A 72,089-nucleotide genomic window follows, 5' to 3' on the forward strand; every position below is an offset into this window, starting at 1 on the left:
GGTTCGAACCCACCCAGCAGCTCCAAGGGAGAAAGGCCTGGCCATCTCTTCCCATAAAGACCAAAAAAAATTATAGCCTAGAAAACCCTAGGAGGCAGTTCTACTCTATCACATGGGGTCACTATGAATTGGATCAACTCGAGGCTGCCTAACAACAACAGCAGCTCTTTGAGGGATGCCTTTGGACTAAGAAAGGTCAAGTGGGGGAGGAACAGGATGTGAAAGGGATCAAGGCACCCCAAGGGTGTGAGGAGACAGGAAATGGCCTTCAACGTTCCATCCACAGTTAACGTTTGCAGACTTTCAGTTGCCTTTCAGTGTACAGGGGAGATTATAGAAAAGGTCTTAGAACATAGAAGCAGGGAGGCAATCCATGTGGTACAGGAGACCCCAGATCAAAAGTGTTGAGAAATTTCACAGCCCACATTGTGTAAAAGAAAAAAAAAAAAACTTTGTGTTGACCTACTGAGTTTCTGGTATCATTCATTACAGCAGCTAGCCTATCTTGACCCATACACTCTTCTTTGCCTTGTCCTCTGAAACTTGGGTGCTCAAGGGTTTTCCTCTTCCTACACTCATCCTCTTGGGAGATCCTATCGGGTGACCCTCAAACTTAGATCTCCAGCTTGCACCTCTTTCCTGGCTAGCATAACCAGTTGTCTGATTAAGAGCTCTGCTGAATGTTCACAACCAGAGGCTGTTGACTCCGACTCAAGGTGACTGCATATGTGTTAGAGGAGAATAGTTCTCCATAGGGTTTTCAGTGACTGGCTTTTTGGAAGTAGATTGCCAAGCCTTTATTTCAGGGCACCTCTTTTCTTTTTTTTTTCCGGGTGGAGTCGAACCTCCAACCTTTCAGTTAGCAGCCAAGCACATTAACTATTTTTACCCCCAGGGCATCTAGTCAATTCCAACTCATAGTGACCCCATAGGGTTTCCACGGTTGTAAATTTCTATGGAAGCAGGCTGCCACATCTTTCTGTCATGGAGACGCTGGTGGTTTCAAACCACTGACCTTTTGGTTAGCAGTTGAGACCTTTTAACCACTGGGCCACCAGGACTCTGTTGGCTGTTCATCGACATCTGAAACTCCTCTTCCCCAAAACTTAGCTTCTGATTTTCCTCCCCAAATCTACTCCACCTACCATTCTTCCTGTTTCCATTGAAGGCTACTCCATCCTTTGCTAGTTGCTCAGACACAAAATCTTGGAGTCATGTTGAACTTCTCTTTTTCTCTCACATCCCACATTTAATCCATCAAGAGTTCTTGTTGGTTCTCTAGAATAGACCACATATTAGGTCATAAAGCAAGCCTTAACAGAATCCAAAACATCAAAATATTACAAAACGTCTTCTCTGACCATAAAGCCATAAAAGTAGAAATCAATAACAGAAAAAGCAGGGAAAAGAAATCAAACACTTGGAAAGTGAACAACACTCTGCTCAAAAATGACTGGGTTATAGAAAAAATTAAGGATGGAGCAAAGAAATTCATAGAACCCAATGAAAATGAAAACACTTTGTATCAGAACCTTTGGGACACAGCTAAAGCAGGGCTCAGAGGTCAATTTACACCAATAAATGCATTCATACAAAAAGAAGAAAGAGCCAAAATCAAAGAATTATCCCTAAAAATTGAACAAATAGAAAGAGAGCAACAAAAGAAAACCTCAGGCACCAGAAGAAAGTAAATAATAAAAATTAGGGCAGAATTAAATGAAATAGAGAACAGAAAAACAATTGAAAGAGTTAACAAGACCAAAAGCTGGTTCTTTGAAAAATTAACAAAATTGACAAACCATTGGCCAAACTGACAAAAGAAAAACAGGAGAGGAAGCAACTAACCTGAATAAGAAATGAATGGGCGATATGACAACAGACCCAACTGAAATTAAAAGAATCATATCAGATTACTAGAAAAAAAGTACTTTAACAAATTTGAAAACCTAGAAGAAATGGATGAATTTCTAGAAACACACTACCTATCTAAACTAACACAAACAGAGGTAGAACAACTAAATAAACCAATAACAAATGAAGAGATTGAAAAGATAATGAATAAACTCCCAACAAAAAAAAGCCCTGGCCCAGACAGCTTCACTGGAGAGTTCTACCAAACTTTCAGAGAAGAGTTAACACCACTACCGCTAAAGGTATTTCAGAGCATAGAAAAGGATGGAGAACTCCCAAACTCATTCTATGAAGCCAGCATATCCCTGATACAAAAACCAGGTTCGTTCGTTAAGTGCCGTTGAGTCGATTCCAACTCATAGCGACCCTATGCACAACAGAACAAAACACTGCCCGGTCCTGAGCCACCCTTACAATCGTTGTTATGCTTGAGCTCATTGTTGCATCCACTGTGTCAAACCACACACACACACACAAAAAAGAAAATTACAGACCTATATCCCTCATGAACTTAGATGTAAAAATCCTCAACAAAATTCTAGCCAATAGAATTCAACATATCAAAAAAATAATCCACCATGACCAAGTGGAATTCATCCCAGGTATGCAGGGATGGTTCAACATTAGAAAAACAATGTAATCTGTCATATAAATAAAACGAAAGACAAGAACCACATGATCTTAACAATTGATGCAGAAAAGGCGTTTGACAAAGTCCAACACCCATTCATGATTAAAACTCTCAGCAAAATAGGGATAAAAGGAAAATTCCTCAACAGCCAACATCATCCTAAATGGAGAGAGTCTGAAAGCATTCCCCTTGAGAACGGGAACCAGAAAAGGATGCCCTTTATCACCACTCTTATTCAACATTGTGCTGGAGGTCCTGGCCAGAGCAATTAGGCTAGACAAAGAAATAAAGGGCATCCAGATTGGTAAGGAAGAAGTAAAAGTATCTCTATGACATGAAATTACACACAGAAAACCCTAAAGAATCCTCAAGAAAACTACTGAAACTAATAGAAGAGTTCAGCAGAGTATCAGGGTACAAGATAAACATACAAAAATCAGATGGATTCCTCTACACCAACAAAAAGAACATCGAAGAGGAAATCACCAAATTAATACCATTTACAGTAGCCCCCAAGAAGGTAAAACACTTAGGAATAAATCTAACCAGAGACGTAAAAGACCTGTATAAAGAAAACTACAAAACACTACTGCAAAAAACCAAAAGAGACCTACATAAGTGGAAAAACATAGTTTGCTCATGAATAGGAAGACTCAACATTGTAAAAATGTCTATTCTACCAAAAGCGATCTATAGATACAATGCAATTCAGATCCAAATTCCAATGACATTTTTTAATGAGGTGGAGAAACAAATCACCAACTTCATATGGAAGGGAAAGAGGCCCCAGATATGTAAAGCATTACTGAAAGAGAAGAACAAAGTGGGAGGCCTCACACTACCTGATTTTGGAACATATTATATCGCCACAGTAGTCAAAACAGCCTGGTACTGGTACAACAGATACATAGTCCAATGGAACAAAATTGAGAATCCAGGCATAAATCCATCCACATATGAGCAGGTGATATTTGACAAAGGCCCAAAGTCAGTTAAATGGGGAAAAGACAGTCTTTTTACAAATGGTGCTTGCATAACTGGATATCCATCTGCAAAAAAAATGAAACAAGACCCATACTTCACACCATGCATAAAAACTGATTCAAAATGGATCAAAGACCTAAGTATAAAATCTAAAACGATAAAGATCACGGACGGAAAAATAGGGACAACGCTAAGAGCCCTAATATGTGGCATAAACAGTATACAAAACATTACTAACAATGCACAAACATCAGAAGAGAAACTAGATAACTGGGAGCTCCTAAAAATCAAACACTTATGCTCATCCAGACTTCACCAAAAGAGTAAGAAGATTACCTGCAGATTGGGAAAAAGTTTTTAGCTATGACATTTCTGATCAGTGTCTGATCTCTAAAATCTACATGCTACTGCAAAAACTCAACTACGAAAAGACAACCCAATTAAAAAATGGGCGAAGGACATGGTACAGACACTTCACTGAAGAAGACATTCAGGTAGCTAACAGATACATGAGGAAATGCTCACAATCATTAGCCATTAGAGAAATAAAAATCAAAACTACAATGAGATTCCATGTCACTCCAGCAAGGCTGGCATTAATCCAAAAAACACAAAATAGTAAATGTTGGAGAGGCTGTGGAGAGACTGGAACACTTATTCAGTGCAGATGGGAATGTAAAATGGTACAACCACTTTGGAAATCCATTTGGTGCTTCCTTAAAAAGCTAGAAATAGAACTACCATACAATCCAGCAATCCCACTCCTTAGAATAACTTGGAATATATCCTAGAGAAATAAGAGCCTTTACACAAACAAATATATGCACACCTATGTTCATTGCAGCACTGTTTACAATAGCAAAAAGATGGAAGTAACCAAGATGCCCATCAACGGATGAATGGATAAATAAATTATGGTATATTTACACAATGGAATACTACCCGTCGATAAAGAATGATGAATCCTTGAAACATTTCATAACATGGAGGAAACTGGAAGGCATTATGTTGAGTGAAATTAGTCAGTTGCAAAAGGACAAATATTGTATGAGACCACTATTATAAGAACTCAAGAAATAGTTTAAACAGAGAAGAAGATATTCTTTGATGGTCACGAGAGGAGGGAGGGAGGGAGGGAGAGGGGTATTGGCACTAATTAGGTAGTACACAAGAGCTATTTTAGGTGAAGGAAAAAACAACACACAATATAGGAGAGGTCAGCATGACTGGACTAAACCAAAAGCAAAGAAGTTTCCTGAATAAACTGAGTGCTTCAAAGGCCAGTGTAGCAGGGGAGGGAGTTTAGGGGCCATGGTTTTAGGGGACATCTAGGTCAATTGGCAAAATAAATATATTAAGAAAACATTCTGCATCCCACTTTGGTGAGTGGCATCTGGGGTCTTAAACACTAGCAAGTGGCAATCTAAGATGCATCAATTAGTCTCAACCTACCTGGAGCAAAGGAGAATGAAGAACACCAAAGACAGAAGGTAATTATGAGCCCAAGAGACAGAAAGGGCCACATAAACCAGAGACTACATCAGCCCGAGACCAGAAGAACTAGATGGTGCCTGGCTACAACCAATAACTGCCCTGACAGGGAACACAACAGAGAACCCCTGAGGGAGCAGGAGAGCAGTGGGGTGCAGACCTCAAATTCTCATAAAAAGACCAGACTTAATGATCTGACTGAGACTAGAAGAACACCTAAGGTCATGGTCCCCAGACCTTCTGTTAGCCCAAGACTGGAACCATTCCCAAAGCCAAATCCTCAGGCAGGGATTGAACTGGACTACAAGATAGTAAATGATACTGGTGAGGAGTGAGCTTCTTGGCTCAAGTAGACACATGAGACTATGTGGGAAGCTCCTCTGTGGAGTGGAGGCGAGAAGGCAGAGGGGGACAGAAGCTGGCTGAATGGCAGCTGGCAGGGTGGAGAGGAGGAGTGTGTGGTCTCATTAGGGGGAGAGCAACTAGAAGTATATTGCAAGGCGTATGTAAGTTTTTGTATGACAGAGTGACTTAATTTGTAAACTTTCACTTAAAGCACACACACACAAAAAAAAAGTAAAAAAAGAGTTCTTGTTGGTCTACCTTGGGAATATATTCAGCATCTGACCACTTTGTACCTCCATCGAGACCACCTTGCTCTCTTGCCTGAATGGCTGCAATAGGCTCCTAACTGTGTTTTCTTACTTGTTTCTTCATCCCATACCAAACCTAAACCTATCGCCTTCGAGTCAGTTTCCACTCATAGCGACCCTATAGGACTGAGTAGAACTGCCCCATAGAGTTTCCAAGGAGTAGCTGGTAGATTCGAACTGCCGACCTTTTGGTTAGCAACTGAGCTCTTAACCACTATGCCACCATCCTGTAGTCTGATTGAGGCTGAAGCCAGAGGGATACATTTAAAATGAAACTCGGGTCATAGCTCTTCTCTGCTCAGAATTCACCAGTGCCTGCCTTCCTGCTTCCATTTCCTTTAGCCCAAAAAACCAAAGCCAGTACAACAGCCAACAAGACTGTACGTGATTTGACCCTGCTCCATTACCTCTTTGACCTCACCTATTTTCTCCTAGCTCTCTCCAGACTCAGTGTTCTCTTTGCTGATCCTCAGCCTTCCAGGAATGCTCCTGCCCCAGGATCTTTGCACTAGCTGATCCCTTTGCCCAGAACACTCTTCTCCAGATAAACACACAGCTTTCTCCCTCACCTCTTTCAAGTGTTTGTTTACATATTGCTTTCTCAAGGAGACATACCTTGACCACTCTATTTAAAATTAATAGTTACGCTCTCAACCTTATATTCCTTACCTTGCTATATTTTTTCCTGTAGCATTTATCACCTCCTAATTTTTTAATACACTATCTGGAGCCATGGTGGCACAGTAGTTAAGAGCTACAGCTACTAACCAAAAGGTTGGCATTTCGAATCTACTAGCCACTTGGAAACCCTATGGGGCAGTTCTACTTTGTCCTATAGGGTCGCTGTGAGTCAGAATTGACTTGACAGCAATAGGTTTTTTTTGTTTCAATATACTATGTAAACCCGTTGCCATCAAGTTGATTCTAACTCATAGTGACCCTATATACAGAGTAGAAGAGCCCCAAGAGGGTGTCCAAGGAGTGGGTGGTGGATTTGAAGTGCTGACTTTTTGGTAAGCAGCCATAAATCTTAACCACTGTGCCACCAGGGCTCCAATCTACTTAACAGTTATGGTTACTGTATGTCTGCCTCCTGTACTAGAAAGTACATTTTATGAAGACAGATTTTTTTCTGTCTTTTTTAAAATTGTCCTTTAGATGAAAGTTTTCAGGGTAAACTAGCTTTTCATTAAACAATTAATATATGTACTTTTTGTGACATTGGTTGCCAACCCCATGACATGTTAACACTCTCCCCTTCTTGACCTTGAGTTTCCCGTTACCAGCTTTTTTGTCCCATCCTGCCTAATTGTCCTTGTCCCTGAGCTGGTGTGCCCATTTAGTCTCATTTTGTTTTAATGCCCTGTCTAATCTTTGGCTGAAGGGTGAACCTCAGGAGTGACTTCAGTACAGAGTTAAAAGCATGTCCAGGGGCCATATACTCCGGGATTTTTTTTTGTGTGTGTGTGTAACTTCTCTTCACTGGTGTATTTATCCTGAGCAACTAGAATAAAACCTGATACAACCTGATACATGGTAGGAGCACAGTAAGTATTTGTTGGAAAAAATGACTAAATGAATGAATATAGAGAATTGTCTAGTATGTGGGTTGTACATTTCAGTGTTCTACCAGATTCTCAGTCCAAGCGAGGGGATCTCGCCTATTAGATCTCATCTTGAATCAGGTTCAGGAAAGTCTGCCTGATACTCTAAGTCAGGTCACTGTGCAAGGAGGGAGGAAGACATTGTGAACGCACAGATGAAGGAAAGTGGTGTCAGAGTTCAGGTCATTGGTCTGATTATCAGCTCGGTGTCCCTCTCTGACAGGCCAGGAGGGGGAAAAGGGAAACCCAGCCAGGAATAAAGCCCTTGAGTGCCACTCATTTTGATCTTTCAGAAGCTTGGTGGTGGGTGACTATACTGTTGCAGACCTATCTTAAGTAGGAGAAGACCCTCTCCTCCCCTCCCCTCCCTCAAACGCACTGCTGGCTTCGTTTTATTTACAAGCTTTTCATAAACAGTGTAGCCAAATGCCCCAACGAGACAAAGCAAACCGTCCCGCCCCCCCCCCCACACAAACCCTTTGAACCAAAAAACAAACACCATGATTCTGATTCATGGTGATGCCATGTGCTACAGGGTAGGGTTTTCTTGGCTGTAATCTTTATGGAAGCAGATTGACGTAGTTCAAACCACCAAACTTTTGGTTAGTGTTGTTGTGTGCCACTGAGTCAGTTCTGACTCACAGGGACCCTGTAGGACAGAGCAGAACTACTGTGGGGTTTTCTAGGCTGTAATCTTTATGGGAGCAGATGACCCGGTCTTTTCTCCTTCGGAGTCACTGGTAGGTTCAAACTGCTGACTTTCGGTTAGCAACCAGGCACTTAACCATTGCACCACCAGGTTAGTCATCGAACACAAACCATTTGTGCCACCAGGGTTCTGCCAAATGCCCAGGAGTTAAGAAAGGCAGTCCTGCATCTCAGCTTGAGCATACCCACTTCTCACTTTCTGAAATGATGCGTCCTGGCAAGACCTCTGAACATGGCTCCCTTGGTCTAGAATGTCCTGTCACACTGTGCCCAGTGTTGCCTCAACCACTTCTTCAGGGTCCCTGCAAGATTCTCTTCTCCTGACCTACCTCCTACTCCACCACAATCCCTACCTCTGCTGAGTCTGAATCGGGAGCTCTCTCTCTGTGTTCCCAATTGTTCACATACTCTCATCTTAGCACTTTAGTGTAGTTGTCTGTTCAGTTGCCTGTTTCCTTCACTTACCCATGAGCTACTTGATTGAGGCAGTGTCTGTGTCTTATCCCTTCCCAGTGCCTGGCATGCAGTAGGCATTCAGAAAATGTTTGCTGAAGGAATGAATGAAGAATTTATCCAGAAGTGTTAAAAGTATATTCCCACTGTCTCCTCAATGCCAAACATGTTTTTCTTCTCAGGGATAGGCAAGGAGAGCCCAGTTTAACATAATAGCTATGCAGGAGGTTTAGGACAATCGTGGGCAGAGGTGTGCTCCCAGGCCTTCTCTGGTACAGGTCTGCATCCTGAACTGTATCTGGAACCAGCTGAGATTTGAGGATTGGCATGTGCGTGGGATGAGGATAGATTTGCTGGGTGCCATGAGTCTGTGGCATTTGTCCTGTGCCAGGCATTGTGGTAAACATACCCCAGATTCTGTGTGATATGTGTGATAAAAATGAGATGCAGAGAGGTGAATTAACTTGCCCGTGGTCACACGCAGCTCAGTAAGTGGGGGAGCCAGAATATGAAAACTTCAGTGCTCTTAATTACCATGCTTTCGAACGTTTTATACCATGATTCACAGTAAAAATGGAATTTGAAATTATGACCCAGTGTCATGGATTGAATTGTGTCCCTCTAAAATATCTGTTAGCTTGGCTAGGTCATGATTCACTGTATTGTGTGGTTGTCCTCCATTCTGAGATTGATGTGTGTTGTAAATTCTAATCTCTGCCTGTGGTAAATGAGGCAAGATTAGATTATGTCAAAGAGGATTAGGGTGGGATGTAACACCCTTACTCATGTCACATCCCTGATCCAATGTAAAGAAAGTTCACTGCAGTGTGGCCTGTACCACCTTTTAATCTTACAAGAGATAAAGGGAAGCAAACAGAGAGTGGGAACCTCATACCACCAAGAAAGAAGCACCGGGAGCTGAGATTGTTCTTTGGACCCAGGGTTTCTGTGCAGAGAAGCTCCTAGTCTAGGGGAAGATTGACAAGAAGGACGTTTCTCTAGAGCCCAGACAGAGAGAGAGAGAGAGAGCCTTCCCCTGGAGCTGGTGCCCTTAATTTGGACTTCTAGCCTACTAGACTGTGAGAGAATAAATTTCACTTTGTTAAAGCCATCCATTTGTGATGTTTCTGTCACAGCAGTACTAGGTGACTAAGACACCCAGTATATACATACATACAGACATATATATATATATACACATATTTGTTGTTAGGTGCCGTCGAGTTTGTTCTGACTCATAGCGACCCTATGCACAACAGAACGAAACACTGCCCAGTCCTGCGCCATCCTCAAAATCGTTGTTATGCTTGAGCCCATTGTTGCAGCCACTGTGTCAATCCACCTCGTTGAGGGTCTTCCTCTTTTCTGCTGACCCTGTACTTTGCTAAACATTATGTCCTTCTCCAGGGACTGATCCCTCCTAACAATATGTTCCAAGTACGTAAGACACAGTCTCGCCATCCTTGCTTCTAAGGAGCGTTCTGGTTGTACTTCTTCCAAGACAGATTTGTTCGTTCTTCTGGCAGTCCATGGTATGTTCAATATCCTTTGCCAACACCACAGTTCAAAGGTATCAATTCTTCTTTGATCTTCCTTATTCATTGTCCAGCTTTCACATGCATATGATGTGATTGAAAATACCATTGCTTGTGTCAGGCGCCCCTTAGTCTTCAAGGTGACATCTTTGTTCTTCAACACTTTAAAGAGGTCCTTTGCAGCAGATTTACCCAATGCAATGCGTGTTTTGATTTCTTGACTGCTGCTTCCATGGCTGTTGATTGTGGATCCAAGTAAAATGAAATCCTTGACAACTTCAATCTTTTCTCCATTTATCATGATGTTGCTCATTGGTCCAGTTGTGAAGTTTTTTGTCTTCTTTATTTTGAGGTGCAATCCATACTGAAGGGTGTGGTCTTTGATCTTCATTAGTAAGTGCTTCAAGTCCTTTTCACTTTCAGCAAGCAAGGTTGTGTCGTCTGCATAAAGCAGGTTGTTAATGAGTCTCCCTTCAGTCCTGATGCCTCATTCTTCTTCATATAGTCTAGCTTCTTGTACTATTTGCTCAGCATACAGATGGAATAGGTTTGGTGAAAGAATACAATCCTGGTGCACACCTTTCCTGACTTTAAACCAGTCAGTATCCCCTTGTTCTGTCCGAACAACTGCCTCTTGATCTATGTAAAGGTTCCTCATGAGCACAATTCAGTGATCTGGAACTCCCACTCTTTGCAGTGTTATCCATAATTTGTTATGATCCACACAGTCGAATGCCTTTGCATAGTCAATAAAACACAGGTATACATCCTTCTGGTATTCTCTGCTTTCAGCCAGGATCCATCTGACATCAGCAATGATCTCCCTGGTTCCACATCCTCTTCTGAAACGGGCCTGAATTTCTGGCAGTTCCATGTTGATATACTGCCGCAGCTGTTTTTGAATGATCTTCAGCAGAATTTTGTTTGCATATGATATTAATGTTATTGTTCTATAATTTCCACATTCGGTTGGATCACCTTTCTTGGGAATAGGCATAAATATGGATCTCTTCCAGTCAGTTGGCCAGGAAGCTGTCTTCTATATTTTTTGGCATAGACGAGTGAGCACCTCTAGTGCTGCATCCGTTTGCTGAAACATCTCAGTTGGTATCCCATCAATTCCTGGAGGCTTGCTTTTCGCCAATGCCTTCAGAGCAGCTTGGACTTCTTCCTTCAGTACCATCAGTTCCTGATCATATGCTACCTCCTGAAATGGCTGAACATAGAGTAATTCTTTTTGGTATAATGACTGTGTATTCATTCCTTCCATCTTCTTTTGATGCTTCCCGCATCGTTTAGTATTTTCCCCATGGAATCCTTCACTATTGCAACTCAAGGCTTGAATTTTTTCTTCAGTTCTTTCAGCTTGAGAAACACCAAACGTGTTCTTCCCTTTTGGTGTTCCATTTCCAGCTCTTTCCACATGTCATTATGGTACTTTACTCTGTCTTCTCGAGCTGCCCTTTGAAATCTTCTGTTGAGTTCTTTTACTTCAGCAATTCTTCCTTGTGCTTTAGCTGCTCGACATTTGAGAGCAAGTTTCAGAGTCTCCTCTGATATCCATCTTGAACTTTTCTTTCTTTTCTGTCTTTTCAGTGACCTCTTGCTTTCTTCATGGGTGATGTCCTTGATGTCATTCCACAACTCGTCTGGTCTTTGGTCACTAGTGTTCAGTGTGTCAAATCTATTCTTCAGATGGTCTCTAAATTCAGGTGAGAAATATTCAAGGTCATATTTTGGCTCTCCTGGACTTGCTCTGATTTTCTTCAGTTTCAGCTTGAACTTGCATATGAGCAATTGATGGTCTGTTCCACAGTCGGCCCCTGGCCTTGTTCTGACTGAGGATATTGAGCTTTTCCATCGTGTCTTTCCACAGACGTAGTCAATTTGATTTCTGTGTGTTCCATCTGGTGAGGTCAATGTGTATAGTCACCGTTTATGTTGGTGAAAGAAGGTATTTGCAATGAAGAAGTCTTTGGTCTTGTAAAATTTTGTCATTCAATCTCTGGCATTGTTTTTATCACCAAAGCCGTATTTTCCAACTAATGATCCTTCTTCCTTGTTTCCAACTTTCACATTAAAATCACCAGTAATTATCAATGCATCTTGATTGCATGTTTGATCAATTTCAGACTGCAGCAGCTGATAAAAAATCTTCTGTTTCTTCATCTTTGGCCCTAGTGGTTGGTGCATAAATCTGAATAACAGTCGTATTAACTGGTCTTCCTTGTAGCCGTATGGGTATTATCTTATCACTGACAGCACTGTACTTCAGCATAGATCTTGAAATGTTCTTTTTGACGATGAATGCAACACCATTCCTCTTCAAGTTGTCATTCCCAGCATAGTAGACTATGGGATTGTCCAATTCAAAATGGCCAATACCAGTCCATTTCAGTTCACTAATGCCTAGGATATCGATGTTTATGGGTTCCATTTCATTTTTGATGATTTCTAGTGTTCTTAGATTCATACTTCGTACATTCCAGGTTCCGATTATTAATGGATGTTTGCAGCTGTTTCTTCTCATTTTGAGTCATGCCACATCAGCGAGTGAAGGTCCCAAAAGTTTTACTCCATCCATGTTATTAAGGTCAACTCTACTTTGAGGAGGCAGCTCTTCCCCAGTCACCTTTTGAGTACCTTCCAACCTGGGGGGCTCGTCTTCCAGCGTTATATCAGACAGTGTTACACTGCTATTCATAAGGTTTTCGCTGGCTAATGCTTTTCAGAAGTAGACTGCTGGGTCCTTCTTCCTAGTCTGTCTTAGTCTGGAAGCGCAGCTGAAACTTGTCCTCCACGGGTGACCCTGCTGGTATCTGGATACCGGTGGCATAGCTTCTAGAATCACAGCAACATGCAAGCCTCCGCAGTACGACAAACGGACAGACACGTGGGAGATAGATATATATGTATATGTACACATACATAAAATACATATATGTAACAAAGGAAACCCTGGTGGTGTAGTGGTTAAAAGCTATGGCTGCTCTCCAAAAGGTCAGCAGTTCAAATTCACCACCTGCTCCTTGGAAACCCTATGGCGTAGTTCTACTCTGTCACATAGGGTTGCTATGGGTTGGAATCAACTTGATGGCAACAGGTTTGGTTTTTGGTTTTATGAATCAAGTACTGGTCTGAGCGCTCTGCCCTTTTAGTCCCTAAATACTTTAGCATGTATTTCCTAAGAACAAGGTCATTCTCTCACATGCAGTGTTATAGTTGACAAAATCAGAACCTTTAACTTTGTTTGAATACTAAATCAGAAAACCAAACCTGTTGCTGTTGAGTCGTTGCTGACTCATAGTGACCCTATAGGGCAGAGTAGAACTGCCCTATAAGGTTTCCAAGGCTGTAATCTTCATGGAAGTGAACTGCCATTTCTTTTTCCCGTGGAGGTGCTCATGAGTTCAAACTGCCAACCTTTCATTTAGCAGCTGAGTGCTGAACCATGACACCACCAGGGCTTCTTTGATTCAATACTATTCAGTACTAATTCAATACTGTTATCTATTACACCATCCATATTCAAATTTCGTCAGTTGTTCCAATAATGTCCTCTACAGTCATTATTTTTTTAATCTAATCCAGAACCATGTCCTTTGATCTGGAACAGTGCTTTACCCTTTCTTTGTCTTTCTTAATAGTTTTGAGGAGCATAGATCAAATATTTTTATAGCATGCCCTTCAATTTATTTCTTCATGACTAGACTCTGGTCTTACATTTTGGGCAGAAATACTGTTGAAGTGAAGCTCTGCTCTTCTTACTGCATCATACTAAAAAATACAAAACCGAACCTGTTGCCATCCAGTCGATTCTCACTCATAGTGACACTATAGAACAGAGTAGAACTGCCCCGTAAGATTTCCAAGGAGCAGCTGGTGGATTTGAACTGCCGACCTTTTGGTTAGCAGCCTGAGCTCTTAACCACTGTGCAACCAGGGCTCCATATTTAGAGGCACATAATATCAGTTTTTCCTAATATTGGTGATGGTAGTTTTGATAAATTGGTTAAGGTGATGTCTTCCAGGTTACTCCACCATAAAGTAACATTTTTTCCCCAGGTAGCATTGATTTGAAGATTACTTGGAACTGCATATTACATCGATGGGGAAATGGAGATGTTGGCAGTTAGGGTGTCAACCAGCCTCTCTCCGGATATTTTCAAATTTCTTTATTTTTAATTACCAAATTCTTTGGCCCACAGTACAGAGCAACAGGCAGATTTTGAGGTGGGCAAAAGCTCTGTTGGAGCTCCACTGAGTTCTGTGTATGCAGAACACCATGTCAGAATTAAATCACCAGTACAGGTCAGCCTGAGCTTAGATTACATCTGTGACACATACAATGATAAGGAAGATGTTGTGTAGTACCTGAGGTCTGAAAAGCTTACAAGCCGCCATCCAACGTACAACCATTGGTCTCTATTCACCTGGAGTAACAGAGGAAGAAGGAGAGTTAGGAATAGGAGGAAGAAATGGAATATGTGGCTGATTGCCTCCTTCGCCATGAGACCAGAAGAACTGGATGGTGCCCAGCTACCATTACAGAACATTTTGATCAAAGAGTCTATAGAAGAATACTGGTTCAAAGCCGGGGAAATGCAAAAAAATTTCAAATTCTCATGGACTCCAGATTTTCTGGAGCCATGGAGGCAGGATGAACCTCTGAAACTACTATCCTGAGATAATTTTTAAACCTGAAACTTTAAACCAAAATTATCCCCTGAAGTCTTATAAAACTAAACAATAGTTTGGCTTAAGTAATAAAGAATGTCCGCCTTGAGCATTGTATTGTTATAAGGTCTATCTATACGGAAGCAAACTTACCACAGCAACTCGAAAGTTTAGATAGGAACCTTAGGGGGCAGTGAGTTATGTCAGTGGGTACTGTGGGGTAACAGTAGTGTTGAACCTCGTATAACTTCAGGGAGAATGGCTGATTCCTATGAGGTGGAGGTCTCCACACTTTTTACCAATTCTGACGCCAGCCATCCTCCCACAGCACTCTGCTTCTCTGATGGGTTTGATAAGCCATTGCAATCACCGTGTAGAAGTCACAGACCACACTCACGGCTATATGGTTTATAGGGAAGTAACATGGGATCAGGATTAACTTAGAAGTAGCAGGAACAGGACACACGTCAGGAAGCACACAGGCAAGTTCTGGAAGGCTTCTCTAAAGCAAAGAGCACATGCCACCCTTCTTTAGTGTAGGACAGTGCTCTCTCTCTCTCAGCCAGCTGTGCAGGCCTCCTTTTGGCTCCCTGAGGACAGGCCGCCTCTGCCCCTGCTTGGTCAAGTGTTACAGCTTTTTAGCTCCACCAACAAGTGCCTGGAAACACCCTACTCTGCCAGCAAGCCTCTAGCCCAAAGGCCCTCAGCTCTCTCACTCCATGGGTTGGCAAGCCCCTTTGCTCTGCTGACAAGTGGCCCCAAAGCACCCGACTCTGTCAGCCAAGGCTGCAGCCCAAAGGCACTCAGCTCTCTCACTCCCTGGATCAGCAAGTCCACTGTAGCCATTTTGGTCCGTGGGCCAGGAAGCCCACCATACCATCTCATGCCAATCTTCTGGTTCTGCTGCTGCTTCTCTGGTGTCATAACCCTTTCTACCTCCTGGGTCTAGGAGGTTCTCTGTGCAGGGACCCTGGGTCCAAAGGGCATGCTCCACTCCAGGCTTTTCTTCTTAGCAATAGTGAGGTCTCTAAACCTCTGTGGGATGGGTGCTTATATAGTCAAGGAGCTCAGTCCTATTGGATGGCTTTTACACACTCCATTGGCGTAATAACTGACCAATTGCCTCTCAAGTCTCTCCATCTATTTCCATGATAGCTGGCATTTACTGTTGGAAGGAACTGGCTTCCTCCCTGGGCAAAAGTGACAAGCTTCTCCAAAGGAGTAGGACAACTACAACTCTGCAGAGCCCAGGGAAAAAATCTCCCAAGCTGTTTTCTCTTTCTGTTCTTTTTCCCAGAACCAAGGCAAAAGGTCACATAAAGAAACTCATTTCACCGCAATAGGGAAGGAACAACTCAGAAAAGGAGCGTGAGATTGGCTGTACAACTCAATGCAATCAATGCCACTGAATTGTACGTGTAGAAATTGTTGCATTGGTGTATGTTCTGCTGTGTATATCCTCAACAACAACCAAGGTAAACATATGTATATAAAAAGGATTTTGCTGGTCACACAGACTTGTCGGGCTGTGCGTGTGTGTATGCGTGCGTGTGCACACTTGTGTTTCCCTCCAAATTTCTTGCTTAATAGTCATATAGTCATATAGTCAGAGTTAGCACTACTGGAGGCAGCAGTAGTTGTGTTGAGGATGCTCAGTGGTCGCTTCTTTTCAGCTCTGTTGTACATTCCATCCTCATGTGTTCTTGCCTTCAGTATCTTTACCCCACATTTCTGTCATCTTACACATTGCAGAGGGACATCCCTGGTTATGCAGATTAAATTCTCCCTTTTCAAGTCTCTTCTCTTGCTTTCCCGTGACTCTGATCCCTGATAATTCCATTTGCATTCAGTTTGTGTTGGAGGCCACTGTCCTAAATGTAACACCCCTTCTAAAGAGGACAAATTTACCTTTTTTGGAGAAAGGGGGGCAGATATAACTTTCTTATTATATGTAATCACTTTTTAAAAGTCATTGAAGATGCAAAGCTGTCTATCGGGGAGGGGGGGTGACCTGCTGGAGATTTTTTTCTCTCCATTTTTCTCTGCTCATTCCTTTTTTTTTTTTAATTAAATTTTGGCAAAAAGGGAAGACTGTGGTCACGAAGTACTTCCATCAGACTTTCTGCCCCGTTCCACTTTGCTTAAGCTCATGCCACAAGCCTGTGACAACTGCCCTGAAAACGACTGGCCTTTGTGGACATTCCCATTGTTGACAGTGGTGGTAGACACTAAACCTAGACTCAAACCAAACCCAGTGTGAGGACAGGGAGCCAATTCTAAAAAGAGCAAAGGGTAGGATGTTTCTAGCCTATGAAAAATGAGTGTAAAACATTAGACTCAAAATAAGAAGCCAGGGCAAACCAGACAGAATGTGAAAGAAACTAAATAAAAATGAGTGAAAAATAGAATATCAGCTGGGTAGGGACAAAAATAAAATGACTGGCAAAATATTCTGAGTAAATACTGCTGATCATTGTAGGAAAGACACTGAGTTGGAGATCACTGAAGCAGCATTATGTATTTTCATCTTCTGAAAATGTAGAACAGATGCTGGAGAAGTTTATTTTGGGAGAGTTTAAGGCATAATCATTGCTTGTAGCTGAGCTTCATGGATCTGAGTTTAAATTCAAAGGGTTAGGTAAGTTGCTAGCATTTAGTCTTTTTTTCGTGAAGGTGGCGTCTTTTTTTTTTTTTAAGGTGTACCTTTCCTGTTTTTACTCAAGTAAGTGTTGAATTTTAAGATGACTTGGTACTGGATATTAACATACCTTCTGCATTTCAGACCAAAACACTGCCTGGTCACGTGCCATCCTCACAATCGTTGCTATGTCCGAGCCCATTGTTGCAGCCACTGTGTAAATCCATCTCATCGAGGGCCTTCCTCATTTTTGCTGACCTTCTATGTTACCGAGCATGATGCCCTTCTTCAGGGACTGGTCCCTCCTGATAACATATCCAAAGTATGTGAGACGAAGTCTCATCACCCTTGCTTCTAAGGAGCGTTCTGGCTGTACTTCTTCCAAGATATGTTTGTTTGTTCTTTTGGCAGTCCATGGTATGTTCAATATTCTTCATAATTGTCCAGCTTTTCCATGCATATGAGGTGATTGAAAACACAATGGCTTGGTCGGGTGTGCCTTAGACTTCAACATGACACCTTTGCTTTTTAATACTTTAAAGAGGGCTTTTGCAGCAGATTTGCCCATGCAATAGGTCCTCTGATTTCTCGATTGCTGCTTCCGAACGTAGACATTCGTTGATTGTGGATCCAAGCAAAACGAAATCCTTGACAGCTTCAATATTTCCTCCATTTATCATGTTGTTTATTGGTCCAGTTTTGAGGATTTTTGTTTTCTTTATGTTGAGGTGTAATCCATACTGAAGGCTGTAGTCTTTAATCTTCATCAGTAAGTGCTCCAAGTCTTCACTTTCAGCAAGCAAGGTTGTGTCATCTGCGTAACGCAGGTTGTTAATGAGTCTTCCTCCAATCCTGATGCCCCAGTCTTCTTCATATAGTCCAGCTTCTCTGATTATTTGCTCAGCATACAGGTTGAATAAGTATGGTGAAAGAATACAACCCTGACACACACTTTTCCTGACTTTAAGCCACGCGATATTTCCTCGTTCTTATCGAACTACTGCCTCTTGGTCTATGTTCGTGTTCTGTATGAGCACAATTAACTATTCTGGAATTCCCATTCTTCGCGATGTTATCCATAATTTGTAGTGATCCACATGGTCGAATGCCTTTGCGTAGTCAATTAAACACACAGTGTGACAAACTGTCAGACCTGCAAGAACCCTCATTGATGCTAACATTAAATGTATTTACCCGTGGGAGGGGCAGTATGGTATGGTAGTACAGGGTGTAGACCTTGTATTCAGAGAGATGTGGATTGACAATCCAGGTTCCATTCTTTGTAAATGTGGCTTTGCGTGAAACATTTAACCTTGTTAAACTTCAGTATTCTGTCTACAAACTGAAGGTAGTGGGAAAGTTATTAAAATCATATGCAATAAACAACATAAGCCTTACAGCTCAGGTCCTGGAACATAGTAAGAAACTTATAAATGATAATTACTGTTATTATCACAATCATAATACCATACAGCCGATTTGGAGATTGAAAAGAGGCTAAGATTAGAGACCACAAGAATACAGAACAATAAAAATATGAGGCAAAGTGGCCTGAGAAAATCTCATAACCGATGTATTTATTTTGTGCCTGGGTACTTTATTAATGTCTCACTAATGTTGTTTTGGTTGCTGTTATTGTCAATTCACTTGAGTTTTTAGCCATATTAATATTTGGAAATACTAATATAATTTTCACTTTTATAACACACCTCTTATTTCAGTTTCAAGTATCTTTGCACTGGCTAGAAAAGTGGCTTTCAAGAGCCTAATAATCAACTGGGGAGTTTGCTAAGGAAGTGTTCTATTTCAAGGCACATTCAATTCTGGTGCTATATAAACGATTCCACAGACTAAAACAAGATGGGAAGCTTTCCAATTCCTGTGTGGTTTTATGAATTCTTTTCTTTTTATGCTTTCTTACTATTACTTAAATTGTTTTTAATCCTCTGCTTACTTTTATCTTCTAGCATGTATATATCATTATTAGCATGTATATATCTGCAGTTATTTTTATCTTTAAGTTATTCTAAATGTCCTTTTGTAAAGCTACAGTTTTCTAATTAAAAATGATATGTGATTAAAAATAATATCCCTTGACTCCACCTATATTGGATAACCCTCTTCCCTGATTTACCATACCCTGTTTCCTAGCCTTTGATAATATAAACTGTGGTGTGAGGCTGAGATTATTGTTCTCAATTTATAACCGTATTAAAACAAGACCCAAGTGGTCCAGTCTCATAGGAATATTGCGGTCAAAGGAAGACATCCCATCAATGAAAAATTAATTTTAAAACAACCCTAATTCTTTACTTCTGTTTCTCAAATACCATAGAGAAGTGACATAGACAACATCAATAATTCTTTAAAAATGCCCCCTTTTCTCTCTTACCTGCTTCTCTCTCTGCCAGCTTCTTCAATATCTCCCTTTGAAATTCATTGAGAATGTATTTCTACTCCTACCTTTCAAATCTTTTGTCATTCTATGTCTCCTCTTGATTTGATATTACAAATACCACCACCCCATTAAAAAAAAAAAAAAACAACAACAGTTTAGCAATGGAAGAATATTCTTGAGAGGGAAAAGAAAGGAAGGAAAAATTAACGTGCAACATTAGAATTCATGTCTTGCTTTACTCCTTTGTTTTTCCGGAATATATTCCTAGCAGCTTTTTAAAGAACACATATACCCTAGGTAAAGTTTCATTGTAGGTTAGAAAAAGTGCTTTTAGACCTTTAGATTTGATTACAATTTAGCTAAATATAGAAATTTAGTTTGAAAAAAAGTTATAATTGAAGTCTTTGGTTCCACTGTTTTCTAGTATGTAGCGGTTGTGATAAGAATACTAGTATCAGTAGGAAAAAAATTGGGAAGCCTTTAGGATCTTTTCTTTATCTTTCACATTCTGAAAATTCTTTCTCATCCTGTTGGTACTTGGTTTTGGTATTCTTTTGTTCTGAGATGTTTTCTTGTATTATTTTTTGGATGCTTTTCCTTCCTACATTTTCTCTATTGTTTTGGGGACTAATGTGGAATCTCCTGGTTTAATCTTCACATCTCTTACCTTTCCGCTTATTATTTTGTTCTATTTGTCTTGTTCTATTCGCTGGAAGAATTCTTAAACTTTACTTTCTATTGCTTTTCCAATTCCAACCATGTATTTTTACTTTTAAGGGTTCTTTCTAATTTTCTCTTTGATCCTTTCATTATAACATCTGAATCTTTTTTTCACGAGTGTACCCACTGCCGTTGAGTTGATTCTGACTCATAGCGACCCTATAGGACAGAGTAGAACTACCCCATAGAGTTTCCAAGGATGGCCTGGTGGATTTGAACTGCTGACCTCTTGGTTAGCAGCCGTGGCACTATATGTATATAAAAAAAAATTAAACTTCTATTGTCTTTCTCAAACCACTATGAGCCTGAACTGGAAATGTTTGCTCTTTGGCCCGTACTAGGTGCCCCTTGGATTCTACCAGCAGTCTGTTCAATTTTTTTTTAAAGAAAAATCTAGTAGGTAAATGCCTGGCAGTGGTTTATTTTCTGTGGGGATTAGGAGGGGAATATATGTGGGCCAGTTCTTTCACAGATTTTCTATTAATCGTCATGTTTCCAGCCCCACGTCTCACTCATGTCCTCCTTCAACTGCACATTTCTGGGTTCCAAATGTCTCTGCAGTTCTCTGAGGTAGGGCAACTACTGCCTCATTTTCCATTGTCCTAAAACTTGTTGAAATCTCACATTTGTCAATGACTTTTTTTCCTTTCTCTTTGTTACTGGGAATTTATACTTCTTTATAATTCCTTTACATGTACTTTCATGAAGTTTCTGGAGGCAAAATCTATTCACCGTCTTAATTTAGATTGCCCATATATATGAAAAAAAAATATGAAGCTTTTAAAAAAAAGATATAGCATGAGTCCTGATGAAAATTAGATTGGTGATTTGGTTAAAAGCATAGAAAGTATTCAAAAAATTAATTGTGCAAAGAGAGAGAAATAACTTATTAAAATGGAATATGTACTGTTTTTCTTAACTGAAGATCCCAACAGCAATAATCCCAAAGTGTACCAAGACATAAGTGATCAGTAGAGGGACAGAACGTCAAAGGTGAAAGACGAAGGAACTTAGAAGTTATCTACTTCTAGCTCACTCCCCACACCCTACTACCAGCACAATTAATACTGAGTTCATCAGGGAGAAATACTGTATTCCCGAAGACAGAATTGGGCTGTATGTCTTGACGATGATCATTTCAGTGATATGAGCAGAGTGGTTAAAAATTCAAGCTTCCACTGGTGTGGTGACCTTGAGTAGTATCTCTTGGGAGTCATGCCTTTTTGATTTATCCTTTATTTTTAATTCATCTTCTTGGGTGTCTCTCTTCTTCTATATGTTAAGTACTCTAAAAGGGTCCCAGGGGTATCCCACCCAGCTTAGAAGCAATCTCACCTTCTCTACTCCCAACTCGTGGGCAGTTAAGCAGGACCCAGAGTGATGTCTCACAGAAAGGACAACCGGTGTGAATGGTTTAATCCTGCTCCCTGAAGACTTGGAGGGAAATGTTTTCTTTGGCCTGCTTTTCAGCTTGTTATCCCTCTCATCATCATTATCCATTAATGTCATCAGAGTGGCTGAGTGAGCTGTGGTTCTCAATTGGGGATATTTTGCTTCTCACGGGACATTTGTTGATATCTAGAGATGCTTTTGGTTGTCACAATGGGGTAGAGGATGATACTGGCACCTGGTGAGTAGACAGCAGGTGCTGCTAAACATCCTCCCATGCACAGGACAGCCCACCACAAAGAATTATTCAGCACCCTATCTCAGCGCTGAGGTTTGAAATCTTGATCTGGAGAACTGAGATGATGGTAAAATCCTAGAGGAAGCAGACCGAGAAGCCTGCTTGCCTGCTTTTAGTCTTTGGCCTAGAGTAAAAGGAAATTTGTGTCTCACATGTCCAATTCACTAGTATCAGAAGTCCTATAGAGGGACTTTTCCAGGAATGTTATTGTTAGGTGCTGTTGACTTGGTTCTGACTCATAGTGACCCTATGTACAACAGAACAGAACAGAACACTACCCGCTCCTGTGCCATCCTCATGATCATTGTTAATGCTTGAGCCCATTGTTGCAGCCACTGTGTCAATCCATCTTGTTGAGGGTCTTGCTCTTTTTCGCTGACCCTCTACTTTACCAAGCATGATGTCCTTCTCCAGGGACTGGTCCCTCCTGATAACATGTCCAAAGTATGTGGATGAAGTCTCACCATCCTTGCTTCTAAGGAGCACTCTTCCAAGACAGACTTGTTAGTTTTTTCCAGGAATAGCTCTTGTATATCTTTTCCCAAATATCTGTTTGAACTGAGGAGTTGGGTGATGATATGGAAATGCTAAATTACAGAAATCCCTTTTAATGTCTAACTTGAAAACTTATAAATGCAATAAATTTTATTGATCACCTATGTGTTTAACCCTAGAGTACAGCATTGACCAAAAAAAGGCTTACTTCTTGCCCTCACAGAGCTTGGAGTCCAAGTGGAAAAGAGATATACAAATAATCATTTTATTGAGTGTTTTATTAGTGGAAGACTAGGGACTAATGAGAACATACAGCAGGGAGACAGATGTTAGTCTGTGGATTGGGGAAGGTGGGACAGTCTATCCGAAGAAGCTGTGTTTAAGGGAAAACCTGAAGGTTAAATACTGATTAGTCAGACTTGGTAGAAGAATCATGTTCCAGGCAGAGGGAACAGCAAGGGCAAAGTCTCAGAGGCAAGGGAAGGCATCAAACATACAAGAAACTACCCAATTAAATAATGGGCAAAGGACTTGAATGGACATTTCCCCAAAGAAGATATACAAATTGCCAGTAAACACATAAAAATTGCTCATCCTCATTAATCATTACCCAAAACCAAGCCCATTGCCATTGAGTTGTTTCTGACTCAAGCCACAATGAGATACCACTTCACACCCACTAAGATGGCTAGTATCAGAAAAGTGGAAACTAATAAGTGTGGGTCAAGATGTAGAAAAACTGGAACCCATTGCTGGTAGGGATGTAAAATGGTACAGCCACTCTGGAAAACAGTTTCCTGGTTCCTCAAGAAGTTAGACATAGAGTTACCATATGACCCAATAATTTCACTCCTAGATATATACTCTGAAGAACTGAAAGCAGGGACTCAAACAGATCCTTGTATATACCAGTGTTCACTGCAGCATTATTCACAACAGCTACAAGGTGAAAACAACCCAAGTGTCTATTAACAGATGAATGAATAGATGCATTGTGGTATATCCATACCAAAAACCAAACCAAACCCATTGCCATCAAGTTGATTCTGACTCATAGAGACCCTATAGGACGTGGTAGAACTGCCTCATGGGGTTTCCAAAGCTTTAAATCTTTGCGGAAGCAGACTGTCACATCTTTCTCCCAGAGTGACTGGTGGGTTTGAACTGCTGGGCTTTTGATTAGCAGCCAAATGCTTTAACTACCATGCCACCAGGGCCCCTTATATGCATACAATAAAATATTATTCAGCCATAAACAAAAATGAATTTCTGATATATGCTATGGCATTGATGAACCTTGAAAACATGCCAAGTGAAATAAGTCAGACGCAAAATGACAAATTATTATATGATTCCACTTAATATAAAATACCTAGAATGGGCAAAAGCGTAGAAACAAAATTTATCAGTGATTACCAGGGGCTGAGGGGAGTGAAAAGTGGGAAGTTATTAAAGGGTACTCATTTTCTGTTTAAACTCGCTGCCGTCAAATCGATTCTGACTCATAGCGACCCTATAGGACAGAGTAGAACTGCCCCATAGGGTTTCCAAAGAGCTGATGGTGTATTCCAACTGCCAACCTGAAGTACTGCACCACCAGGGCTCCATTTTCTGTTTAACCCAAACAAACAAACAAAAAAACCAAACCCGTTGCTGTCAAGTCAATTCCGACTAATAGTGACCCTATACGACAGGATAGAACTGCCCCATAGAGTTTCAGAGGAGTGCCCAGTGGATTTGAACTGCCGACTTTTTGGTTAGCAGCTGTAGCACTCAACCACCGCGCCACCAGGGTTTCCATTTTCTGTTTAGGGGGCTAGAAACATTTGAAAATAGCTAGCGGTGATGGTTGCACAGCAAGGCAAATATAATTAATGTCACTGAATTGTGCACTTAAAAAATGATAAAAATGGCAAATGTTCTCTTTTTATATTTTACCACAATAAAAAAATGCAAGGAACTCAAAGAATTTCAGCATGGCAAGGGATGAGACAGAAAAGGTAGATGTGGGTAGACTCTGGAGGGCCTGCGTGCCAGGAGGTCAGTAGGTGAGCACAGTGAGAAAGGAGAAGGGCCGTATTAGCTAAACGTGAGGGGCTTCAAAACAGCAGGAATGGTGGAGAATGGAGGAATAACGGGCTGATGCAGTGTTTTGGAATGAGGTGAATATTTACTCCTTCTAATCTGAGGCACTGGGGTGTGTAAGAAAATAAACAGCTTCCACTTGAGAGGGCTGGAGGGGAAGGTGTGTGCTCCCCAGAGAGCCAGCTTTGAGTAACTGTAAGGGTACAGAGGAAACATCTTGTAAAGAAGCTGGGCATGTAGGAGATGCTGCTGTTCTCGGAGGGGATGGGGTTATTACCTGCCTGGGAAGTGTCCTGAGGAAATTAGAGTGCGGGAAGACAGACCCATGGTCAGCATCCTGTATGAAAGGTGTTTTCTGTCTGTTTAGGGTTTTGTTTTGACACGGGCAGAAAGTCTGGCTTTCGGGGGAGGCACGTGGGGTACGATGCCCCATGAGTTTGGGGGTAGGTAAGCCTGGTGGCTCAGCATTGTCTCACGGGGTCTCTTTACCTCAGAGCACAACTAATAACCTCATTCAACTGGTGGAGAAACTGAGGCCCAGAGAAATGATGTGACATACTCAAGGTCACACAGCCAGCTCACGTAGAAACCAGGGATTCTAATCCCGCTTGGCTTGGTGCTCCTAGCACTCAGCTTCTTCACTGGGTTCTGCCTAAGGCTGGTTAGGCGAGATTAACAAAACATAGATTTGCAGAGAGGAAACCCTAAGGAGGGCTGTGCCTGGATGCGCCAGTCCTTCGATATTGACACTGTTGTTTCTAGCACCCATAGATAAGAATAATCGTTTGAAATGGTTTCATGTCTAATCATATTTCAGTTTGTATCTTAAAAATCAAACCTCAGGCTTCTCAGTGAGAAATTCTAACGTGTGAAGTATTGAGAGCAGCCTTTGAATTAATTAAGGGAACAGGGCCAAGTAAGATGGTTTTCCCGAGTGGGGTGTGATTAAGTTTAATGCCTGGTGGTACCCTACGTGTCTTGTGCGTAAGCTGGGGGTGCTCTGCTGAGGAATGGTGTGGTCGCCGACTGTTTCGATGGCGGGGATGTGTTTCTCTCCTACTTCCTTCCCTTTCTCCCTCTTGCCTTCTTCTCCCTGCCCCCTCCCTTCTCTTTATGTTCCTTCCATCCAACTCTCTGGCTTCTTCCCTTCAATGCATTCATTTAGTGTAAACTTGTAGTACACCTGGAGCCCTGGTGGTGCAATGGTTAAGTGCCCAGCTGCACAAAAGATCAGCAGTTGGAATCTACCAACCATTCCTGGGAAACCTTACGGGGCAGTTCTGTTCTGTCCTATCACTATGAGTTGGAATCGACTCGATGGCCATGGGTTTGTAGTACACCTGCTATGCACCACCTTACTGCTTCAGGCTTTGCAGATAGAAAGATGGATGTGACGACACTCGTCCCTCTTTTTGGTTCTTGGATCGCTAGCCTAAGTCATTTTAGCCCTGGATTGTGGCATGGTCTTTTATGAACTGTTCTCTCCCCAACTGAATGGTAAACTCTGAGAATCATCAAGGGTGTCCTTTATATTTTTTTTGTATCTCTGTAATGCTTAGCATAGAACCTTGGGTTTAATCGATGCTTAAGAAAATTGGAAACCCTGGTGGTGTAGTGGTTAAGTGCTACGGCTGCTAACCAAAGAGTTGGCAGTTTGAATCCGCTAGGCGCTCCTTGGAAACTCTGTGGGGCAGTTCTACTCTGTCCTATAGGGACGCTATGAGTTGGAATCGACTCGACGGCACTGGGTTTTTTTTTTTTTTTTTAAATGATACATGAAGCCCATCAGGGGTTGAAAGGACTAAACCATGTATCTTTTGCTCCCATGGTCCCAAGTAATTAAGTCTCTTGATGTTTATTGAGTAAGTTTCTGTTCCATCAGGAAAGGAGTCTGCTCATTCTTGTAGCCACCGTCAGGCCATACCTCTGCTCATAAAACTGTAGTGGCTTCCTGTTGTCTTCAGCAGTCCTTCCTGCCACTGCTCTGTGTGTGACTGACCACTCGCTCTGCCCTAAAGCATGTTCCCACTGGGCTACCTCGATGTGTGGGCCTCGTTCTCACCCTGTACCTCCAAAAAACAACCAAAAACCAGTACAGTCAAGTTGACTCTGACTCATGGCGACCCCACGTGTGTCAGAGTAGAACTGTGTTCTGTAGGGTTTCCAATGGCTGATCTTTTGGAAGTAGAGCTTCAGGTCTTTTTCTGAGGCACCTCTGGGTGACTGGAACCACCAACCTTTTGGTTAGCAGCTGAGTATATTAACCGTTGCACCACCAGGGGCTCCACTTTCTGCCCCAGGGACCCAAGCAAAGGCTCTTTCTCCTTTGTTGTCTTTCAGACGTCTGACCCATTTAACACCAAAACAAACTATCCTGTGCTACGATATCTGTATTATTTAAATGATTATGTTTCTCTTATCCTCCCAATTAACTCCCTGAGTCCAGGGATGTCTTTTTTACCTTATTTGCTGCATATGTTTGCACATACTTAGTAGCTCTTCAGTGGCCATTTGGATTTGATGGACAGCTTTAGAGTAGACAAGGCTTCTCAGGACTCCAAACTGACCGTGTCTGCTGCAAATGCCGAAATTTGTCACAACGACCGTGGAAGTTACGCTTGCTCTGCAGCTTGCTTTGAGGTGTGCATTCGGCCTCTGATCCTTTAAGAAGATGATATTTTGGGGTAAACTTTGTTTGAGAACTAAGAAAATATTTGGAAATTTTTTGAGGGGTCTTGGCCTGACAAAAACCTGGGAAATACATGTATGTGTGTGTGTGTGTGTGTGTATTTGCATCATATATATGTTATATTTGTGTCATTCTGGACAACGTATAGTAGATACCAAAAACCTATTGCCACTGAGTTGATTCTGCCTCATAGCAACCCTATAGGACAGAGTAGAACTGCTCCATAGGGTTTCCAAGGAGTGGCTGGTAGATTTGAACTGCCGACATTTTGGTTAGCAGCTGAGTTCCTAGCCACTGTGGCACCAGGGCTCCGTAGTAGATATAAGCCTATTATATCCTAAGTGGTGGTGTTAGTCGCTGTCGAGTCCATTCCGACTCACAGCAACCCCGTGTGTGCAGAGTAGAACCGCTCCATGAGGTTTTCAAGGATGTAACCTTTTAGAATCAGTTCGCCAGGCCTACCTTCTAAGGCACCTCTGGGTGGGTTTGAACCACCAACATCTTGGCAAGTAGTTGAGCACTTAACCGTTTGCAACACTCAGGCTCCTATATTATATCTAAACCAGGGAAATGACATTATTGAGGGGTGGGGGAAAAGGGAGGACAGGATGGGGTGGAGGGGAGGGGGTCGGAGGAAGAGGGAGAGAGAATGGACTCAACCAGGCAGACGCATCTCAGCTCAGCATTGCCGGTGAAGGAGCTTTGGCTTTGGGCCTCAAACCTTCACTTTCTCTACGGATTTCTCCATTGTTGGCAGCTTTTATTTTTGCAAGGTAACTTCTCTTTCTCCTATATAAAAAAAAACTCCCAATAAGTTCTTTCATATAGACACCCAAACCATATAAAGTACACTGCCTGATAGTGGGTGCTCAAAAAGATCCACTTTGTTATTTTTATTAGTGGCCGTTTAGTTCAGCTGCAGTCCAGGATCCAAGTGAAGGAAGGGGCAGTGGGATGTAGAGCCAGAGGGATGGATCAGGGCCCTGTCTGTGTGTGGCCGCCCTGTGTCTGCGCTGAATTAGAGGAGATGGATAGGGGGATAGATGAAATGGACCCGATGAACAGTTCAGCACAGAGGAGCCTCTTTGTTTGTGAAGGTATGACTGTATTCACAAACCTTAGCTCAGCCTTTTCATTCTGTGTTAATCTGGGAATTAGATCCGAAAGAAATGAGTAGCTCTGGTTTTGCACGTCTCTCTGCAGCCCAGAAGAACTAATTTAATTTCTCTGTGTGTCTACTTAATAGGCACAGATAATATCCTAGTCATTTGTCTAGCAATGACAGAAGACTAAGAAAGCTTCTTCTGTGCGTTCTGCCTCCATCCCAGGCATTAACTAAGCCGTATGCAAACAGAAAGAACTCTTTCAATTGTAACAGAAACAACAAAGGCTTCTGCCAGCAGACACCCAGCAATAGATCCAGAAGCCACTTGCATTCTGTGTTTTCTGGCATAAAAACCAACATCACGCACTCGAGCTTTGTTCTCTGTGTGCTTCATTTCCAGAATGTTTTATGCCTCAGCGATAATCACGCGTTCAACAGCCGATGAGCCACGTGGTCAATCTGTTACTCCCTCTCTGATCTTTAAAATGTGCAGTAGCTTCTCGAAAGGTCAATATCTGACATTAGCTGCCTTGTACAGTAACAGAGAACGGTAGGATTTTGATCTTGAAGAATCTGAGACTGGATCTTCCCAGGGTTTTGTTCTGAGAAACCCTATGGGGCAGTTCTACTCCGTCCTATAGGATAGCTGGGAGTTGGAATCAACTCAATGGTTATAGGTTTTTTTTTTTTTTTTGGTTGTTCTAGGAACAAATCTGAAACAAGCAATCTTTCCATCCATGGGTCCTCCCGCAAATTGTGCTTTCTGGGTTTCACTGAGTTAGCAAATGTTTACGTGCTAGGTCCCTGGGTAGCATGAATGGTTAAGCACTCAGCTGCTAACTGAAAGGATGAAGGTTCAAATCCACCCAGATGTGCAGAAGAAGAAAGTCCTGGGGATCACCTTCTGAAAAACCAGCCATTGAAAACTCTACGGAGCACACGGGGGGTCGCCAGGAGTCATAGCAGCAGCTGGTTTTATGTGCCAGCATTGCACTGAGTTTGAGAACCAAGACCTTGCAGAGAATAGCAGAGGGGGTCTGTAATTTAGAGTGAGGGTTGTCCCTGTGTGGCTGTTGGAGTCTCCCAGCTGTGCTGTCTCTTCCTTTCTCATTTTGGGGCACCGTTATGGGTCCTGTGATCTAATTGGGTTTTTGTACTGCCAATGTTGGTGCCTCTCTACAGTCAAAGTCTCCAGATCAGCTCTTACTATTCCGTAGATGATGCCATAGAGAAGCGTAAGCAGAGCCTGGACAACCAGCAGGTGTTCGATAAAGAAGACAGAATCTTGTTTTGATAGGAGGTCAGACCAGCTTCCAAAACCAAACCCATTGCCCTCAAGTCGATTCCTACTCATAGTCACCCTATAGGACAGAGTAGAGCTGCCCCATAGAGATTCCAAAGCTGTAAATTTTTATGGAAGTAGACTGCCACATCTTTCTCCTGCAGAGCGGCTGGTGGGTTTGAACGGCTGACCTTTCAGTTAGCAGCCAAGCACTTTAACCATGGCACCAACAGGGCTTCTTTAGATGAGCTTAGATCCTTTCTAATGCTGATAGCGTGTGATTCTTTTATCAATTCATAGTTAGGATAGAAAAATAAAACAACTTATACAATGTGGTTAGACCACAGTAAATGTTCAGTAAAAATTATAATTATTTCACAAGGGTTTTCAGCAGCTTCTTGTGAGCGCTAAACCTTCTACCTTCCCTGTTATTGTAATAGATGCCTTTGCTGACTTTCAGCCTTCTAATTCTGAGAAGAAAGGGATTGTGTCTTATCTCACTCCCCACAGTGCATTGGACAAAGTAGGTACGCAAATACTTACTGAAGTAATGCCTCTTGCACATGTAATTAACGGGTAATTTTTAAGCAACTACTTTGTGTCCAACGCTGGGAATCCAAAGGTGAATAAGAGAGTTTCTGAACCCAAGGAACAAATATTTGAGCTTACACTTATTTGTCCGGTATGCTGTGCTGGGCCCCTTACAAAGCCTTCCATCAAAGCATCCCCCTATGCCCAGGGCAGGCAGATGCAAAGAGCGCAGGCAAGGGTTTCAGACTTGGTTTGAATTCCAACACCTGTGTGAGGTCTGTCATTTGCATATTGTGCAACAGCTTCCTCGTGTGTAAAATGGGAATAAAATCTACATCCTTTACCAGATTAAAGGAAAAAATGTCATGTTACCTGGCAGTCCATCACCCATCTGCCAGTTGGTTATACTGTGGGGGCTCGCATGTTGCTATGATGCTGGAAGCTCTGCCATCAGTATTTCAAATAGCAGCAGGGTCACCCATGGTGGACAGTTTCAGCAGAGCTTCCAGACTGAGAACAGAAAGAAAGGCCTGGTGATCTGTTTCCAAAGATTGGCCAGTGAAAACCCTATGGATGCCAACAGAATGTTTGTTGTCTGAAACAGTGCTGGAAGATGAGTGTTCTAGGTTAAAAGACATTCAAAATACACAGTGGCTGCAACAATGGACTGGAGCATACCAACAACTGTGAAGATAGCATGGGGTAAGGAAAATTTTGTCGTGTTAAACATAAGGTCGCCATGAGTTGGAGCTGACTTGATGGCAACTATCAATGACACCTGGCCCATTGTTGTCCAATATGTGTGAATTCTCTTCCCTATTCTTGATACTTTCAGACCACATTCTTCCAATGTCAGTGCTCATCGGAAGCCTACAATGAGGGAGATGAGGTCCTTAACTTCAGATTTAAAAGAAAAAGAAAAAATACCGGGGATATCGTTCCCATTTATTTTTCTGTCCAGACATAAGGTAGACATTTAGCATACACAAACATTTTCTCTTGCACGTAAATGAGTGGATGTAAATGTGGCGTTTGTATTAGAAGATCCCATACCTGATCTACTTTTTCTGTTTGTTTAGCGTTAATTTATTCTTGTAAATATCTTTGTGACGTAGAATAAGAATTTTAAAGATGAGGGGTTAGAGGACTCAGGCAAAAACAATCAGCTGATAAACACTGGATCATACTCCACAATCATGTTACCAGAACACAGCGAAGGGTTGCCCTGATATCACAGCTCCCACTGCCACGATGTGCACCTGAAGGACGCACAATTCTTGTGTGAGAAGAATTATCCAGGAACACTCCATTAACCCTTTGTGGAACCACATTCATGTTTGTTGAAAAGCTAAAGGGCTAGGTAAAGACTGTGTTTTTGCTTATATTTAGATCAGACTTGTGATTAGGGATTCAGATATAAATTTTTTAAGACCAATAATATCATAGAAACAAAACAATGTTTTCCTTTCTTTTACCACGTGGGCTATGTATACTCATGGACTCTCTGAGTTGGAGCCGACCTGAGAAGACAGCCCGTCCAGTTTCTCGTCAAATCAGGCAGTTTCTCCTACAATAACCAGTCGCCGTAGAGCCAACTCTGACTCATGTGACCCCAAGTGTGTCAGAGTAGAACGGTGCTCCATAGGGTTTTCAAATTGCTGGATTTTTGGATGTAGATTGCCAGGCCTTTCTTCTAAGGCACTTCTGGTGGACTTGGATTGCCAACCTTTTGGTGAGCAGCAAAGCATGCTGTTTGCACCACTGAGGGGCTACTTCTCCTACAATATCCATGACAAATGACCTGGAATGCTGCCAGTGACAAGGAACTCTTTGTTCTGTGAGGCAGCCCATTGTTATTTTCTTCTTCTCCTCTACTTTCCACCTGTTGACTTTGTTACTCTCTGATTCACGGATCTAATCTGATCTCATACATATACATATATGGGATATATATATGGGATATAGGACCTCAAGTATATCCAACCTGAATTTAGAGACTGTCTCAAGAATAGATTTGACGCATTGAACACTAATGACTGAAGAACAATATGTGAGATGACATCAAGGACATCATACATGAAGAAAGCAAGAGGTCATTAAAAAGACAGGAAAGAAAAAAAAAAGCAAAATGGATGTCAGGAAAGACTCTGAAACTTGCTTTCGAACATTGAGTAGCTAAAGTGAATGGAAGAAATGATGAAATAAAAAAGCTGAACAGAAGATTTCAAAGGGAGGCTCGAGAAAATAAAGTATTATACTGAAATGTGCAAAGACCTGGAGTTAGAAAACCAAAAGGGAAAAACATGCTCGGGATTTCTCAAGCTTAAAGAACTAAGGGAAAAATTCAAGGTGAAATTTTGAAGGATTCTATGGACAAAATATTGAAAAATGCAGGAAGCATCAAAAGAAGATGGAAGGAGTACATGTCACTGTACTAAAGGGTATTAGTCAATTTTCAACCATTTCAGGAGGTAGTATATGATCAAGAACTCATGGTATTGAAGAAAGAAGTCTAAGCTGCACTGAAGGCATAAGTGAAAAACAAGGCTCCAGGAGTTGACAGAGTATCAGTTGAGATGTTTCAACAACTGGATGTAGCACTGGAATTGCTCACTTGTCCATGCCAAGAAATTTGGAAGACAGCTACCTGGCCAATCGACTGAAAGAGATCCATATTTGTACCTATTTCAAAGAAAGGAGATCCAACAGAATGCAGAAATTGTCGAACAATATCATTAATATCACATGTAAATAAAATTTTGCTGAAGTCATTCAAAAGTGGTTACAGCAGTACATCTACAGAGAAGTGCCGGAAATTCAAGCCGGATTCAGAAGAGGACGTGAAACGAGGGCTTTTATTGCTGATGTCAGACGATCTTGGCTGAAAGCAGAGAATACCAGAAAGATTTTTTTTTTTTTAATTAACTTTTATTAAGCTTCAAGTGAACGTTTACAAATCCAATCAGTCTGTCACATATAAGTTTACATATATCTCACTCCCTACTCCCACTTGCTCTCCCCTTCTTGAGTCAGCCCTTTCAGTCTCTCCTTTCGTGACAATTTTTTCGGCTTCTCTCTCTCTGTATCCCCCCATCCTCCCTCCAGACAAGAGTTGCCAATACAATCTCAAGTGTCCACCTGATATAATTAGCTCACTCTTCATCAGCGTCTCTCTCCCACCTGCTGACCAGTCCCTTTCATGTCTGATGAGTTGTCTTCGGGGATGGTTCCTGTCTTGTGCCAACAGAAGGTCTGGGGACCATGGCCGCCGGGATTCCTCTAGTCTCAGTCAGACCATTAAGTTTGGTCTTTTTATGAGAATTTGGGGTCTGTATCCCACTGATCTCCTGCTCCCTCAGGGGTCCTCTGCTGTGCTCCCTGTCAGGGCAGTCATCGATTGTGGCCGGGCACCAACTAGTTCTTCTGGTCTCAGGATGATGTAGGTCTCTGGTTCATGTGGCCCTTTCTGTCTCTTGGGCTCTTAGTTGTCGTGTGGCCTTGGTGTTCTTCATTCTCCTTTGCTCCAGGTGGGTTGAGACCAATTGCTGCATCTTAGATGGCCGCTTGTCAGCATTTAAGACCCCAGACGCCACATTTCAAAGTGGGATGCAGAATGATTTCATAATAGAATTATTTTGCCAATTGACTTAGAAGTCCCCGCAAACCATGTTCCCCAGACTCCCGCCCTTGCTCCGCTGACCTTTGAAGCATTCATTTTATCGCGGAAACTTCTTTGCTTTTGGTCCAGTCCAATTGAGCTGACCTTCCATGTATTGAGTGTTGTCTTTCCCTTCACCTAAAGCATTTCTTATCTACTGATTAATCAATAAAAAACCCTCTCCCACCCTCCCTCCCTCCCCTCCTCGTAACCACAAAAGTATGTGTTCTTCTCAGGTTTACTGTTTCTCAAGATCTTATAATAGTGATCTTATACAATATTTGTCCTTTTGCCTCTGACTAATTTCGCTCAGCATAATGCCTTCCAGGTTCCTCCATGTTATGAAATGTTTCACAGATTCGTCACTTCTTTATCGATGAGTAGTATTCCATTGTGTGAATATACCACAATTTATTTACCCATTCATCCGTTGATGGACACCTTGGTTGCTTCCAACTTTTTGCTATTGTAAACAGAGCTGCAATAAACATGGGTGTGCATATATCTGTTTGTGTGAAGGCTCTTATTTCTCTAGGGTATATTCCCAGGAGTGGGATTTCTGGGTTGTATGGTAGTTCTATTTCTAACTGTTTAAGATAACGCCAGATAGATTTCCAAAGTGGTTGTACCATTTTACATTCCCACCAGCAGTGTATAAGCATTCCAATCTCTCCGCAGCCTCTCCAACATTTATTATTTTGTGTTTTTTGGATTAATGCCAGCCTTGCTGGTGTGAGATGGAATCTCATCGTAGTTTTAATTTGCATTTCTCTAATGGCTAATGATCGGGAGCATTTTCTCATGTATCTGTTGGCTGCCTGAATATCTTCTTTAGTGAAATGTGTGTTCATATCCTTTGCCCACTTCTTGATTGGGTTGTTTGTCTTTTTGTGGTTGAGTTTTGACAGAATCATGTAGATTTTAGAGATCAGGCGCTGGTCTGAGATGTCATAGCTGAAAATTCTTTCCCAGTCTGTAGGTGGTCTTTTTACTCTTTTGGTGAAGTCTTTAGATGAGCATAGGTGTTTGATTTTTAGGAGCTCCCAGTTATCGGGTTTCTCTTCATCATTTTTGGTAATGTTTTGTATTCTGTTTATGCCTTGTATTAGGGCTCCTAGGGTTGTCCCAATTTTTTCTTCCATGATCTTTATCGTTTTAGTCTTTCTGTTTAGGTCTTTGATCCACTTGGAGTTAGTTTTTGTGCATGGTGTGAGGTATGGGTCCTGTTTCATTTTTTTGCAAATGGATATCCAGTTATGCCAGCACCATTTGTTAAAAAGACTATCTTTTCCCCAATTAACTGACACTGGTCCTTTGTCAAATATCAGCTGCTCATATGTGGATGGATTTATATCTGGGTTCTCAATTCTGTTCCATTGGTCTATGTGCCTGTTGTTGTACCAGTACCAGGCTGTTTTGACTACTGTGGCTGTATAATAGGTTCTGAAATCACGTAAAGTGAGGCCTCCCACTTTCTTCTTCTTTTTCAATAGTGCTTTGCTTATCTGGGGCTTCTTTCCCTTCCATGTGAAATTGGTGATTTGTTTCTCTATCCCCTTAAGATATGACATTGGAATTTGGATCGGAAGTGCGTTATATGTATAGATGGCTTTTGGTAGAATAGACATTTTTACTATGTTAAGTCTTCCTATCCATGAGCAAGGTATGTTTTTCCACTTAAGTATGTCCTTTTGAATTTCTTGTAGTAGAGCTTTGTAGTTTTCTTTGTATAGGTCTTTTACATCCTTGGTAAGATTTATTTCTAAGTATCTTATCTTCTTGGGGGCTACTGTGAATGGTATTGATTTGGTTATTTCCTCTTCGATGTTCTTTTTGTTGATGTAGAGGAATCCAAGTGATTTTTGTATGTTTATTTTATAACCTGAGACTCTGCCAAACTCTTCTATTAGTTTCAGTAGTTTTCTGGAGGATTCCTTAGGGTTTTCTGTGTATATAATCATGTCATCTGCAAATAGTGATAACTTTACTTCTTCCTTGCCAATCTGGATACCTTTTATTTCTTTGTCTAGCCTAATTGCCCTGGCTAGGACTTCCAGCACGATGTTGAATAAGAGCGGTGATAAAGGGCATCCTTGTCTGGTTCCCTTTCTCAAGGGAAATGCTTTCAGGTTCTCTCCATTTAGAGTGATATTGGCTGTTGGCTTTGCATAGATGCCCTTTATTATGTTGAGGAATTTTCCTTCAATTCCTATTTTGCTGAGAGTTTTTACCATAAATGGGTGTTGGACTTTGTCAAATGCCTTTTCTGCATCAATTGATAAGATCATGTGGTTTTTGTCTTTTGTTTTATTTATGTGATGGATTACATTAATGGTTTTTCTGATATTAAACCAGCCTTGCATACCTGGTATAAATCCCACTTGATCAGGGTGAATTATTTTTTTGATGTGTTGTTGGATTCTATTGGCTAGAATTTTGTTGAGGATTTTTGCATCTATGTTCATGAGGGATATAGGTCTATAATTTTCTTTTTTTGTAATGTCTTTACCTGGTTTTGGTATTAGGGAGATGGTGGCTTCATAGAATGAGTTGGGTAGTATTCCGTCATTTTCTATGCTTTGGAATACCTTCAGAAGTAGTGGTGTTAACTCTTCTCTGAAAGTTTGGTAGAACTCTGCAGTGAAGCTGTCCGGACCAGGGCTTTTTTTTGTTGGGAGTTTTTTGATTACCGTTTCAATCTCTTTTTTTGTTATGGGTCTATTTAGTTGTTCTACTTCTGAATGTGTTAGTTTAGGTAGGTAGTGTTTTTCCAGGAATTCATCCATTTCTTCTAGGTTTTCAAATTTGTTAGAGTACAATTTTTCGTAGTAATCTGAAATGATTCTTTTAATTTCATTTGGTTCTGTTGTGATGTGGTCCTTCTCGTTTCTTATTCGGGTTATATGTTTCCTTTCCTGTATTTCTTTAGTCAGTCTAGCCAATGGTTTATCAATTTTGTTAATTTTTTCAAAGAACCAGCTTTTGGCTTTGTTAATTCTTTCAATTGTTTTTCTGTTCTCTAATTCATTTAGTTCAGCTCTAATTTTTATTATTTGTTTTCTTCTGGTGCCTGATGGATTCTTTTGTTGCTCAGTTTCTATTTGTTCAAGTTGTAGGGATAGTTCTCTGATTTTGGCTCTTCCTTCTTTTTGTATGTGTGCATTTATCGATATAAATTGGCCTCTGAGCACTGCTTTTGCTGTGTCCCAGAGGTTTTGATAGGAAGTATTTTCATTCTCGTTGCTTTCTAAGAATTTCCTTATTCCCTCCTTGATGTCTTCTATAACCCAGTCTTTTTTCAGGAGGGTATTGTTCATTTTCCAAGTATTTGATTTCTTTTCCCTAGTTTTTCTGTTATTGATCTCTAGTTTTATTGCCTTGTGGTCTGAGAAGATGCTTTGTAATATTTCGATGTTTTGGACTCTGCAAAGGTTTGTTTTATGACCTAATATGTGGTCTATTCTAGAGAATGTTCCATGTGCGCTAGAAAAAAAAGTATATTTTGCAGCAGTTGGGTGGAGAGTTCTGTATAAGTCAATGAGGTCAAGTTGGTTGATTGTTGTAAGTAGATCTTCCGTGTCTCTATTGAGCTTCTTACTGGATGTCCTGTCCTTCTGCGAAAGTGGTGTGTTGAAGTCGCCTACTATAATTGTGGAGGTATCTATCTCACTTTTCAATTCTGTTAAAATTTGATTTATGTATCTTGCAGCCCTGTCATTGGGTGCATAAATATTTAATATGGTTATGTCTTCCTGATCAATTGTCCCTTTTATCATTATATAGTGTCCTTCTTTATCCTTTGTGGTAGATGTAAGTCTAAAGTCTATTTTGTCAGAAATTAATATTGCTACTCCTCTTCTTTTTTGCTTATTGTTTGCTTGATATATTTTCTTCCATCCTTTGAGTTTTAGTTTGTTTGTGTCTCTAAGTCTAAGGTGTGTCTCTTGTAGGCAGCATATAGATGGATCGCGTTTCTTTATCCAGTCTGTGACTCTCTGTCTCTTTATTGGTGCATTTAGTCCATTTACATTCAGCGTAATTATAGATAAATAAGTTTTTAGTGCTGTCATTTTGATGCCTTTTTGTGTGTGTTGTTGACAATTTCATTTTTCCACATACTTTTTTGTGCTGAGGCGTTTTTCTCAGTAAATTGTGAGATCCTCATTTTCATAGTGTTTGACTTTATGTTAGTTGAGTCGTTACGTTTTTCTTGGCTTTTATCTTGAGTTATAGAGTTGTTATACCTTTTTGTGGTTACCTTATTATTTACCCCTATTTTTCTAAGTAAAAACCTAACTTGTATTGTTCTATATCGCCTGGTATCACTCTCCATATGGCAGTTCAATGCCTCCTGTATTTACTCCCTCTTTTTGATTATTGTGATCTTTTACCTATTGACTTCCATGATTCCCTGTTATGTATATTTTTTTTTAATTAATCTTAATTTGTTTGTTTTTGTGATTTCCCTATTTGAGTTGATATCAGGACGTTCTGTTTTGTGACCTTGTGTTGTGCTGATATCTGATATTATTGGTTCTCTGACCAAACAATATCCTTTAGTATTTCTTGTAGCTTTGGTTTGGTTTTTGCAAATTCTCTAAACTTGTGTTTATCTGTAAATATCTTAATTTCGCCTTCATATTTCAGAGAGAGTTTTGCTGGATATATGATCCTTGGCTGGCAGTTTTTCTCCTTCAGTGTTCTGTATATGTCGTCCCATTCCCTTCTTGCCTGCATGGTTTCTGCTGAGTAGTCTGAACTTATTCTTATTGATTCTCCCTTGAAGGAAACCTTTCTTTTCTCCCTGGCTGCTTTTAAAATTTTCTGTTTATCTTTGGTTTTGGCGAGTTTGATGATAATATGTCTTGGTGTTTTTCTTTTTGGATCAATCTTACATGGGGTTCAATGAGCATCTTGGATAGATATCCTTTCGTCTTTCGTGATGTCAGGGAAGTTTTCTGTCAGGAGTTCTTCAACTATTTTCTCTGTGTTTTCTGTCCCCCCTCCCTGTTCTGGGACTCCAATCACCCGCAGGTTATCCTTCTTGATAGAGTCCCACATGATTCTTAGGGTTTCTTCATTTTTTTAAATTCTTTTATCTGATTTTTTTTCAGCTATGTTGGTGTTGATTCCCTGGTCCTCCAGATGTCCCAGTCTACATTCTAATTGCTCGAGTCTGCTCCTCTGACTTCCTATTGTGTTGTCTAATTCTGTAATTTTATTGTTAATCTTTTGGATTTCTACATGCTGTCTCTCTATGGATTCTTGCAACTTATTAATTTTTCCACTATGTTCTTGAATAATCTTTTTGAGTTCTTCAACAGTTTTATCAGTGTGTTCCTTGGCTTTTTCTGCAGTTTGCCTTATTTCATTTGTGATGTCTTGAAGCATTCTGTAAATTGTTTTTTATATTCTGTATCTGATAATTCCAGGATTGTATCTTCATTTGGGAAAGATTTTGATTCTTTTGTTTGGGGGGTTGGAGAAGCTGTCATGGTCTGCTTCTTTAAGTGGTTTGATGTGGACTGCTGTCTCCGAGCCATCACTGGGAAACTAGTTTTTCCAGAAAATCTGCTAAAAAAAAAAAATGCAGTCAGATCCCTATCAGAGTTCTCCCTCTGGCTCAGGCTATTCGGATGTTAATGAAACCGCCTGGGGAGGGTGGGGGAGGGAACAGAGAGATAGGAGAGTAGCACCTCAGAATATAGCCAGAGTTGCTTGTCTTGCTTGGAATGACTATTATATCTGAGATTCCCGTGGGGCACGTCGCCTATGTGTGCTGGCTGTGTGGAGATTGCCCCCGGGGGGTCTGGTCCGCTGGAGTCAAGGTCAGATCCTCCGCTTCCAGCCCCACGCCCAGCGTCAAGGCTCCCCTACTGGGACAGTGTACTCTCGACTCCAGAATCAGTCGCTGCCTCCCGGGGACTTCACGTCCCTTCAGCCGCATTGCCGTGCCGCCCCTGCGAACCAGGTGGGCCGCCTCCCGGGGTTAGTTCGGGTGGGTGGAGCAGCTCCCCGTGCTTGTGCCGTGACCGAGTGTCCCGGCTGGGATGCTGTTCTCCCCGCTCCAATACCAGTCGCTGCCTCCCGGGGACTTCTCCTACTGGCTGCATCCCACGTAGGCTGGGCCCCCTCCCGGGGTTAGTTCAGGGGGGTGGAGCAGTTGTCTGTGTTTATGCCGTACCTGTGTCCAGTCCAAATCCCGGCGGGATGGTTCCCCGGCTGGGATGCTGCTCTCCCCGTTCCAAGACCAGTCACTGCCTCCCGGGGACTTCTCCTACCGGCTGTGTCCCTCGCTGCCCGTGGAACCAGCTGGTCCCCCTCCTGGGGTTAGTTCAGGGGGGTGGAGCAGCTCTCTGTGCTTGTGCCGTACCTGACTGGTACGCTGGCTCCAGGCTCTGAAAACAATCGCTGCTTCCCCGTATTAGTTCGTTCTCTGTCTCTAAATCTGTGTTTGTTGTTCAGGGTTCGTAGATTGTTATGTATGTGATTGATTCACTTGTTTTTCCGTGTCTTTGTTGTAAGAGGGATCCGAGGTAGCGTCTGCCTGGTCCGCCATCTTGGCTCCGCCCCCACCAGAAAGATTTTTACTTGTGTTTTATTGACTATGCAAAGGCATTTGACTGTGTGGATCATAACAAATTATAGATAACATTGTGAAGAATGGGAATTCCAGAACACTTAATTGTGCTCATGAAGGCCCTGTACACAGACCAAGAGGCAGTCGTGCGAACAGAAGAAAGGGATATTGCATGTTTTAAAATCAGGAAAGGTGTGTGTCAGGGTTGTATTCTTTCACCATGCTTATTCAATCTGTATGCTGAGCAAATAATTTGAGAAGCTGGACTATATGAAGAAGAACAGGGCATCAGGATTGGAGGAAGACTCGTTAATAACCTGTGTTATGCAGGTAACACAACCTTGCTTACTGAAAGTGAAGAGGACTTGAAGCACTTACTAATGAAGATCAAAGACCACAGCCTTCAGTTTGGACTGCACCTCAACATAAAGAAAACAAAAATCCTCACACCTGGACCAGTGAGCAACATCATGATAAACGGAGAAAAGATTGAAGTTGTCAAGGATTTCATTTTACTTGGATCCACAATCAATACCCATGGAAGCAGCAGTCAAATCGAACAATGTATTGCATTGGGAAAATATGTTGCAAAAGACTTCTTTAAAAGTGTAAAAAAGCAAAGACATCGCTTTGAGGACTAAGGAGAGCCTGACTGAAGCCATATTTTCAATCACCTCATATGCACGCGAAAGCTGGACAATATATAAGGAAGACTGAAGAAGAATTGATGCCTTTGAATTATGGCGTTGGTGAAGAATGTTGGATATACTATGGACTGCCAGAAGAACGAACAAATCTGTCTTGGAAGAAGTATAGCCACAGTGCTCCTTAGAAGCGAAGGCAACAAAACTTTGTCTCCCTTACTTTGGACATGTTATCAGCAGGAACCGGTCCCTGGAGAAGGACATCATGCTTAGTAAAGTACAGGGTCAGAGAAAAAGAGGGAGAGCCTCAATGAGATGGATTGACACAGGGGCTGCAACAGTGGGCTCAAACATAGCAACAGTTGTGAGGATGGTGCAGGACTGGACAGTGTTCCGTTCTGTCATACGTAGGGTCGCTATGAGTCGGAACTGAAGTGACAGTGCCTAATAACATATAATAATTTAAGTAGCCAACTATAAAAATTATTTATTTTGTAGTACAGATTTACATATCTTGTCCACAAACATGCAACAAACAAGAAATGATTCTCATATTTTGTGAATCCTATTTAAAAAAGTGCTTAGGTTCATATAAAAATTGACAAGAAGCTATAGGGTAGGATAAATAGAAAAAAAAACCAAACAAACAAAAATTTGTTTTCTCCTTGTGCTGCTTTGAATCCATGGCTGTTTTAGAGAGAAAGGATTAATCAGAAGTGGAGAGGATTGTGTGTGTGTGTGTGTGTGTGTGTGTGTGTGTGTGTGAGAGAGAGAGAGAGAAGGGGGAAGAGGAGGAGTGGAGGAAATGGGTAAAGGGGGAGTGAGAAAAGGATAAACATTAATGACTGGTGGTGGGTTAACTTATGAAATTAAGTTCTGTACTACAGGTAAAAACAAGCCACAGGCCACATTGGGCGTATTTATTGTAAATTTTAGTCTTGGGATCTTGGGTGCTTTCTAATCTTCTTACATCTTTGAACATCTCGGAGTGGGGTAGGGGATTGAGGGGGGACTTCCGTCAACAATAGATCTGTTGTTTTAACTGCATTTAGCTGGAAGATGGTTTGAATTACAGGCAGTCCCGGATTATGAACAAGGTCTGTCCCTGAGTGTGTCTTTAAGGTGAATTTGTAGGTAAACCAGAACAGGTGCGTATGGTTCTTATTTAGCCTTCAGTGTGAGAAAAGGCTCAAATGTGCAGCGAGAAGGTGATTTTGATGAAGAATTTGTTGCCAGTAGGGGTAGGGGTTGGTTCAGTTGTTTCAAAGTGAAGGCAAATTTACATAACATCGAAGAAAGGCAAGTGCGTGTTGTCCCAAAGTCTGACATTCATAACCTGGGGACTTACTATAATAAATTGTGCTTCCCTAGGCAGATGGTATAGCTATCTGTACCCTTATCGGATAGAGGGAGATTCTCACATGTGATTCTCTTTCAAAGTCATGCTCTGAATTCATGGTCTTCAGTTTAATTTCTGCTGTGAATATTGACGCATAAACATCCTGTTGTAGAGGGTTTACGTTGTTGCAGCACAAAGCACTGCTGGGGTTTTTTTCTTAGAGAAAGCTGCTTGGCACAAAAGCCCAATTCTAGAGCCAGGCGCTCATTGATTAGAAATTTGTGAAGGTCACCGCCATCTAGTGATGAGATGCTGGAAGACATCGCTGAGAATCTGGCTGTGGAAATATAGTATTTTTGTCTTTCTGCTTATTTTTCAGACTTTTTCTCCCTTGCCTGACAAAAACGAAATGACAAAACCTATCATTGTATTTTACCTTATGTCCTTTGCCACATACAGAAATTTAAAGGGTTGGGACAATTAATTGTTACCAAGTTAAGAACATGAGTTTATCAGATCCATGAGCTTTTTTTTTTTTTTTTTTAGTCTGTAAAGATTTTTTTTTCTTGGTTCTTGGTGAAGAATATACAAATAATTTCAAACACAAATAAGGTGATATTGGGAATCCGTTTGAAGATGAACAGACCACATGAGAACCAGACTTCCTGCTAGAGAACAAAGCAATGCAGAGATGAGTCTGGCTAGTGCCCTGCTTGGATGCTGTGTCATCCCGTGTACTAGTGCTGGGGTTGATCAGTTGTTTGCCTTGAAGGATGGCAAGGGGAGGGGGGAGAAAGGAACAAACATTGTTGCTATGGCATTTAGTGGCATCAGTGGACAAGAGTCAGGGGAAAGTGTAACATCAAAGTAAAATGTATGATGTTTCCTATGGGCCAAGTGGAGGACAGCCCAAACCAAAACAAACCAAACCTACTGCTGTCGAGTCAATTCTGACTCATGGTGACCCTATAGGACAGAGTAGAACTGCCCAATAGAGTTTCCAAGGAGCGCCTGGAGGATTCAAACTGCCAATCTCTTGGTTAGCAGCTGTAGTACTTAACCACTATGCCACCAGTGTTTCTGGAGGCCAGCCAAGCATGGGCTATTCTGAAAGGCACCCCCAATACGCACACACATAGCAGTAAGAAGCGGGGTGTGCAATGGGAGGTGAACCTGGTGCTTCCAAAGAGCCCCCAGTGTGCCCCTGTGAGTACATCAGCCAGGTGAGAGAGCACAGGTGTCTGACTCTTCTATCTAAGGATGTAGACTCCGGGGCTTGTTCCTTGGCCTTTAATGTGTCTGCCATCTCTGTTATGCTAGGGATATTAGCATAACTTAGCATCCTTTCTGACCTTGGATTCTGGAAAAATATGATATTAAAAAAAATGCAAGTTAATTTGTGCATCTACCTGTTAAATCAAACTACAGATAAACAGAGTATCATTGTGAGTTCGAATAATGAAAAGCCTTAGGATTCTGAAAAAAACTAGGCAACAGATTGAAAAAATGGTTTTTCCTATAGCACTGTGATGCATCCTTCGACATTGCTATATGGTCCCTAAAAAACCTGATGCCCTCCAGTCAATTCCCACTCATAGCAACCCTAGAGGACAGAGTAGAACTGTCCCATAGGGTTTCCAAGGAGTTCCTGGTGGATTCGAACTGCTGACCTTTTGGTTAGCAGCTGAACTCTGAACCACTACACTACAAGGTTTCCATATGGTCCCTGGGACCTACTAATGGTGTGTGTCATATTAAATACTTTTAGAAGCGGTATCTGGATTTAGATCCCTTGTGAGCCAATTGCGGCCTCATTCTGAAAAAGTTAAGCCACTCAAACTCTACATCACCCTGGACCTGAAATACAATCTATTTAATTGCGATAATCTTGAAGAATATAGAATAAAACATTGCAATTCAGCTTCAGTCTTTGCTTTTAGAACGTGCGTATTAAATAAGCTAATTATCCCAGAGCACGAATTCCTCCTCCTGTTTTACTGCTTCCTAGTGTATCCCTGGTGGTGTAGTGGCTAAGTGCTACGGCTGCTAACCTAATGGTTGGCAGTTCAAATCTGTCAGGCGCTCCTTGGAAACTCTGCGGGGCAGTTCTACTCTGTCCTTTGGGGTCGCTGTGAGCTGGAAGCGACTGGACAGCAAAGGGTTTGGTTTTTGAGTTTTCTTTAGTGCATCAGTGGAAGTGGTGTTTTCAGCCTTTTGTTTACCTTGTTAGGAAGATCATGAGATCACTGGGACCAAACCCTTTTAGTTGTATGTTGGTATGTACATACATGCAAGAGCTGGGCAATGAGTAAGGAAGACTGAAGAAGAATTGATGCCTTTGAATTACGGTGTTGGCGAGGAATATTGAACATACCATGGACTGCCAAAAGAACAAGCAAATCTGTCTTAGAATAAGCACAGCCAAAATGCTCCTTAGAGGCAAGGATGGCAAGACTTGGTCTCATGCAAATCAGACGTTATCAGGAGGAACCAGTCTCTGGAGAAGGACATCATGCTTGGTAAAGTAGAGGGTCAGCAAAAGAGAGGAAGACCCTCAATGAGATGAATTGACACAGTGGCTGCACCAATGGGCTCAAACATAGCAATGATCGTAAGAATGGTGCAGGACCGGGCAGTGTTTTGTTCTGTTGTACATAGGGTGGCTATGAGTCAAAACTGACTTAACGGCACCTAACAATAACAACAACAGGTATATGGGATATGGATGTATATATATATTTCCATACTCATTGCATTTTGCACATATATCCAATCTGCTACCAAGTGGAAGAACTTCATTAAAGTTTTGCAAATTAGGATCTCCTCGTCTGTGCCCAAATGAAGCCCCCCTACCCCAAATTTCTTTATTCAGTTTCTTTCTTAAAGTACTACAAGTATTAGACTACTTGTCGTTAGGTGCCGTCGAGTCGGTTCCAATTCATAGTGACCCTATGCACAACAGAACGAAATACTTCCCGGTCCTGTGCTATCCTTACAACCGTTGTTATGCTTGAGCTCACTGTTGCAGGCACTGTGTCAATCCACCTCGTTGAGGGTCTTCCTCTCTTCCACTGACCCTGTACTCTGCCAAGCATGATGTCCTTCTCCAGGGACTGATCCCTCCTGACAACATGTCCAAAGTATGTAAGACATAGTCTCGCCATCCTTGCTTCTAAGCAGCAATCGGGTTGTACTTCTTCTGAGACAGATTTGTTAGTTCTTTTGGCAGTCCATGGTATATTCAATATTCTTCGCCAACACCACAATTCAAAGGCGTCCACTCTTCTTTGGTCTCCCTTATTCATTGTCCAGCTTTCACATGCATATGATGCGATTGAAAATACCATGGCTTGGGTCAGGCGCCCCTTAGTCTTCAGGGTGACATCTTTGCTCTTCAACACTTTGAAGAGGTCCTTTGCAGCAGATTTGCCCAATGCAATGTGTCTTTTGATTTCTTGACTGCTACTTCCATGGCTGTTGATTGTGGATCCAAGTAACATGAAATCCTTGACAACTTCAATCTTTTCTCCGTTTATCATGATGTTGCTCATTGGTCCAGTTGTGAGGATTTTTGTTTTCTTTGTGTTGAGGTGTAATCCATACTGAAGGCTGTGGTCTTTGATCTTCATTAGTAAGTGCTTCAAGTCCTCTTCACTTTCATCAAGCAAGGTTGTGTCATCTGAGTAAGGCAGGTTGTTAATGAGTCTTCCTCCAATCCTGATGCCCCATTCTTCATATAGTCCAGCTTCTCATATTATTTGTTCAGCATACAGATTAAATAGGTATGGTGAAAGAATCCAACCCTGACACACACCTTTCCTGACTTTAAACCAATCAGTATCCCCTTGTTCTGTCCGAACAACTGCCTCTTGATCTATGTAAAGGTTCCTCATGAGCACAATTAAGTGTTCTGGAATTCCCATTCTTCGCAGTGTTATCCATAGTTTGTTATGACCCACGTGGTCGAATGCCTTTGCATAGTCAATAAAACACAGGTAAACATCCTTCTGGTATTCTCTGCTCTCAGCCAGGATCCATCTGACATCAGCAATGATATCCCTGGCTCCACGTCCTCTTCTGAAACCGGCCTGAATTTCTGGCAGTTCCCTGTCGATACACTGCTGCAGCTGTTTTTGAATGATCTTCAGCAGAATTTTGTTTGCATATGATATTAATGATATTGTTCTATAATTTCCACATTTGGTTGGATCACCTTTCTTGGGAATAGCATAAATGTGGATCTCTTCCAGTCAGTTGGCCAGGAAGCTGTCTTCCATATTTCTTGGCATAGACGAGTGAGCACCTCCAGAGCTGCATCTGTTTATTGAAACATCTCAATTGATATTCCATCGATTCCTGGAGCCTTGTTTTTCGCCAATGCCTTCAGAGCAGCCTGGACTTCTTCCTTCAGTACCATTGGTTCCTGATCATATGCCACCTCTCGAAATGGTTGAATATTGACTAATTCTTTTTGGTACAATGACTCTGTGTATTCCTTCCATCTTTTTTTGATGCTTCCTGCATCATTTAATATTTTCCCCATGGAATCCTTCACCATTGCAACTCGAAGCTCGAATTTTTTTCTTCACGTCTTTCAGCTTCAGAAACACCAAGCGTGTTCTTCCCTTTTGGTTTTCCATCTCCAGCTCTTTGCACATGTCATTATAATACTTTATTTTGTCTTCTCGAGAGGCCCTTTGAAATCTTCAGTTCTTTTACTTCATCAATTCTTCCTTTTGCTTTAGCTGCTCAATGCTCAAGGGCAAGTTTCAGAGTCTCCTCTGACATCCACCTTGGTCTTTTCTTTCTTTCCTGTCTTTTCAGTGACCTCTTGCTTTCTTCATGGATGATGTTCTTGATGTCATTCCACAACTTGTCTGGTCTTCGGTCACTAGTGTTCAATGCGTCAAATCTATTCTTGAGATGGTCTCTAAATTCAGGTGGGATATATTCAAGGTCATATTTTGGTTCTCGTGGACTTGCTCTGATTTTCTTCACTTTCAGCTTGAACTTGCATATGAGCAATTGATGGTCTGTTCCAGTTGGCCCCTGGCCTTGTTCTGACTGATGATATTGAGCTTTTCCATCATCTCTTTCCACAGACGTAGTCAGTTTGATTTCTGTGTGTTCCATCTGGTGAGGTCAATGTATAGTCACCGTTTATGTTGGTGAAAGAAGGTATCTGCAGTGAAGAAGTAGTTGGTCTTGCAAAATTCTGTCATTAGATCTCCGGCATTGTTTCTATCACTAAGGCCGTATTTTCCAACTACTCATCCTTCTTCTTTGTTTCCAACTTTTGCATTTAAATCACCAGTAATTATCAATGCATCCTGACTGCATGTTCGATCAATTTCAGACTGCAGCAGCTAATAAAAATCTTCTATTTCTTCATCTTTGGCCCTAGCGGTTGGTGCGTAAATTTGAATAATAGTCTTATTAATTGGTCTTCCTTGGAGTTGTATGGATATTAACCTATCACTGACAGCGTTGTACTTCAGGATAGATCTTGAAACATTCTTTTTGATGGTGAATGCAATACCATTCCTCTTCGAGTTGTCATTCCCAGCATAATAGACTATATGATTGTCCGATTAGACTACTGGGATGTGTAAATTATTCTGTACAATTATCTGGGCACAGAGCAAGACAGGTTATTCACCTCATTTCAAAACTGTTCCATTTTTAAGGGTACAAATAGACACTTCAGAAACTGAACATAAACATTTTTGATGATTAACTAGACTCTTTTTTCTGATTGGCGTCACAGGGGCTCTGTTGAGGGAGAAAGGTTGAGATAGGGCTCTATGAATAGTCCATGTTCAACTGTCACATATTAATCAAACTTTTCTGATTCTGTAATATTTGAGATAATCATAAACAATTTGTTGCTGTTAGGTGACATTGGTTCTGACTTATAGCGACCCTATGGACAACAGAACAAAACACTGCCTGGTCCTGCACCATCCTTATAATCCTTGCTAAGTTTGAGCCCATTTTTGTAGCTCCTGTGTCAGTCCATCTCGCTGAGGGCCTTCCTCTTTTTCACTGACCCTCTACTTTATTAAATGTGATGTCCTTCTCCAGGGACTAGCCCCTCCTGATAACATAACCCAATCCTCCCACTGGCCATCCCTCACCCCTTCATGAAGGACGCTCCCACCTGAAGCAGTAGTTTCACAAATAAACATGGGAGCTTTTAAGAAACAAAAAATCTGATCCCTCCTGATAACATGTCCGAAGTGTGTGAGATGTAGTCTCGCTATACCTATTTCGAAGGAGCGTTTTGGTTGTACTACTTCCAAGACAGATTTGTTCTTCTTTTGGCAGTCCACGGTGTATTCAATATTCTTTGCCAACACGGAGGCATCAGTTCTTCAGTCTTCCTTATTCAACATCCAGCTTTCACATGCATATGAAGCAATTGAAAGCAACAAGTCTTGGGTCAAGTGCACCTTAGTCTTCAAGGTGACATCTTTGCTTTTTAACACTTTAAAGAGGTCTTTTGCAGCAAATTTGCCCAATGCAATGGGTCCTTTGATTTCTTGACTGCAGCTTCCATGGGCATTGCCTTAGTCATCTAGTGCTGCCATAACAGAAATACCACAAATGGATGGCTTTAACAAAGAGAAATTTATTTTCTCATAGCGTAGTAGGTTACAAGTCCAAATTCAGGGCATTGGCTCTAGGGGAAGGCTTTTTCTCTCTGTGGGCTCTAGAGGAAGGCTTCCCCTGGTCGAGGAGCTTCTCAGGTGCAGGGACCCTGGGTCCAAAGGAAGTGCCGTGCTCCTGGTGCTGCTTTCTTGGTGGTATGAGGTCCCCATCTCTCTGCTCACTTCCCTTTCATTTTATCTCTTAAGAGATATAAGGTGGTACAGGCCACACCCCAGGAAAACTCCGTTTGCCTCGGATCAGGGAGGTGACCTGAGTGAGGGTGGTGTTACAATCCCACTTTAATCCTCTCAACATAAAATTACAATCACAAAATGGAGGACAGCCGTACTGGGAATCATGGCCCAACCAAGTTGGTACACACATTTTTGTGGTGACATAATTCAATCTAAGACATTCCACTCTTTGGGCCCCCCAAAATCACATTCTTGCAACATCCAAAACATATTCATCCTATCAGAGCATAGCAAAAGTCTTAAATCAAGTCCAAGTCTAAAATTCAAAAATTCCTCTTCATCTACAAAATCTAGAAGACAAGTTATCTGCTTCCAAGGGTACAATGGCAGAACAGGCACAAGCTAGACATTTCCATTACAAATGGGAGAAACTGAAGGGAAAGAAGGCATAACAGGCACCAAGCAAGTCAGCAGAACACATTACATTAGCCCTCAAAGCTTTGAAAATAATCCTCTGTTCTCTGAGACGATTTACACAGTGACCCTGCCCTCCAGACTCTAGGTATTGGCCACACTGTCCAGATTCTGAGTGGAGGACCCTCAGCCCTGGGCTTCAGGTCCGCCTTCCAGGCCCACTGGGACAGCAGCTCTGCTCCCTCAGCTTTAGATGCACCATTCTTCTAGTCCATCTGAGTGGCGACTCCACCCTTAGAAACACCAGGGGCCATGGCTCCATCCTTTGAAACCCCTGAGGTCATGGCCTTAATTTTGAGACTGAGACAACTCAGGTTCTTGTGTTCCTTGTCTCTTCAGCTTCTGTTTCCTGGTTTCTTAGCCTCTTGGCTCCTCGGGCCTCTCACCTGCATCTGCCCTGCTGGGGCAAGTGTTCCAAAGCTCAGTAGCTCCACTGATAAGTGCCTGGAGGCACCCCACTCTGCCAAGAAGCCTCCTGCACACAGGTACTCAGCTCTCTCACTCCGTAGGTTGTCTCCAGCACTGTCTGGCGCTGTTCTCCTGGTTCTGCTGCTGCTGGTTCTCTGTCACTGCCTCCTTTCTGCCTACTGCAGGTTCTCTACTGCTGCTGGCCCTCTGTCACTGCTGCTCCTCTATCCATTCACAGTTTCAAAACTGCTTCCACTTTTTAGGTATCTGTCAGAGCAGTACCCTACTATCTCGGTACCAATTCTGTCTTAGTCATCTAGTGCTGCCATAACAGAAATACCACAAGTGGATGGCTATAACAAAGAGAAATTTATTTCCTCGCAGTCTAGTAGGTTACAAGTCCAAATTCAGGGCATTGTCTCCAGGGAAAGTCTTTCTGTTTCTGTGGGCTCTGGAGGAAGGTGTTCCCTGGTCGAGGAGCTTCTCAGGCATAGGGACCCTGGGTCCAAAGGACATGCTCTGCTCCCAGTGCTGCTTTTTGGTGGTATGAAGCCCCCAACTCTCTGCTTGCTTCCCTTTCCTTTTATCTCTTAAGAGATAAAAGGTGGTACAGGCCACACCCCAGGGAAACTCCCTTTACCTTGAATCAGGGAGGTGACCTGAGTAAGGGTGGTGTTACAATCCCACTCTAATCCTCTCAACATAAAATTACAATTACAAAATGGAGGACAAGCACACAATACTGGGAATCATGGCCTAACCAAGTTGACACATATTTTTGGGGGGACATAATTCAATCCATGACAGGCATTGATTGAGGATCCAAGTAAAATTAAATCTTTGACAACTTTAATCTTTTTTCTGTTTATCATGATGTTGCTTTTTGGTCAGTTGTGAGGATTTTTGTTTTCTTTATGTTAAGGTGTAATCCATACTGAAGGCTGTGGTCTTTGACCTTCATCAGTAAGTGCCTCAAGTCTTCCTCACTTTCAGCAAGCAAGTTTGTGTCACCTGCATAATGCAGGTTGTTTAATGGGTCTTCCTCCAATGCTGGTGCCCCGTTCTTCACAAAGTCCATCTTCTCGGATTATTTGCTCAGCATACAGATTGAATAAGTGTGGTGAAAGGATACTGCCCTGAAATACACCTTTCCTGACTTTAAACCATGCAGTATACCCTTGTTCTGTTTGAATGGCTACCTCTTGATCTATGTACAGGTTCCTCATCAGCACAATTAAGTGTTCTGGAATTCCCATTCTTTGCAATGTTATCCATCATTTTTATGATCCACACAGTTGAATGCCTTTCATAGTGAATGAAACAGGCAAACATCTTTCTGGTATTCTCTGCTTTTAGCCAGGATCCATTTGATGTCAGCAATACTATCCCTTGTTCCACGTCTTCTTCTGAATCTGGCTTGAGTTTCTGGCAGCTCCCTGTTGTTATACTGCTGTAGTCCCTTTTGAATGATCTTCAGCAAAATTTTACTTGCATGTGATATTAATAATATTGTTAAGTAATTTCCACATTCAGTTAGATCACCTTTCTTGTCAAGAGGATTAAATATGGATCTCTTCCAGTTGGTTGGCCAGATAGCTGTCTTCCAAATATCTTGCCTTAGACAAGGGGGCACTTTCAGTGCTGCAACCATTTGTTGAAACATCTCAGTTGGTATTCTGTCAGTTCCTGGAGTCTTGTTTTTCATCAATGTCTTCAGTGCAGCTTGGACCTCTTCCTTCAGTACCATTGGTTCCTGATCATATTTTACCTCCTAAAATGGTTAAATATTGACCAATTTCTTTTTGGTATAGTGACATCTTTTGATGTTTCCTGTATTGCTTAATATTTTTCCCATCTCAACTAAATCCTTCAATATCGCAATTTGAAGCTTGATTTTTTTCTTCAGTTCTTTCAGCTTGAGAAATGCCGAGTGTGTTCTTCCTTTTGGTTTTCCATCTCCAGGTCTTTGCACAAGTCATTATAATACTTTACTATGTCTTCTTGAGCCGCCCTTTGAAATCCCTCTGTTCATCTCTTTTATGTCATCATTTCTTCCTTTTGCTTTAGCTACTTAACACTCAAGACCAAATTTCAGAGTCTCTTCTGCCATCCATTTTTGTCTTTTTTTTCTTTTCTGTCATTTTAATGACCTCTTGTTTTCTTCATGTATAATGTCCTTGATGTCATTCCACAACTTGTCTAGCCTTCGGTCATTAGTGTTCAATGTGTCATATCTATTCTTGAGATGGCCTCTAAATTCAGGTGGGATATACTCAAGGTTGTACTTTGGCTCTAGTGGACCTGTTCTAATTTTCTTCAGTTTCAGCTGCATATGAGCAATTGATGGTCTGTTCCCAAGGCAGCCCCTGGCCTTGTTCTGACCAATAATTCTGGGCTTTTCCATCACCTCTTTCCACAGATGTGGTTGATTTGATTCCTGTGTAGTCCATCTGGTGAGGTCCATATGGGTAGTTGCCCTTCATGTTGTTGAAAAAAGGTATTTGTGATAAATAGGTCGTTAGTCTAGCAAAATTCTATCATGTGATCTCCTGCATTGTTTGTATCACCAAGGCCATATTTTTCAACTAACGATCCTTCTTCTTTGTTTCCAACTTTTGCATTCCAATCACCAGTAATTATCCATGCATCCTGATTGCATGTTCGATCAATTTCAGACTTCAGAAGTTGGTAAGAATCTTCAATTTCTTCATCTTTGGCCTTGGTGGTTGGTGCATAAATTTGAATAATAGTCATATTAACTGGTCTTCTTTGTAGGCATCTGGATATTACCTATCATTGACAGTATTTTACTTCAGGATAGATCTTGCAATGTTCTTTTCGACATTGAATACGACACCATTCCTCTTCAAGTTTTCATTACCGGCATAGTAGCCCACATGATCGTTGGATTCAAAATGACCAGTACCCATCCATTTCAGCTCACGAATGCCTAGGATATTGATGTTTATGGATTCCATTTCATTTCTGATGATTTCCAATTTTCCTAGGTTCATGCTTTGTACATTCCACATTCTGATTATTAATGGATGTTTGCAGCTGTTTCTTCTCATTTTGAGTTGTGCCACATCAGAAAATGAAGGTCCTGAAAGTTTGACTCCATTCACATCATTAAGGTTGACTCTACTTTGAGGAGGCAGCTCTTCCCCAGTCATATTTTGAGTGCCTTCCAACCCTGAGGGGCTCATTTTCTGGCACTATATCGGGCAATGTTCTGCTATTTATAAGGTTTTCATTAGTTAATTCTTTTTAGAAGTAGACCCTTGGGTCTTTCTTCCTAGTCTGCCTTAGCCTGGAAGCTCAGCTGAAACCTGTCCACCATGAGTGACCCTGCTGGTATTTGAATACTGGTGGCATAGCTTCCAGCATCACAGCAACAATCAAGCCCCCACAGTAAAACAAACTGACAGACTTATGGGGAATTTAAAAAAAAAAAAAAAAGGGAGTTGTAATCCCTATTTTTTTAAATCTCACAGTTTTTAGTTTTTTAAAACTTAAAACTTTGTAGAGATTTTACCAAAAATTTACAAATAATTTTTTATTTAAAAAATAGGTTTTAAATAAAATCTTTTAGAAAGGAAGAAACTTGAAAATAATTCTAAGCAGGTTTCCTCTTGTCTGAAATGTTGCTGTAGCTTTCTCTGAGTGGTTGATAGAATGAAAGAATTCAGACCTCATATCGACTTGACAGCACTGGGTTTATGTAGGAAAGTACCAAAGTGTCCCACTGACTTGTGTGTTAGTTTTCCAGGACTGCCATAAATATTACTGTAAGTGAGGGTGGGGGACGAGGAGGGAGACTTAAAACAACAGAATATATTCCCTCATAACTTAGCAGGCTGGGAGTCTGCAATCGAGGTGTTGGCAAGTGTCATGGATTGAATTGTGTCCCCCTCCAAATAAGTGTCAACTTGGCTAGGCCATGATTCCCAGTATTGTGTGGTTGTCCTCGATTCTGTGATCTGATGTAGTTGTCCTGTGTGTTGTAAATCCTAAACTTTGCTTGTGGTTAATGAGGCAAGATTAGGTTATGTTAAAGAGGATTAGTGTGGAATGCAACACTCCTACTCAGGTCACAGCCTTGATCCCGATGTAAGGGGAGTTTCCCTGGGATGTGGTCTGCATCACCTTTTATCTTACAAGAGATAAAAGGAGAGAGAAGCAAGAAGAGAGCAGGACCTCCTACTATCAAGAAAGAAGAACCAGGAGCGGAGTGTGTCCTTTGGACCCAGTGTCCCTCCACTGAGAACTCCTAGACCAGGGGAAAGTTGATGACAAGGACTTTTCCCCAGAGCCAACAGACAGAGAAAGAATTTCTCTCAAGCTGATGCCCTGAGTTTGGACTTCTAGCCTCCTAAACCATGAGAGAATAAACTTCTGTTTGTTAAAGCCATCCACTTGTGGTCTTTCTGTTACAACAGCACTAGATAACTAAGACAGCAGGGTTGGTTTCTTTTGGACCCTCTGAGGGAGAATTTGTCCCATGTCTCTCTCCTAGCTTCTGGTGTTTGCTGGAAATCCTTGGTGTTCTTAGCTCATAGAAGCATCACTCCAATCTCTGCCTCCATCCTCATATTGCCTTCTCCTCTGCGTCTCTGTGTGTGTCCTTTCAGTCTCTTTAAGGGGCACTCTCATTGTATTTAGAGCCCACTTTAATGCAGTAAGGTCTCCTCTCAATCTTTATTTATATCAACAATCAACATTCTGGGGTCATGGGGGGACATAAAATTTGAGGGGACACTATTCAACCCACTATACTTGGAAAAACTGTGGTTTTAATTATTTAATCTCTGTAGCCTCCAGACTTTTCTAGTAGCTAAGACCCAACAGTAATGTGTGTGTGTGTGTGTTTTAATCTGGCTATAAAAATATGAATATATAGGCTTTGGATGAAGAATTTTTTATCTAGCTTTTGTTCCTTTAAAATTGTGCTTTTAAAACATGGACTAATTGCACATGCTAAAACATGAGAATTAAAAATCTTCTTTCGCCACCATTTTGGCCCCTGGAATGCACTCCTCTTCCCGGAGCTAACTAATCTTAATGACTTCTTCTAAATTCTTCCAAAATTTCTTAATGAAAATATAAGCATAGGTACAGAAACATATATAGATAATGGATTTATATACATGACACACAAACACATACATGCTTTTCTGTTTCCATTCGATTACAGTCATATTATGTAGAGAGCGTAATCTAGTTCGGACTGAACCAGATACGATGAGGATCAGTTGTTAATCTTTTCATGCTTGAAGGGAATCTCATCTGAACCATGATTATTCCTCCCTTTCTTCTTTGGTTTAATAAAGTTTAAATATGTGCCAGACCTTCTGCCAAATGGGCACAGCTGGGAGTGTGTATGATATGAACTTGCTCTCTGTCCTCGTGGCACTTACCATCTAGCAGAGAGGACCAACATTGAACAGGGAATTAGAAGCACCAGATGATCCAGCAAAGAGACTACAACGGAGCCATAGAAGTGGAACCCAACCTAGTTAGGGGGAGAGCACCACCTCTGAGGAAATAAAGATCCAATTGAAACTAAAAGATGTGCAGGAGTTTGTCAGGTGACAGGGGTAGAGGTAGGTTTGGGTGTGGGAATGGGAAAGAACATTATAAAGCAAAGAAAATAGCATGGACAAAAACTTTGGGGCAGGAAAGAACATACCATGGAAGGAAGTGCAGTGTGGCTGGTGTGGAAGGGGGTGGTGATAATGGCATGGTATGAGGTTTGAAACACAGAACACCAGTGTCTTGTGAGCCGTGTAAAGGGGTTTGGATTTTATCCTAAGAGCATGGGATGCAGGTGATGAGCTTCAAGCTTGGTGTGTGTTTGTCGATTTATATTTTAAAATGAATCACATTGACTAGAGTATGAATAATGAATGAATGGTAGGACATGACAGGACTAAATATGGGAAGACGAGTCAGGAGGTCCTACAGGAGTCTAGCTGGGAATAGCCACTTGGCCTGGGGTTGGGGGGTGGTAGTGGGAATGAAGAAAAGCAGGTAAGTCTGAGAGATAGTAGGAAATGGGTTGATGAAGGAGAGGGGAATCAAGATTGTCTTTGCAATTAGGCAGAAGGTGATACCATTTACCCAAACAGGGAGTACCAGAAAAGAAGCAGTTTTGGGGACAGGATAATAATTTCATTTTTGAGTATGCTGAGTTTGAGATGCCTGGGAGATGTTAAAATGGCAATGTTCAGTAGTGATTGCATACGAGTCTTGAGTTAAGAAGAGTAGTCTGTATTGGAGAGACATTTTGGAGTTATGACAAGTAAACGATCTATGAAGCTGTCGTGGATTGAATTATGTCCCCCTAAAAATGTGTAAAAAATGTGTGTATCCATTGGGCTGGGCTATGATTCCTGGTATTGTGATTTTCTGAAATCCTGCCTCTATGATGTTAATGAGGGCGGATGGGTGGCAGTTGTGTTAGTGAGGCAGGACTCAACCTACAGGATTAGATTGTGTCTTGAGGCAATCTCTTGAGATATAAAAGATAGAAGCAAGCAAAGAGACAGGAGAACCTCATACTGTCAAGAAAGTAGCACCAGGAGAAGAGTGCATCCTTTGGACAAGGGGACCCTGTGCCTGAGAAGCTCCTCTACCAGGGGAAGATTGAGGACAAGGACCTTTCTCTGGAGCTGACAGAGAAAGTCTTCCTCTGGAGCCGACGCCCTGAATTTGCACTTGTAACCTACTAGACTGTGAGAAAATAAATTTCTCTTTGTTAAAGCCATCTACTTGTGGTATTTCTGTTATGGCAGCACTAGATGACTAAGACAGAAGCTATGGGAACAAATGGGTTTCCACTAGAAATAAACGATAGAGGGAGAGTAGGAGACGGTCTGGGTTCGACCTTGTAGATCACCAATGTTGAATGGCCAGTGGAACAGTTGAGGTGCAATAGTCAGAGAGGTACCTGGACAGATGGATCTCATGGCAGCAGAAAATGCTTCCAATGTGGATGAGATGTCAAGCAAGATGGGGAATGGGTTTATCTCATGAAGGACATTTGCAACCGTAGAGTACCAGTGTACTAGGAAGGAGGGCTTGATTAGCAAGATTAGGAGTGAGAGGGCAAGGAAGTGTGGGGATGGTGATGGCCTATGACCCTCGCTAGAAGTTTGCTGAGATAAGGACGAGAGGGAAAGGACAACAGCTAAAGGTGGGCATTGATCTCCATTTGCTTTTTGCGCTACGTCTGCTCAGTGTGTGTGTGTCTGTACGCTCATGTCTTTGAGAACAGAAAAAAATATTTTTAAAGTATATTTTTAGAGATCATGGATGAGATGTTGAATCTGGTCAGCTGAGCTGGGAGGATGATGGCAGAGATGGATTTTGGGGTTGCTTCCTCCTCTGGTGGCGCAGTAGTTAAGCTTTTGGCTGCTAACTTAAAGGTTGGCAGTTCAAATCCAACAGCTGCTCCTTGGAAATGGTAAGGGGCAGTTCTACTCTCTCCTGTAGGGTTGCTATGAGTCAGAATTGACTTGACAGCAATGAGTGTTTGTTTTTTAGTCTTCCTCTGGTGGTACCCAGTGAGGGACATCATTGAGCTGAAGAAGACGCTTTTTTTTTTTTTTTTTTCCTGTGGCACTTTGTCTGTAGAAGAGGAATCTATTTTGTCTTCAGGTAAGACTTAATTTTCTCCTCAGGGCTGATGTAGAAAAGTTGGTCTACGGCCATAGAAGCAACATCTGACACCACCTATTGGCCCAGATTCTCCCAGTCTCCAAAGCATGGGTGCTGCCCCGGCAACATGTGGGTTGGCCAGTGGGATTCAAATCATGAAGGACTCTAATCAAGCCCTGGTTGTGAGCCCAAGCTTCCTAGAAGGCCACTCCAAACTATGTGATTGAGTGGAGGTACTTTCTGTTCTTACCTGCTGTAAAAAAACTTTTGTGTGAAAGTTCCATTTCAGATAAAACCAATTGTGCTCATCTTAATTATGCCTTTCCTGGGCCCTTTATCTTTTCTAAGCTTTAATGTGTTTTCAGTACACAAAGATTCGGGGGTGTCTCTGCTGAATAGATTTATTCATGTGTAAAGCACTTAATCATTTAATTAAGCGGTAAGACACTGGGCCATCACTGTGTGCCCTGCTCATGAGTCGAGATGTGAGGCTAAAGGCTGAGTAACTTCAATCATCTAGGAAACGCATTAATGCTTCCTAATGGGCTCGATGAAGTGCCTGCTGTTATTGTATATGTATTCCCACTTTGAGAGGCTTTATTAATTTTTTTCTCTTTATAAAATTAAACAGCATATTTGTGTACTATGGATAATCACATCTCTTGGGAAGGGCCTGTAAGGAAGAAGGGAGGAGATGAGTGAAGGCCTAGACACTCATCTGTTAATTTTATCCATCATTCAGCCTCCTTCCCCTTGCTACCAAAAACCAAACCCGTTGCCGTCAAGTCGATTCCGACTCATAGCTACCCTGTAGGACAGAGTAGAACGGCCCCATGGGGTTTCCAAGGAGCAGATGGTGGATTCGAGCTGCCTACCTTTTGGTTAGCAGCTGAGCTCTTAACCACTGCGCCATCAGAGGCATTTATTCCATGCCTATGATGGCCTGTGGACAAGACCGGACTGATGCCAAAGGCAGAATCTCTGTCTCCAAGGGGTTGGTAAAGCACATCTTTAACACTGAGACTTCTTACGTATGAATTTTGGCATCATTTTAGGTGAAATTGGGGATCTGAAGAAGTTGTCATCTCTTTCCTGGGAACCTAAAGTTTTCTTGTTTATAAATAGCAATACTGTAGCAATAGCAACCTTATGTTTACAGTTTACTATGTGCTGATTGCTGTACAAAGCGCATGCATCTTACTCATTTAATCCTCATGACACCGAGCAGGGCAGAATTTATTTCCAGTCCAGGAGATAGATGCCCAACTTCAAAGCCAGGAGTTCAAAATCTACACTTGATTCACTCTTTAAGTCATATTCATTCGTCAAGACTATTCACTTCATTTTTTTGATTCCCAACTGTAATACCTAGGTTCACTTTCTGGCATTATTTCTTCAAGCACTTGTTTACCTTTTAGAAGAAGTCTAATTTTGCATCTTTGGTGAAAAACATACACATGCCTCTTTACACACACATACACCCCTACCTTACTTCACTTGGTCTAAAGTACATTTCTAGTCCCTTTATTCAGATACCATTTGTTAAAAAAAAAAAAATTAGATACATTGGTTTTAGGAGTGCATGAACTTGAAGTATGTCATCTCAAATATTCAAAAATTAAGTTTTTATGGTTCAAATGGAAAAATAAAGTAGCTGAAACAGGAAATCCAACAAACTTCACAGAACCAAAGGCTTGAATGTACAAATTGGATCTACTGCGGGGTCCGTGGAAATCCCAGCTTAGAAGTTCCCTTTTGGTTGCTTCGTGTCCTTTGCTTGTTTTTAAACCCCTAGGTAATACCCCAAACAGCCTTTCTCAATAAGGACTTTCTGAGAAAATTACGTCCTAGTACCCAAGTCGCCCATCACAAGTAATGATGTAGCCTCTGATAGTTGCATCCAGAGAGGTGCTAGTTATGTGCCATCCATGGGAGAACTGAGAAACGAGCCTCACCAATCGTTTTTTGTGTCCTGTGGCTCAGCTGAGAAAGGCCGCCAGTGCACCCCTGCTAGAAACTTGTCGTCATCTCCACATGGTTCCCAAACTAATTACACTTTAGCTTGGGAACAGTGTGGTAGATGAGGTTCATCCCTTATGCTTTGGGCCCATCCTGAGAAAACCTGGCCAGTGAACGGCACGGCCTGTTGGGAAGTGTGTGAGGCATCATCACATCCTGGCTGACAAGTACGGACAGCACGTGCCCGGTAATACACAAGCTAACTCCGGCCCTGCTGTCCCACATAGCTGACTTGGGAGCTCAGTTGTGTGTTGTGTGTGTGCGCAAGTACGTTTATAGGTCTGTACATGTATCACGCCCTTGCCTATATTCATGTACAATGTCTCTGTGCTGAAGACTTTGGCGGCAGGATAAGATTCTTGAAATATTAGTTGCTATATTTGTCATTCCAGGTCAACAACAACAAATATGGGTCAGTGACTCAGTTATTTTTCAATTATAGGAACTAAAATCACTAAATTTCCACACATCTCCCAAGCTGTGACTTTGGCATTGTTTTACCTGCTCTACTTTGCAAGGAGTTTTAGCAAATAATTTTTTCATCTACCCTGTCTACCAAGCTCTGTCAGAAATGGAAGAGGCGGTCATTTTCATGGTAAACGTGTGTGTGGGTTTCTTTCCACTGTTTAATTCAAACATTTGGTCTCCAGCAGACAGTAAAATGGTAGAAGCCTGATCAGAGAGTTTACCCAGGAGGACTTGTGGGAGTGGGTTGATTTTCCACTGAGCTTTCTTCGGCAGAGAACAAGATCCCGAAGTCCTGCCAAAGAGAAGTGTTGGATAAAGGAAGACTCAGTGAGGAGGAAGCTGTGGTGGGGGGGGGGGAAGGGCCCCTAGCTGGTCAAGAGACCACTGTGAAAACAGACCTGGGGCTGAAAGAGGTGAAGGGAGTGGCAACAGGATTGGTGGTCAGAAGGGGGAGGGCAGGCAAGGACATGCTCTGCCTATTGGACACATTTCTCAAATAGGGAAATGGGGTGGATACTTCCTTTCATTCACCTAAATGTGTAAGCACCCACTCAGGGTGCCTCTGTCATTGTTAGGTGCCATTGAGTCAATTCCGGCTTGTAGCCACCTTGTGTACAACACAACGAAACACTGCTGGCTCCTGCACCATCCTCACAATAGTTGCCATTCTTGAGACCATTGTTGCAGCCCCTGTGTCAGTCCATCTTGTTGAGAGTCTTTCCCCTTTTTTTGCTGACCTTCAGCTTTACCAAGCATTGTATCCTTGTCCAGGGACTGACCCCTCCTGATAACATGTCCAAAGTGTGTGAGACGAAGCCTTGCCATCCTCACTTCCAAGAAGCACTCTGGTTGTACTTCTTCCAAGACAGATTCATTTGTTCTTCTGTACATTCGATATTCTTTGTCAACACCACAATTCATAGGCATCAGTCCTCCTTCGGTCTTCCTTATTCAGAGTCCAGCTTTCACATACCTAAAACCAAACCCATCACTGTTGAGTTGATTCTGACACATAGCGGCCCTATAGGACAGAGTAGAACTGCGCCATAGAGTTTCCAAGGAGCGCCTGGAGGATTTGAACTGCCAACCGTTTGGTTGGCAGCTGTAGCACCTAACCACTGCGCTACCAGGGTTTCCTCCACATGCCTAGAGCCTAGTATATACTTCATTGGTTCATTTAGTCATTCATTCAAAAAATAATTGTCCAACATCTATCACGCTGCTAATGTGGCAGGAGCTGGCTCTCCAGAGGTGAACAACCATAAGTGTTTATTGCCCTCATGGTATTTGCTATCCACTGGCCGAGGCAGTCACCAAACAAGCGAACAAACAAACGTTCTGTTACAAGCTGGCATGTTTGAAGGACTGGAGTGAGGCTGGAGTGGAAGAGCAGAGGAAAGGAGGGGTGTGCGTGTGGTGTGAGTTTAGGTAGGAGAGTTGGGCCCGGAGCTAAATGCTTCAGGGTCTTTCCCAAGCTTTTAACGTTGCCTGAAGCCAAGGGCAGGTTCTCAGAGTTGAACTTCCATTTTAGTCAGGCTGATGGCAGGGAAGTAATGTGACAAACGTGCATTTCATAAAGACCACTCTTCTTCTTGCATTGAGATTGGAATAGGGAAGGGGCAGGTGTTAAAGGACAGAGGCCAGTTAGGTGCTGTTCCAGCAATGTAGTTCCCAACAATATAGGTATCTATACAGGTCTTTTTTTGTCTGATATAAATGACATAGCAGCCCTGGTGGTGTGGTGCTTAAGAGCAGTTCGAATCTACCAGCTGCTCCTTGGAAACCCTATGGGGCAGTTCTGCTCTGTCCTATAGGGTCGCTGTGAGTTGGAATTGACTCGATGGCAATGGGATTTAGTATGGATTTGCTAATGCTCTATTTACATGGCCCTGTCCATTTACACTGCACATGTGATCCCGAGTGTTTCTCCCTGTGACTTGGCCAACACCATAATTGGCTGGTAGAAGACATATACTGTTGCGTGTACAACGGCTATTTCTGAGAGTCATGAGAACTTTCTCTATAGGGACGGAGTTCTCAGCCTCTGGGAGGAGCTAGGAAAACCTCCTGTGCCCAGGAACAAGGCTCAAGGGAAACCTCAATCCCAGGCAGCCAGGTTTTCCAAAGGCTTTCATTGTTACTGATAGAAACAATCCTAAACCAATAAAACCAGCTGCCACCAAGCCAACTCTGACTCTTGGAGACCCCACGTGTGTCAGAGTAGAACTCTCCTCTCCAGGTTTTCCAATGACTGAAATGTCTTTCTTTCAAGGCACTTCTGGGTGGACTCGAACCCTGAACAATTCAGTAAACAACCACGTGAGTTAACCATTTGTTCCACTTGAGGGACAGAAACAAGTCTACCATGGGGTTGTTGATATTTTGTGAGTGTGTCCAAAGCCTTCCTCATAACTTAGTGTCTTCACCCCAGGACACGTGTGCTCGAAGCACATGCTTGAACCAAAGCATTGATCAAAGAATAAAGACAGATTTTAGCTTCATTCGAGTTCCTTAGCTCCCTTTAGAAAAATGGGAGCGTTGCTACCACCGGTATTCAGTGTCAACACTGAGAGAGGTATAGTTCACAACCTTGCACTTTATCCTTTTGCTCCATTTTTATTCTAGTCATAACCCATAACCCATAACTAGACAGATGAAATTCCTGTATTTTTTCTAAAAAGTGAGGTTTCTCATATTGCCACCAGATGTCAGTAAAATCCCTTGTTAAAATAAATGTACAGCTTTATGCAAAGTTGATACGTGAACAGGGCGTGGGGCTGTTGCTAGCATTTGATACTTAAATGGGGCGCAGCCCGAAAAGCCTCTGGTTCTGTTTCTGTTTGTATTACAGATCAGGTCCACTGGGGACCCTTGGCGTAGCCTGTAGTTCCAAAAGATCTGTAACCCTGACCTGTGACTGAAAACTTTCCTGGCACACCCGCCTTTGCGGGAAGCCATAGCAATGCCACTGGTTAGCAGTAGAGCTTCTTCTGAGGAATTGGGTAAATCGTGGCTCAGACCCCAAATGGAGGCCCGTCTTCCAGCACTGGGTCCCTTTGCTTCAAGCATGTCTTTGCCCCTGTAAGACAGGTAATGCCACTGGAAAGACAAGAGCCCAGAGAAAGCCTTGTGAGGGAGGCTCTGCCTTGTGGTGATGGTATTTGTTAAGATAACTGCAGAGGCCACGCTGGGGACGCTGTCAGGATTGTTCTGCACAAGATGGAGAAGGTGCTGGGAGGGAGGGAGGGAGAGGGGCTGCTGCTGATGAAGGAGGGGGAGGGCCCACAGACACGATTACTGTTCTGCCATCTTGCTTTAGAAATCAGGACTTACTCTTGGATTGTTGTTTATTGCTTATGAAGCATATTCATATACCCCATTCCATTTGTTCCCTGGGAAGTATGTTGGTGGCACTGACCCCATTAACATTTTATTGTGATCTTATTTATGGAGTCAGTAGTGATTCTAGCAACTCACACTAGGCCAGTGGGAGGCTGGGCTGTGATGACCTGGGATTGTGGGGAGTGTAACACAGTGGTTAAACTCCCAGGCTTTGGAGCAGGACAGAGCTGGGTTAACATTCTCACTCTGCTAATTATTAATTGGCTCCCTTGGGAAGTTTATTTATCCACGTAGAGTTCACATCTTTAAAGTGGCAGTGCCTCTGTCATTGAGAGATTCTAAGGATTAAATGAGATGGTGTGATTACAGGAGCAAAAAGTAGCAGTGAGTATCTGGGGAGGAGAGGAGAAGGACGAGGACTCCACGTGAATGAGAACCCAGGATGCTCCCGGAGACAGGAAAGGTCAAACAGATCACCGGCCTGTGCCGTGGGCTTGCACTGCAGGCAGCACCATGCTGGCCAAGCCTGCCTGAGCCATCGAGGCCTGCAGACTCGAAAGGGGCTTCTGTGAGCCTCCCCTTTGTCTTTGTGGACAGAGAAAGATGCTTGAGTGAGGATGAGTTGACTGCAGCATCTTTACGTTTATAAAGAGCAAATTTACCAAGGAGTGGAGGATCCCTGAGACAGAGGCTTTGGGGAAATGGAAGAGGAGAGAAGGTGCCTCATCTCTAAGGTACACATTTTAGGCTGAAGTCCTTACTTGAGATCCGTTCCCTCCAGGTCTGCTTCTGTCTGGTAGTGTCCACCTTTGGGGAGAGTAAGAAGATCTTGCAGCTGCTTGCAGGGCTGGATGGATCTGAACTCACTAGCTTGGGAGCTGGTTGGCCCAGCATTGGCTCTTCGGCAGTTCCTGGTGGAAGGCCTAAGCTCCCCAAAAGAAGGAAGGAGTCGGGGGCTGCTGCAGGCCTGGCTTCAGGAGTCACTGCAGCCTTGGTTTCTCCGGGCTGCCAGTCTGGTCCTGGTGCTGGTCATGGGCAACGAACTAACTTAAATAATGAGAACAAGGCTGACGGCAGCACTATATCATCTGCCTGAACTAATGAAATTAACTTCCTGATTTTAATGCCAAATCCAAACCTAAAAGATGAATGGGACTGGGTTAAAATATTTTAGGAATAATATCATGTAATCACATACACGCACGAATTCAAATGATTTCCTTTCTTGACTTCATTATTTTATTATTTCAAACCCACTTGTTTTTTTTTTTTTGTCATGGGCTCATGTGTTGTTTATTTCTTTGGTTTTATTTTTGTTATGGGGAGAATCTTTGTAACACTGTTATTTATTTTCTTAAATTACATTAATGACTCTGTCTTAGTTATCTAGTACTGCTATAGCGGAAATACCACAAGTGGATAGCTTTAAGAAAGAGAAATTTATTTTCTCACAGTTTAGGAGGCTAGAAGTCTGAATTCAGGGTGCCAGCTCTGGGGGAAGGCTTTCTCTCTGTAGGCTTTGGGGAAAGGTCCTTGTCCCTTTGAGCTTCTGCTCCTGGGTGATCTTCATGTGGCTGTTACTTATTTACTGAGAGCTGCTGTTCTCGGCCTAAGTCCCTGACCATGTGTGGCTAAGAAGGGACAGTGTCCCATTCCAAAAGGACTAGAAAGAAACTGGAAATCAGTCTGTTGACATCTCTACTTACTCTCTTACTTGTTTCATTTCTTTTGAATCTCCGAGGAGATTGACTCAACCCACACCCTACACAATCTTGCCTCATTAACATAACAAAGACAACCAATTGTCAAGTGGGACTATAACCACAGGATGGAGGTTAGGATTTACAGCACATGTTTTTGGGGACGCTATGGGTTTTGGGTGGGATTCAATCCATAGCAGATGCCATACACATTTCCTTTTCTTTCCTCTGGCGATTATTCCTATGAGGTAAAACTAGATCTTCTCTTCCAGTTTCTGTTATCTTAGATGCCTGTTAGTGAGGTCTTTAATTTCCCAGCCCTTAGTGCACGTTTTGTCTGTAGGTGAGGCCTGGGCACTGGGACTCTAAAGGTGTTAACTCCCTGAGTGACTCTGGTGTGCAGCTGGTACTGAGAGCTGCTGTTCTCCGCCTAAGTCCCTGACCATGTGTGGCTAAGAAGGGACAATGTCCCATCCGAAAAGCACTAGAAAGAAACTGGAAATCAGTCTGTTGACATTTTATATTGAAGACTTGCAGACTAAGCTGGTAGCTGGTTCTGGATTATCTGTGCTACCTCTTCATCCTTGAAAACTTAGAGAAGTATGGGTTAAACCAGTAGCTTCTAGAATTTTCTCTGAACTCTTGTAGTTCTGAAGGCAGAGACTGCTTATTGGTGGTCCCACAGAGATCTGTATATCCCTTCAAGCTTTATGCATTACCACTGGCTCCTGACAATCTAAGGCCACTTACTTTTCTGGAAAGGATACCTGTATATCAACATTTTAGTTGTTTCATGGAAAGGATTCATTCTTGGTGAAAGACTATTAATCTACCCAAGATGACAAAAAAGCCCCATTGGTGGGGAGAATTATAACCCCAATTCTGCTGCTCTATTGGTTTGAATTCATACTGCCAGCAGGGCCTGGAGACCTCAATGCTGTGAAATCCACAAAGCCATCCTGGGAGGGTGGAGTTCATTTCTAGGGTGCCATATGCAAACCCTAAACTCCTCTGAAGAGTGAAGCAACACAGATTTTCCACAGATAGAGTCCTGCTGAAGATGAACTCAAAATCTCAAATTACAAAACCCAAGAGGAACCAGCTCACCAAGAATGAAAGTCCCCAGATACATCAAATATCAGGATTACGTAACTCTTCACATAATAGGACTATGAGAGAGAGGATAAGACTATAAAACAAAAGAAGGAATTGAAAATGAAAAGATATGTATATAATGAGAAACCATGGAAGAAGTGCAGGAAGATTTGAAGAGGAGCCAAACAGAACTTCCAGAAATGAAAAGCAGTCTTTAAAATTAAAAATTAAATGAATGGGTTAAAGAGAGATTTTGCTATCTGAAATACTCTAATCCAGCATCTCCTGTTTTGGATGCAAGTCATGTGAGGCCCAGGGAGGTGAAGTGACAATGTGTTCCAGGTTGCTAGTTGAACTTCACATAAGGTGCTTGATACTTGCTTTTGCTTGATCGGTATTTCTAAGGTGGGAGGTACTGACCTCAGGAGACTTACTAGGCCCACGACAAAATGTTTCTGAGCCTCTGATTCCTTTTGAATGAAATGGTGGTGAACTCTTGCTCTTAGATGTATCCTCTGAGTTAAGTTTAGGGCTAACCTTGGCAGGTGTATTGGAGACTCCCAAAGTGCTATTCAAAAGTCATTTCTCATTACAGCCTCTCCCACAATCACCTCCACTCCCAGCCTTTCAAAGCAGAAAGGCAGATGTGAGTGGAGCTGTTGCCACCTGAAATGCTTTTCAGAAGAGGGACTGTATTTCAGACTTTCTGAAAAAAAGACGTCGTTAGCAAACGAGGTGATTTACTTATGTTTTTGGAAAAAAGAATATTTTTTTGACCCATCACTTTGAGGGAAGTTGCTCAAAACTATAATAAATGTGGGCAGTGACAACTAGTGTCTAATATCAGAAGTGAAAAAATATAATACATTAGTTGTGTGTCCATCTACCTCCTAAATTCTCTAACACATTTTTCTCTCATCTGGGGGGTATTAGTATTAGCAATGCTTTATGCCCACTTCCTACTGATCCAACCTTTTTTTTTTTCTCTTTATCTATAAAATAAAATTTAAAAGATTACATCTTTTTATCAATAAAAATATAGATAACGCAACATTTGCCAATTCAACATTTTTTCACGTGTACAATTCCGTGACACCAATTATACTAATCGTGTCGTACAACTGTCCCCAGCATCCATTACCAAATTCTCCATCTCCATAAACAGAAACTGAACTCTTTCTAAACTGTGCTGCCACCTCCCTCCTGCCCCGGTACCCACTGTTAGATTCTAATCTCCACGCACTTGCATCTTCTAGGTATTTAATGTCAGTGAGATATACAGTATTTGTCCTTCTGTGATTGACTTATTTCACTCAGCATGATGTTTTCCAGGTTCATCCGTGTCGTACCACTGCCCCAAATTTGTACAGCATTGCTTTTGAGGCTCAATGGAGAAGACAAACCGTTCTCTGAAAATACCTTTGGATCAGAATGGCACCCACTGGGAGATAAACCAGTATAAGTCTTTTCTAACTCAGAGACAGAAGCATGGTTTTAGAAAAGGCTTCTTTGAGGAACACTCTTGGGTAGAGCACCTGGGGAATCTGTGAACTCCGCTCTAGGTAGAAAGGACCCTGGCTTCACACACAGACCCTGTCTCCCGTCTGCCCCAGCTGCCAGGGGAAGGTGCAATATGTCATAGTCGTGTGCTTTGCTTCTTCTAGAGATGGGCGAGGGGCAATAGGAGGTCTGTAAATATATTCAAATAAAGAAGGCCAGGCTGGGGTTCATTGTAGGCAGTATCAGGATACCCTTCGCAGCTGAGCAAATACCCATCTGGGACATTGTTGGCCCTGAAACTGCCAGGAGGCACCAGGGTAAATATAATGGCCAGCTATTAAAATATGAGGCAACATATTAATCTAGGATTACTCTTCAGCATACCTGGATGGCACCTGGACATGGAGAAGGTGATTACAATAGCGTTGTGCTCAGGTTGCTTTGAAAGCTTTGTCTGTGCAAGGTTTCAGGCACAGACCGAAAGCTTGATTAGAATCTGTAATGGTGGGAAGAGAGAGCAGCGGGTTCTATTTTATTAACATTTTCTGGAGAGTGTAGCCTTTTAATACTAGCCTAAAGTAATAAGGGCTAAAGAGAGAGACTTTCCAAATGACCTCGGCGTGGGAGGTCAATCTAGTTGTGTCACAATCAAATTTTTGCATTTTTCGAATCTTGGTTTACTGTGGGCAAATCAGCATGATTCAAAAGTTTATATGCAGAACTATTTTTATATTTTTCCCAGTGTTTTAGATATGTAAAAACTTATGTAGTGTAAAATGTTTATTATAAACCAAGACTTCTTTTCTAAAAATTGCATGCAGTACATCTTTATCATGTCAGTCATATGCCAAATATTATAGAGTAGTTTAAAATACTTAAAAAATCTTTGGTGTCTTGTGTGCATCATGTTTGTAAGAGCGCCTTGTGGGTAAAGGTAATGGTAGAGTGAAGGCGTTGTGATACCCTTGACTTGGGTCACATTCACTCTATCGGGTTACAATGTTGTTAGCCTCGGTAGAGTCGGCCCTGGACTCATGGCGACCTCATGCACAAGAAAACAAAGCACTGCCTGGTTCTGCGCCAACCCCATGGTCGGACCGTTGTGATCCATAGGACTTTCCTTGTCTGAGTTTCGGAGGCAGATCGCCCAGCTTTCTTCCTGGTGTGTCTCGTCTGGAAGCTCCACTGAAGTCAGTTCGGCATCATAGCAACACACAAGTTGCTGACAGATGGGTGGTGGCTGTGCTTGAGGTGTGTTGGCCAGAAATCTTCTGCGTGGAAGGCAGGGATTCTACCACTGGACCACGATTGCCCCCTGAGGTTACGGTAGTGAGAAATTCAATTTGGATGACCCACTGTCAGCACGGTAGTTACACTGGTGCTGGGGTGGAAGAATCTTTTTGTAATTTTTCACTGAACCCCTTATCCAGGATGCACGGGAAATCTTTTTTTAATTGTAGTTTTTTGTTGTTGTTGTTGAGAATATACGTAGGAAAACATACACCAACTCAACTTTTTCTATGTGTACAATTCAATGATGTTGATGACGTTCTTCGAGGTGTACAGCCGTTCTCACTCTCTGCACGGGGAACCTTGATGGTTAGGAGATTGCTCCACTACTTACTGAGTGACATGGGGCAAGTTCCATAACTTGTCACAGCCTTCGTTTCCTCATTAGTAAAAAGGAAATAATATCACCCATCTGATAGTGTCGCAGGAGGATTAATGCTATACTGCAAGAGAAGTGCCTAGTTAGTGCAACACATGTTAGCAGCATGGATCCAAACCCAACCCACTGCCATCGAGTCGATTCTGACTCATAGCGACCCTATAGGACAGAGTAGAGCTGCCCCATAGAGTTTCCAAGGAGCGCCTGGTGGGTTTGAACTGCCGACCTGTTGGTTAGCAGCCGTGGGTAGCACTTAATCACTATTCTACCAGGGTTTCCGCAGCACAGATCAGCACTGAGAAATTGCCAGACTTAGAATCCAGATTCTGATTTTCAGGTTACCTGTGACCCCATATATAAAAGGGACTAACAAAGCAGCTGCAGGTGTGGGAGGACCTGGACCCTTATGTCCTCTTCAAGGAAAAGACAAAATTTGAATCCAGAGCTAAGGTGCGAAGGCGGATGGTAGGGGTGTTCCAGAAAGCCACACTGGTGCAAATGATTATGAACCTTCTGAAGCAAAAGTGTCACTTTGAGGACTAAGATGCACCTGGCCCAAGCCATGGTGTTTTCAATCGCCACATATGCATGTGAAAGCTAGACAATTGAATAAGGAAGACCCAATAAGAATTGACTCCTCTGAATTATGGTGTTGGTGAAGAATATTGAATATACCATGGCCTGCCAGAAGAATGAACAAATCTGTTTTGGAAGATGTACAGCCAGAATGCTCCTTAGAAGCAAGGGTGGTGAGACTTTGTCTCACCTACTTTGGACATGTTACCAGGAGGGACCAGTCCCTGGAGAAGGACATCATGCTTGGTAGAGGGTCAGCGAAAAAGAGAAAGGCCCTCAATAAGATGGACTGACACAGTGGCTGCAACGATGGCCTCAAGCATAGCAACGATTGTGAGGATGGTGCAGGATTGGGCACGATTTCATTCTGTTGTACACAGGGTCCATATGAGTTGGAGCTGACTCGATGGTACCTAACAACAACAACAAACACACCTCACCAAACCATTCTCAACTCAACTTCTCTTTAGTCGGAGCCTCCAAAGCCCACGGCTGCTTCAGCACCACAGGGCAGGGGGATAGTGTGCAGGAAGAGGAGTCAAAGCAAAAACAGACAGTGGTTTTAAACAGTTGCGGTTAAAACATCGCACGTTTTCTGATTTTACAAAAAATACGTGAACATCCTGCTGGGGCCCCACCAGGACTTTGGGAGGCGCCCATGTACACAAGGGCCCTGAAACCTTAAGTTCATTTATTCTGCTCTCAATCTGACTCAAGGAGCCCTGGTGGCCCAGTGTTTAAAGCTCTCAGTTGCTAACCGAAACGTCGGCAGGTTGAACCTCCCAGCCACTCTGTGGGAGAAAGACGTGGGAGTCTGTGTCCATACAGATTTCAGCCTTGGGAACCCTAGGGGGCAGTTCTACTCTGTCCTACAGGGTGGCTATGAGTTGGAATCAAATCGATGGCAAGGAGTTTGGCTTATTGGTTTTAAATCGGTCTCTGGAGAGTAGTCTTTGCATCTTTACATTGGGAACCACAGACAAAGTTGTATGAAGTTGTTCTCTGGCCCAGTGTCCCAGAAGGACTTTCGGCTTTGCTTTGCAAAATATTAATGCAAATGGACCTTCAACAGCATGGGTCCTATCTTAAGGGATTGTAGTTTAAATATTTTTGAGTATTTACTTGGTGGTACTGGTGTGGGGGCAGGAATAATGTCTTCGGGTACCAGTGATTTCTATTCTAGGTCCTAGAACATGAGAAAAATTGGTCTCCACTGTGCTCTGACTTTGCCAAGCTGTCCCAGAATGAAACCAACTGTGTTCTCCTCTCCTGGGGTGAAAGTTATCACCATGGGGAGGGGAGTTAAAAAAAAAAAAAAAAAAGGAGAGCAGCTGAAAATGGTGAACCTGCACAATGCCAAGATTCTGACTAATAGTTTATCATGCAAACCATTGATTTTCGGGTCCGTTTCTTCGGGAGACCCTCCCTCCTACCTCTCAGCTGCTTTGAAAGCTTCCATTTGTGTTGGGGGCTCCTAGCTATGAGAAACTCAAATGTATCTTTTTTTTTTTCCTTTAATTTTATTGACTTCCAGTGTGCTTGAAGAAGAAAACCACGCAGCTGGCTTTTTCTCAGGCTTGCTAGCCTGGCAGCTTCTGTTTCTTTTGCGTGTAGAGGACTCTTTCCTGGCCTCCGTCCAGCCCGTGAGAGCACCACCTGCCCCTGACGTGTGAATGTTCAATTCCCCATTGAAGGCTGTTTTTTTTTCCCTCCCTGTCTCTTTGTGTCTTTAATTTTACTTGTGACAAAGACATAAAGTGTTTTAAATACGCCGTTTGCCATTTTAATGGTTTTCTTTATAGCCAGTTCTGGTATAAATAGTTTCATCTCTTGACT

This window comes from Elephas maximus, chromosome 23 (assembly GCF_024166365.1).
Source record: "Elephas maximus indicus isolate mEleMax1 chromosome 23, mEleMax1 primary haplotype, whole genome shotgun sequence".
NCBI lineage: Eukaryota > Metazoa > Chordata > Mammalia > Proboscidea > Elephantidae > Elephas > Elephas maximus.